This window comes from Corylus avellana, chromosome 6 (genome assembly GCF_965113065.1).
Source record: "Corylus avellana chromosome 6, dhCorAvel1.hap1.2, whole genome shotgun sequence".
Classification (NCBI taxonomy): domain Eukaryota; kingdom Viridiplantae; phylum Streptophyta; class Magnoliopsida; order Fagales; family Betulaceae; genus Corylus; species Corylus avellana.
Genome location: NC_142495.1, coordinates 25,649,242 through 25,707,454, shown reverse-complemented (window position 1 = coordinate 25,707,454; position 58,213 = coordinate 25,649,242). Strand labels below are relative to the sequence as shown.

Genomic DNA, 58,213 nt, shown 5'->3' with positions numbered 1-58,213 from the left:
TTTTTTTAAATCGTAAATTTTACCAAATACTTAAATACATTTGTTTAAAAATCATATTTTTACTAATTATGTTTTAAAGTTATTATTGTTTTCAAATAGTACATTTTAAAACTATTAAACCAAACGGCCCCTTAAGATATATCTTCATTTTTTTAATTCCTTTTTGCTAACAAACACTATAACCCATGGAAAAGCTACATAACCATGTATATTTTTCTTTCTTTCTTTCTTATACTATAAAAAATAAAATAGCTTAAAGTCAACTTAACCTCCTCAAACTACCACCTTAATGACAATCTATCCCCCAAATTATCAATTGCGACAATTTACCCTCAAAACTACTAAAACAATAACAATGTACCCTCAATTTAACAAAATGATAAAATTACCCTAACTAAAACAAAAACTAAATACTATTTTTTTTTTTTTTTCAAAATTTTAAGGATATTTTTGTCTTATTAAAATTTTTATAGGGGTAATTTCATCATTTTAATAGTATTGGTGGTATATTGTCATTGTTTTGATAGTTTTGGAGATAAATTGTTATTGGAGTGATAGTTTAAAAAAGTTAAGTGGACTTTATCCAAAAAAATAATACGGGATAATGATTTTCAACAATTTATTGCCTAAAGCAATTTAAACAGCACATGTGAAAGAGCTACATAAAACATTAAAACTCACTTGCTTAAATAAATAATAAGAAATATTAGGTGTTGTTTTAATATATAAATAATTGAACAATTTAAAATTTATTTAATGAGATAAATCTCTTATAAACTATCTCACGAGAAGTTAGGCCGAGACTTGGGCAGCAAATTGATGGACCCAATCCGAATAAATGGGAATTTGGAGCATGAAAAGACAAAGTAGCTAGCTAGGCTCCCTAGTTATTATTATTAAATATTAATTTGGAAAAATCTCCCAAAAAAAAACAAAACGTTGAATTTTCCAATTCCACCTAAAACGATGCGTTCAACTCATAATATCGAGTAAAGAAATACGAATTCCAATTTTCTCATTGGAGAAGTTTCCAATATTCCTGCTCTCAATTTAAAAACTAGCTGCGGGTCTAGTGCTCTATAGTCTATTCTAATCAGACAAACGATTGGTCCACGGACCGCCACCGCCATTGCCGGCCGCAACATTGGCCTGCAATTGTCAACAATCTCCAACTTCTGAATTTTCAACTTTACCCTTCTATTTGAATTTTTCATAACCTAACCAATAGGAGGAGACCACAAAACGTCAGACCTCCTCCACGTCCATCGTCTTCAACAAAATAGCTTTATTAGAATATAAAGGTTAACAATTTTTTATTCAACTTAAGAATTTAATATGAAATTAACAAATTAAAGTTGATAGGTTTCTGACTCGTTTACTTAAAATAATTATCCGTGACTTGACACGCGAATATGACTTATTACGCATAAAAAAAGAGGATTCTAGAGCACATGTTGGGGCACTAATTGTTCAGTAGGAATCCTCAAGCTCTATCCAATGAGATACTGTGAGAGAGGAAATCTTGAAAGTTTGAAAAAATGGGAGAGGTTTTTTGAGTGGAAGAATTTGTGATAAATCTCCATTTGAAATGAGAATAGAGAATGACTTGAGGGTTGAGAGATGGAGCCCTTAAGCCCTACATGTACATGTGTAGAGACAGTGGCATGAGATATGTTGTTGTATGATCCTAATGAGGTCTCCTAGTCCCTCCCTCTAAGTGGAGTTCCCCCTAATCCCACTTTACTCCCTTCAAAAGACAACCTTTTAAAAGAAAATGCTGTGTCTTTTTGAATGCAAAAGTTATTCCTCTCCCCCACCCCCCCCACCCCAAAAAAAAAAAAAAAAAAAAATCAATACACTGACTCCTTTTGAGAGAACACATGCCTCACACAACTTGAGAGAGAGAGAGAGAGAGAGAGAGAGGGAAATAAGGGGTTCTTGGTTGCAATGAGTGGAGATCCATTAACAAAAGAATCCTGATGAAAAACCTTTGTGGACAGGGGATAGGATTCCCTTTACCACCTCTAAATTTGCCAGACTTTCTGGGGCAAGTCAACGAGAAAGCTGCCTGCTTTCCTTTTTTTTAATGGCTAAGGGAACCTCTCCTCTTATGGTGCCCCCCACTCAAGGGGGATGGGATGTCTTGCACTTGCATCTCACTGTACTCCATTAATTAATTAATTAATTACCCCACTCTCCCTTTTAAACCAATATTTTTTATTTTTTATTTTTATTAAAAAAAAAAAAAAAAAAAAGCATCAATATGATCTTATGAGTTATTAGGGTTTCTAAATGAACATTGGTGGTCTATTTTTTGAATGGGGGCATGCACAATGAAAAGAAAAAAACAAAACAAAAAAACTTGTTTGAAGATAGTGTGTAGAGAATCAATCTTGGTGGAGATAGAGATTATCCCAAGAACATTATATATATATATATATATATATAATGAAAAAGTTGTAGCATTATTTTCACAATATTCGTGCAAATTAAAGATGTTTGAAGCACTTTAAACCATGCATATCCAACAAATAAGTAGACAGTAGCTTTTGTTAATTATGATGTCACATGCATCCATCATCGGCAAGTCAAACCTAATCCATGCGTCCAGTGGGGTCCATATGTGATATGTTTCATTAACATCATATCCAATTTTGTGTATATGAAACTGTTCTCTAATCTCTCCTACTTTTACTTTGCTTTTTTTTAAAAGATAAAAAAAAAAAAAAAAAAAAAAAATTATGTATGTGTGTAGAAGGAATTACTCAGTCTATTAAAGCTAATATCTTTTTTTAGAGCTTATAATTTTTATATGCATTTTAAATAGGGTATGTAATTCTTGGCCATCCACAAATTCTTTTGGGAGTGATTTCAGCCACTTTTTTGGCCATTGGGGTGGAGGGGTTGCCGAAACCACTCCTGATTAGGGGTGTAAACGAGTCGAGCTTGAGCGAGCTTTCCTTGTTTGGGCTCGGCTTGTTTAAATTTTACTCGAGCTCGAGCTCGAGCCGAACTTAAGGACGAACCAAAAAATCAAGCTCGAGCACGAACTCATAATAAATCGAGCCGAGCCGAGCCAGTTCACGTGCTGGCTCCTATATTTAATTTAATTTATTAATTTATTTTTTTATTATAAATTTAAACTTCAAGTACTCTTAAACGGCTCAAAAAGCCAGCTTACATATGAGCATTTGCTTAGTCTGACTAGCGAAGTATGAAGCTTGAGTCAATACAGCAAGGCACTGGGTTTCGAAGAGAAAGGATATGCATAATTTTATTATAAAATGATGCTATTAGAAAAAAAAAAAAAAAAAATCAATTTTTAATATTAATATAAGAAATTATGTAAATAACTATCAATTCGAGCCTTATACGAGCTGCTCACGAGCTTAGCCGAGTCGAGCCGAGCTAGCTTCATTCAATATTCAAGCCAGGATTCGTGTTCACGAAACGCTTCATTTAATATTCGAGTCGAGCACGAGCCGAGCCCGAGTTTGCTCGCGAGACGTTTCGCTCACTTAACAGCCCTACTCCTGATAGTCCATTAGTTTGGTTGACGAAATGGTAACGGAGGTATTAAACTGGTATTTACCTATAAGTCAGATATCATATGTGATACAAATTAAAACCTAGGTGAGAAAAAATAAAAACGTGAAAACTTAGTTACTGAAAAGGTAATTAACCATTTTTTTTTTCAAAATGAGTTGAAGAAACTTTGTCCAACCCAATCTATCAAAATAATATGTATCCCTTGAGCATGTGAAAAATCACATGTTTTAATAGTAGAAACAAAGTTGAAATAAATTTTATTAAAAAAACATGTATATCTCAAATACTATTAAAAAACATACATTTCTCATATGCTAAAAAACACATATCATTTTTATAAATTAAGTTGAAAGAAGTATATACCCAGAATGGGCTTCCAATCTCTAAACATATCTGCTATAGCTGCTTGCGGTGAGGTGCGACGCACAACAAATATTCTACCATTATTCTATTATGATGGCGTGACAGTGTCAATTTACTATTGAATCAATAATTATTAAAAAAAAAAATTAAATTGAATTTGAACTATCACACTAACATAATAAGATAATTATGAAATATTCGTATTGTATATAATATAGCATTACTCTCATCACTTTGTTGATTATGGGTAAGTAGACCTAATCCATTCATCCAGTGGGGTCATATGTTTAATATCATGTCCCGACATTATGTACGTGCAAGTCTCTTTCTTGCTTTTTTTTTTTTTTTCCCTTTTAAATATCTAAAAAAGTTTGTACAAACAGTTTCTTCGATGATTGATCAAGGGTTTTGGATTGAATTATGAGAAATATACTCAGAAAAATATCATACTTAAAAATATACTCAGTAAATTCCATCATACAAGTGGATTTTGATTGAATTTCATACTATCAAATTGATCCAAATTCACATATTTGCTAGCTTATAGTTTTCTCTCCTTGGGCCTTAGCCAGTCTGCTTGTAATGTGGCCCAAGAAAATCACAAGGTGTCCACCATTTAACTTCTTTCAAGGATACATTGTGGATCACTCATATGAAGATCACAAATACTTAGGGTTGTAAATGAATAAGTTCGACAACCCCCCGCTCGTGTAAATTTGATTCAAATTCGTTTAATAAATGAGTCAATCCTGAACATAATATTAGACAGACTTGTTAAATTAGCTAAATGTAGAAACTCGACTTGACTCGACTCGTTTTTTAAAAAAACGCACACTCTAACGACATTTTCTACGATTTGGTTCAAAATCTTACTTTTAGACTGCAAAATTGCAGTGCCAAATGCATGAACTTTCATTATAAGAGCAAAAAATAGTAGTCCTGCATGCTGTAATACAATTTCACACTCGGTTGAGACAAAAGACAAGAAGTTAAAACGCACATTCAAACGACATTTTCTGCGATTTGGTTCAAAATCTTACTCTTAGACTGCAAAATTGCAGTGCCGAACGCATGAACTTTCATTATAAGAGCAAAAATAGTAGTCTTGTATGCTGTAACACAATTTCACACTCAGTTGAGACAAAAGACAAGAAGCTAAAACACGTGATGCTCTTGTCCTGAGTCTCAAATTGTCCTCCACCCTATCTCAACATGTATCACACCATTCTTGGAATTGATTAGATGGTACTTCTCATTGATGCGCCCATTATGCACAACATCATTAAGGTTAATCTCCACATGTCCCAAGGATTCCTATACAATGAAGATACATAATTTTAATGTTGGAAAAAACTTCTGCAGAAAGACCTGAAAAAAAGATGTTTTGATGATACCTTTGACAGAAAACTGATGCCTCTTCGCTTGCTCATAACCTCAACATGGATCTTCTCATGCAGAGGAGGCTCCTCCAGCATAAACTGGAATTCTTCATCCCAAATAGGGTCACGAGTTCTTCTCATCATCTAAACAAACCAAATTCAAAACATGCAGCAGTTGATTCAAATAACTGCAGAAAATGTGGTTACAAGAACTTGGACAATGACTAGGTATCTATCTAGACACAACTTGCAAAATCTCACCTTTGTTTTCTTCCTTTCTCCTCTAAAGAGGACCAAGGCATAAGGATTATTGTGGCGCTCCCCCTCTACATCCTCTGCTCCTTGGACAATAACAGAAAGTAAGCCTGCTCCAGCCTCTACTTCATTGTCAGATGCCCTACTAACTCCACTTTCCTTTCTCTCATATCTATCCAATGTCTCACTAAACTTAGAACTGTCTTCTTTGAAAGGAACAAAAGTCAGCTCCACCTCAATGTGCCCCCTCTTCTTATGGTTTTGAGGACTATTATTGTTTGTGTTCTTGAGCAATTCAAGCTTCAATTCCTTTGTCTCATAGGTTGTAAGCAGTTTCAGGGGAACTAACTGCATTCCCAGTACGTCGTGTCCGCCAACCTGCGAAGAACACAAAGAACGAAGAAAAAAGATTTGAAGTCTGAACCTGAATCCTCATCGTCAATGCAAAGCTCAACTAGGCTCAACTCCCCCCCACCCCCCCATTTTCTAAGCAATTGAACATAGAAACATGGCAAAACCTTGTCCCAGTCATAGACTTCAAATCGAAGAACTTGAGTCTGGGGGTCCTTCACAATAAGCTTGAACTTCTCATGCCACTCAGGATTCAAGTTGTTCTTCTTGATAGTGGTTTTCTTTGCAGGAAGGCTGTCTCCAGTCAAGCTGAGTTTTACATAAGGATCAGATGTTCCCACTATGTCCATCTTCAAGAGTTTTCGTGCTCGAATAACGTTCACATGTAGGATCCCCACAGGCTTCTTTATTGCCACTCTATTGAAAGACAAAACAAAATTATCAGAAAAGAAAGATTAAGGATAAATTGTTACTGTTACTTCTACTTTTTCTCACTTAGAACAACAAGCAGGTCATTGAAAGACATTTTGACAAACATGATGGTGACTAAACACTCAACCAAGATTTATTAAATTTCAAAAGTATATGTTTTCTGAATGAACACAATATATTAAATGACTGAATGTAATCAAGCATACTTTGTCATCTCTATAAACTCACGTTGAAGCATCAAGAACAGGAATTTCAAGACTATTGGGCCAGAGATAGAGGCTTGCAATTTGTTTCTTAATAGTTTCCTGCAAGAATAGTTGGGCAATTTAGATCCAATTTCAGACAATTATATCAAAAATCAACTACTACTGGTAGGAGACTTACTAGTGCAGCACCTGAACAAATCTATAGAGGCCAGGTATGGACATTACGTCCCCTCCCAATATCTTCATTCCAAAATCTACATGAGGCTGCAGATAATAAAGAAAAATCGTCATACCAGAACAATTCTAATCATTTCACCTCAAGTAAAAAGCAATAATATCTATTCACCTTTGGATGAAAAACTCAATTTCTAAAGTGTTCCACTTACCTTCTCCATCAAAGATACCACAATGCTTGCAAAACATGGAAAGGTAGGGACAAGAGGCTTCAAAGCTATCCGTGGTGCGGCAAATATTTGTAAATCCACCAACTGAAAGAATCATAGTCAAACTTCTGAAAAACAACAACAAAAACACACACAAACATACATTTCTCTGTTGAGAATTGTGTCTTTAGGCTCTTCTGACCTGAACTGTAATTTGTAGAGATAATAGTTTTAATCCCAAAACTATATTGGGATTGCCAACCCATCTGAGTGCCGGTTCCATGACCAGTTCCTTCTCATTTGTCTCAAACACTTTAAGACCTACAAAAGTCGTAAAATGAATCAAAATGAACAATAAAACAACTATTTTAATCATGTACAATGCATATAACTATTTAATTGTGGAATTTTCTCACCATATATTACAGGAGGAAGAGTTCCAAGACTAAGAGTCTTAAAATCAATAGCTTTAATCTGATATTTCCCAATGTAGTCTGCAAATATAGGTTGTGCCATGCTCCTAATCATACTACAAATAGCCTAGACATTAAAAATCACTCAGTCACAGGCTCTAACAAAAAGTTAAACAGATTATGAGGGAGGACATTACCTTATCAAGATAAGGCCACATATCAGAGATAAACTTATTTAACCAGTCTACCTGCAGCACAGTTGTGTATATACAATCAACACAATGAAATTTATTTGATTTTAAGAGCAACAGCAGAGAGAAGAATAGGATTTCTAAGACTGTAAGGCAGTACTAACTCGATCATAATCAGGGCTCTTCACCCATAGAGGAATTTCAGGAAGAATTTCTTGCAAAGCACTTGAATCTAACTCATGAAGTGGCCTGATAACTGGATCCTGCAACATTTAAGTAACATGAGTTATTGAAAAAAAAAAAAAGAAAGAAAGAAAGAAGGGAGTTGGTGCCATTACTTCAAGCGAATATATAGATAGAAGTTCAAAATGGGTTTATCTTGTTTCTCATTTTCTCAAAATGGAACAGTCTCCATTGCATTCACATGCTCATCACTGAGATTTCACAGAATGACGACATTTCTAGTTCATCTACAATATAGATGGTTCCTATTTCTTGCCTTCAAGAGAAATGAAACACAAAATGGAATCATTTCACTTCATTGAGAAAATCAAATGCACTGTAAACAGACAGATTAATGTAATTTACATCTGGGTTTTTTAATATTTGTTTTTATGTGTTATTAAAGTTTCATCAAAGAATTGAAATTAGGGGTTCCAATGAGGCAAAATTTTTGTACTTTTCATGAGGATGTTTTGTCTCCACCAAGAGCCATATGAATTATCCGATCAACCATAATCAATCAACCGTTTGACTGATCTGACAGCAGCATAAACAATTTCAAAGATATTTCCTTGACTATTAATTTAACACATAGGACTAGAAGGTCAAGAAAAAACCACGCAATGCATAGTGATCCTCCAATCAGATTTGAACAAAATACCACTCTAAAACTACTTTTCAGACAAAAGATTAAAAAAAACAAGGAAACGAACGATCATTACAAAGTAGAAGATTCAAATTCAAATATATTGACTCCAAAAATTCAATGCTTAGTACGAAATTATGAATATGGCCCATTATCAACTGAATATCTTGAAAAATCGGGAATTCACCCCAAACCACGAAAAAAACAAAAAAAAAAAAAAGATGTCCTAACAAAGGCTAATTGGAGGGCCCAATTTGGATTTTCCCACTATTTGCAATACAAGCAGTAATTCATAGAATCAGAGATTTTAGAATAAATTGATCCAAGTAGAAAAACCCAGTTCATTAAACTTCATGAGCAAGTAAAACATCAAAGAGAGATTAATAAGTTCGCAGCAGATTCTTCGATCATAAAAATAAAGCCAGTGGATTTAAATGCTTTATTTATTATATGTTCATAACAAAAACTAATAAGTAGCTAATATATATATTACCTCCACATCTTTGGGTTCAGAGTAGATTAAGAGGAAGAACCCCACCAAGAGCCCAAAAAGAATCCCAATGCCAAAACCAAGAATTCCCAACAAAGTGCTGAGAAATCCCATTTTGTAATGCTCCAAGAAACAAGCTACGGCAACTGATATATAGAATCAACATGATAAAAGTCAAGAAGGAGTAAAGAACATGAAGTGATCTTGAGAAAGAAAAAGAAGATGATTTTCCTGCAAAAGATTGAAGATTGGCAATAAGAAAATAAATATAATAAAAACTTACTTGGAAACGTAACCAATAAAATCCCATGAAAAACCGCCAAAACAGTGCACGTTTTTTAAACTGCTTCGTAAGAAGGAAAAGCCTGCTTCCTCAGTATTTATAGTCATCATCTCTGGCTGAGCTGTTCCAGCAATGCTTTGGCCAACCCAAATTGCTAGAAAATCCAAGGGCTTATCAGATTAAACTATTCTAAATTATGAGGTCATTTTATAAATTATAAAATCACAAAAAAAGAGAGAGAAAGTTTTCATCTTTTTATGACATCAAAATACTTTTTAAAATAAAAAACAAAAACATCCCTCAAAACACGTTGACAAGAAACAAATGACCTTATAATTTAGGGTGATAATAATATTTACTTAACTTATATAATTATATCTTACCAAAAAAATAAAAAACTTATATAATAATAATAATAATAATAGGAAATATTGTAATTATATGCTAAATTACATTTACTTAACCTTCGTGTCTTATATGCCACGTTAGCATTATTTAAAAATAAATAAATAAATAAGTTTTGTTTTAATAAATAAACCGAAAAATAATGATGGGTCATGTTAAGTAACTTTGCGCCCAAACTCGTATTAATTAAAGGGTAAATAATTATTATTTTAATTTTTGATCCTTCTATAATAACCAGAAGTTGGTTTAAGAAAAAGAGTTAACATAGGAAGTCCAAACAGACAACAGACGACAGATAAAACGGTTGTATGTCACTTGTATCTTCCAAGGCGGGAGGGTGAGCCTGGGGAAAAACTCAACTGGCGACGTCGTTTTGCCGTGTTATTCAATGCTGCGCCCATGTGACAAAATATTGTACAAATTTTGGATTGCCCAATGGGATTCGAGAACGTTTTGGTTTGTCTGAGAATAGATTTGTGTACCTCGGATACTGCTAACACCGATCTCACTCTATTCTTGGACAATGCTAAGGCCGACCATTACTTTATTTTTAACGTGATTATACTATCATTATCGTGTTCTTTTGGACAACGGGAAAATTCTTATTTAAAATAAATAAAAGAATACAAAATTTACTTTTTTTATAATTATTATTATTTTTTGGGTAAGAATTTAAAATTCTTCTTTGCTTACTTTGTTCAAAAGAACAACTTGGCACATCTAGATGAGTTTGCCAATTGCAGTCGCTCAACTAATCATACTTACGTGGGAAGTTTTGGAATTCAAAGGATCCATTTGCCATTTGTTCTCAAGAGTAGGTGCATTGCATATACCATCACCGGTAATTATGCATACAATTTTTAAAATTGGGTCATAGAAACTTCTACGACTAAATAGCATTTAATAAGAAAGTATGTGAGAAACACGTGCTATTAACAAGAAAACATGTAATTCTTATATTCTTAAAGGACACGTATCATTTTATAGAGACTGAAGTGTAGGAATACTTCCAATTTAATTTGTAAGAAATTTATGTCCTTGTCGCGCTATATGCAAACTGGATTGCTTAACTCTTAAGTAGAAGCCAAAAAACTGGATTGCTTAGCTCTTAAGTAGAAGCCAAAAAACCCTCTTACAAGGCAATATGGTGCACATTAAAATAATTTATAAAAATAGACAACTAGAATAAATTACAGCTACGTAGCCCAATGAAAGACAGCAACAGTACACCATTAATTGATTTTTTATATTATACACAACACCCACACACATATGACTATAATGTCATAATATAATCTTCAGTTGAACAAAATCATGACGTTAGACAACACCAAATACTGTCATCAACAAATCATAAACATTATTACAAGAAAAAAAAGAGAATTGGGTTCCTCATAGAGGTGAGTGGAGTGGTGTTACGGTTCGAGAAAAAAAGGAAGGTAAGAGAAAATAATTATGAGATAAAAATGTAATTTTTAACATTATACTTGAAGAAAAAAAAAAAAAAAACGCGTTCTCGGCACATTTAGAGAGACAAGTTTGCTGATTGCATTGGCTGATAAGCGCGCTAATCATAATTGGGTGGAAAGTTTTGGAATTGAAGCAAGAATTGGTTGGCGTTTGTCTTGAAAAGTAGGGCGATCGATGACATATGCATTTTGGCCGAATCCAATTTGATAAATAAAAAATTTAGCTTTGAAGCTGATTTTTCAATTGTCAATTTGGATGCATTGGTACGTGGCTGCTATTGCAGAAAATGATAGGCTGGATTACCATACAAATCATTTCTTAATTGAATAATTAATTTTTCGATCAATGTGAACGTACGATTTCTAAACTCACGTTTTCTAGTGAGATGGAAAAATCGCAGGCAGCAATCGAGCATATCTTGTACAAAAAGATATTGCACATTCTTCTTGTCTCTCACCTCAATTTAATTAAATATTGAAGAGTGCGGTCGGCATTGTGAATTTGTAGATTAATTAAAGCGGAAATTTCACTAAAGACCCCCGAACTTCTACCAATTTTAAAATACTCTCCCTAAATTTTAAAATCTCTCAATTTAGTTCCATGAACTTTCAATTGCTCTCAATTTATACCCCTCCGTCAAATTTTAAATGTTACATGACGTTTATACCCTTAACTTTTGTATAAAATTCCAACTTCCAAAACTTTTTTTATTTAAAAAAAAAAAATCAAAAATCAAGAATATTTTGGTCTTTTTCTTGTATTTTTAACGGCTAAAATTGACATAGGGGTCTAAATTGAGAGCAATTGAAAGTTCAGGGGACTAAATTAAGAGATTTTGAAGTTTATGAGAGGTATTTCAAAACGAGTGGAAGTTCGGGGGTCTTCAGTGAAGTTTCTCCTCAACTAAAAGTGCGGATTTAAACTAAATTGCATAAAATGCATGTATCGTTTGAAAATATGCGTTTTTAAAAAAATTAGGATTTGAAAACATAGAAAAACCAATATTTTCAAATTACTAGCAAAGATCGATGTTCATTTTTTAGAAAGCACGGTTTTAAAAGCCAAATTACGATTGTATCAAACCAGTGGCGGAAGTAGGAATTGACTTGAGTAGGAAAATTTTATTTAGTATATTTCTATAATATATAAAAAAAATATGATGCATACAATTTAAAATAAAAATACTTTATAACATAATATATGTATTCTTAATATAAAATATTTATCCTTTATGAAGTCTGTATGATCCATCATTTATTGGATGCTTATTCACTAAGTCTTGCTTCTTTTTTGGTCCACCTAAATTTATTACTCTTCAAAAACTCAACCCTGCAAGAGAAATTGTAGGAAATAGCACTAGAAGTAGCTCACTGATTTGTTGGTCAACGACGTTGATATATGTTTATATATAAAACTACTATTTTGTTACTAGACAATGAAAATTCTAGGGACCTACTAAACTATGAGCATGTTTAAGATTGATCGGAAAATATAACTTATGTCCGTAAAATTTTATTAGAAAGTTCTACCACTAAAAAATTGTTTAGGTATTTGGTAACTATGTTTTCTTTTTAAGTGTTTTTTTGTTTTACTATTACTGATGTTTAGTAACAAAATGAAAACAAAAATGCATTTAGAAGCAAAAATGACACCAAAAAAAAAAAAAAAAGATGTAATATATATATATATATATATATATATATATATATATATTTTATTTCACTTATAGCAACCTAAAATGGTTAATGTGATTTAAAAATTAAAAAAAATAAAAATTAATGGTAGTGTGAATTTAGCAATGTTAGGCTACATGGAGAATAACTTAAAGAAAAAAAAAAAGAAAAAAAAAAGAAAAGAAAAGAAAAAGAGAGGGTGATTGAAGCTTGTTGGCTGCCTAGACTACAAGTCTACAAAACGCACTATTTTCTCCATATGCAGCCACCTCCCCACCCCCCTCCCCTCTATCATTTTCACCCCCCAAGTAATTAATATTTTCACCTACTTTAAATAGACTTTAGCAATTCCCTATGAATCGGTCATCTAGATACTTCTATGCTACAAACCAATAACCCTTCAGAAACGTCAAAGAGAGGCGAGAGAAGATAGGGGCAAGACAAAAAGATGAGGAAAGCCAATAAGAAGAGGAAGACAGAGACGAGCCAAGAGGAGGAGGACGATATAACCGCGCGAGAAGGAAGAAGAGGAGTAGGGGCGAGGGCTTCAAAAATTAAAAAACTATCTTATAAAAAAAAAAAAAAAAATTCCAAATTTTTTGAACGCGGCGGACGCTCTGCACCGCCCCTAAGTATATCCGTCACTGTGTCAAACGCTTAATTGCGTTTTTAAAAAATTGTGTTTTGCATCGCAAATCCAAATGAATCTAAAATAATATTATAATAATGATATTTCATATGCTATCAAGGATTTTTATATATTTATTTATTTTTCTTCTAAACCAAGTGCTATAAAAGGTTATTATGGATTGAATCATTGATGACGTTTTCCGTCGAGTTTGGGCAACAATAAAGTCAATCTTCTCATTCTGAAATTATTACATTCATTTAAGAGTATGGCAAATTATTTCCAAGATTCACAATTATAAAATTAAGTAATTTCTTTAATTTCTGGTGCCTACATATATAGTTTTCCCCACCCTTTTATAGGGGAACTATATGAAGGGGCAAATTAGATGTAGCATATAATAATTAGTCAAAATGCCAACATTTTTTTTTTTTTTTTTTTTTAAACAAGTGATTTTATATATATTAATAATATTATTTAAATCTTAAATTACAATTCTAGATAATGGAGGGCCATTTATGTTAATTCTTTTTGTTGTCACTTATTAAAACAAATACATTAACATACAACTCAAAACACGATACACTCTGATACTTTTAAACGAAATCTCATTTTCGTATGATATTCATGATCGTCAACAAACATCAGAAAGTATGTCACTTTCTCAGAAAATGAAACAAACGAATTCGATATGAAATGTTTTTAGGATGTTTGTGGGACGGGGATATATATGTAGGGAAATGTTTCAAGAAAGTTAGAAAATTGAGTGCTTCAGATAAAATGATATCTGACAAATGCTAAATGATAAAAGAAATTTAGAATGCTTTTGGGAAAGGTGATAGCTGGTACTAATATTAGCTCAGTCAGGATTAACTAATTAAATCTTATTCTTAATAATGTTTTTTTTTTTTTTTTTGGTTGTAAAAAAGCTTAGTGTTCAAAGCCTCAAATTAGTCCTGTCGTCTTAGGGTCTGTTTGAAATTGCATTTGAGGGGTCTAAAAGTGCTTTTAACACTCAAAAAGTTCGTTTGAAAAAAAAAATATATATTTGTTTGATAAAAAAATTAAAGTGCTTCTAACGGTTCAAAAGGCTTAAAAATTTTCAAAAAACACTTTTGGCAAAAGTTTAAAAATGAAGTTTTTACCCAAAAACTTTTTTTAACTTAAAAGCTGTATCTCTCAAACACAATTTCAAACATGCTCTTAATGTTCACGAGCTCATCGCCTAACAATAAAACAATTGTCACATAAAGTCTAATATAAGAAGCCTCACCGTCTCCCTTTTGCCATTCTGGTGATTTTTTCCTCGTTTTGTAAATGACCTGTCGTTTGGTTTACAAAAATTTGCTTTTGCACTAAGAATAGAAAAAACTATAATGGAATGGCCATTCTTATTCTTTCGTTTTATTCATTGTAATTGAATCAATTTTTTAAAAAATACTCCACCTTCTATAATTATTCCCCCAAAAAACCCTTTTTTTTACACCAAAAAAAAAAAAAAAAAGGTGGTGATAATTAGTCCAGAACCAGATTCTGGAATAGCATTTCGCGATTCTAGGCCCATTCTAGGCTTGCCTGTGCTTCTTAATTAAAACCCCCTTGGGTTCAAAAATTTCTTTTATGAGCTCGATGCTATTATAAATGGGCCGGGTTTCTATTCGTGGGTCGTAATATTTGGTTTTGTTAGTGCTATTTAGCCTGCAGAACCCTCAATACCATGCACTCTAGGAACGAAATTGGGAGCCCAAAAAAACCCGAACAAGCTATTTTTGACCCGGTTTAGGTGCATTTTTTATGGGTTTATTAAGCCAATTGAGACCTATGTTGATGAGAGGCATGAATATAATATTATATATGTCAATTCTAATTCGACTCGTTTAATTAAAATGGTCAAATCCTTCAACCTTAACTTGTTAATTTCGTGTCAAATGTGTTAAGTTTTCAAATCGTATAAAAAATTATCAGCTATTTTTTCTATTAGTCGATCCAATCAAAACTACCTTTTTCCGGCCTCCCACTAACTTAAAATAGAAGAAATGATTAGAGTGGACAATTGAATAAAAAAAATAAAAAATAAAATAAAAGAAGACAAAAAATTATTGTGTTTGATTAAGTGAATGATTCTTACCAACTCGGTAGGTGGAGTTTTGATCAATTTTGACAATTTCCCTTTTTCTAATATTTATTTGGAGAGAAATGCTAAAAAAATATTATTGATTAACCTGATTTGGTTCTTATAAAGTGGGTAGGTGAAAAGTACCATATCTTGTTTTGATTAATTCAATGGTTCTTACTTGCGGGTTAAGTGAAAAGATTTCAATATAGACCATATGTTGGTTTGATAAATGTTTTTTTTTTGGATTTTTTTTTTTTTTTTTGACCTTTTAAGAAGAAGAAAAATAAAAGTATTAACATACAATTTCAAACACAAAAAACGCAGAACAACTTTTATTTTTATGGTATATTACAATTAAAAAGCCAAAAACATGCTCTAAAAAGTATTATCAAATAAGGCATAATAAGAACACTGATTTGATCTTAATAGACATTGGGCAATTTCTACTTTATAAAATGAGACATGATACATATATCATTTCATGATCATTCTCTCATCCCCATACTTTTCAAAATCATCAATGGATTTGTAAGGTAATTTTGAAAGTAAAAAGATGAGAGAATGACGTGAAAAAAAAAAAAAAGAATCTTATAGAAAGATTCTATAAGATATTAGAAAGATTTTGTGTTGGTTATATATATTAGAATATTAATTAGATAATTAAATCATACATTTTTTATGAGTTTAAGCTCTTGAGATAAGTAGTAATTTAATATAATATTTTATAACGAAGGTCTTAAGTTTGTCATTTATTTTTTATTTCAATTAAATATTCAATGTGTTTAAAAATCTTAAGTATCCAACAGTAGGCTAAAAATTTCATTATTGTTGTTCCCAATAATACTTAATAAAAAACAGAAGATGGGAATGCTCTCATACAATTCTCTGTTTTATGTTTCATATTAGATTTTATATATATATATATATATATATATATATATAATAAAATAAAATTTTAACGGTAAAATGAATAATTTTCATAGGTAATTCTATTATAGGTTAAATATTTTTGTCACTAATTCAATTCATTTAATTCGGCAAAGTTTAAATATTGATTATCCAATGCAAGGGGGGCCATGGGTGATTCAAATTGACTCTCTTAAAAAAGGAATTTCTAACTAAGTCCGTCGTTGGGAACAGGATCCTCTGCAGTCCATTATGGACTAGAGAATATCCAGTTTATAGTCAAAATTTCTTTTCAGAAATCCTATGACCACAAATGGGACACATATCCCATCAATAAAAATAATAATAAAATATTATTTTAAATTAAAAAACAAATTAATAAAAAATAAGAAAAAATAAGGGGGGTGGCCGGCCACCCCCATTTTGGGTAGGGGGTGGCACAAGCCACCTCCAATGTCCGGCTAGGGGGTGGCCGAAGCCACCCCTTGGCCAAGAGGGGGTGGCCGAGCCACCCCCAAGGCTCTTGGGGGTGGTTCGGCCACCCCCTGGCCGGACATTGGGGGTGGCTTGTGCCACCCCCTACCCAAAATGGGGGTGGCCAGCCACCCCCCTTATTTTTTCTTATTTTTTATTTTTTTTTATTTTTAATTTAAAATAATATTTTATTATTATTTTTATTGATGAGTTATGTGTCCCATTTGTAACTATAGAATTTTTGAAAAAAAATCCTAACCATGAACTGAATATTCTCCAGTCCATTATGGACGGGAGAGGATCCTGTTCCCCGTCGTTGTTAATGTTCTACTCCCACGATCTAATTCTAATTAATTAAGCATTAATTAAACGATAATTATAACCATTATCCAAAGTATAAGAATTTTGTGTTTAACTATGATCAGAAGTTGGGGCATGCTTCACCAACCCAAAGAAAACTAGTGCTGGATGGTTGTGGTGGTGACCATGACTTGTTAAGCTTTATTTATTTATTTATCGATCACATGGCATGATCTTGGCCGTACATTTGTAAATGAATGGTCACGATTCAACAATTGTAAGCCCTTACATTATCCTAATTATAAAGAAGTAATCTAGGGATGAACCATTAATAGCTAATTATTTATGGGAATTAAAGAAGATGCATGCAGCTAAATGTTCTTAATTACTATCTAGTTTTCTCTGATTTTTATTATATTTAAACCCCATAAGGTAATTATTGACGATAATTAAGTTGAAATTCAAGCATGAGTTGAGTTTTGGGCCTTTTGGCCAAATAGTTTGGAAGACATATTATTTAGGGAAAATTACAGATTATCCCCTTAAAGTTGACAGTGTTTTTTAATTTGAATACCAAAGTTTCAATTTTTGCAATCTATCCCCCCAAAGTTCCAAATTTTTACAATTTGACCAATTGTATCCAAACTTCCCATATTGCCCATATTTTTTTTTTTTTTTTTTTTCGCCATTTTTGCAACCCCAAATTTGTTTTTTGTTTTTTTTGTTTTTTAATAAAAATTAGGGGCAATATGAGAATTTTGGGATAATATTGGTCGAATTGAAAAAAAAATGGAACTTTGTAGGGGTGGATTGCAAAAATTGAAATTTTGGTGTTCGAATTGAAAAACGTTGTCAACTTTATGGGGTAAACTGTAATTTTTCCTATTATTTAGTACTATCTTTTAATTATTTTTTTCCTCTCTATAATGTTATTTTTACTCCATTACCACTCATTTAAAAGCATCTCAATAAGCTTTTCAATATATGACTCAAATCTTACTTCTGGTTTTATTTGTTGTGGTGTGGCTGCTCGTCGGTGACTCTGATCTAGCCTTTTTTGGTGTTGGTTCTGTTGTTGTACGTGTTACTTGCAACGACTCCAAATTCCATTCTAGAGTCTTTTACTTGTAGCTTTTTATGGCCACGTTGATTCTCTTAGTGCTTGTTTGGGATTACGTTTGAGAAATATAGTTTTTAAGTCAAAAAGAGTTTTTGGGCAAAAACTTCATTTTTAAGCTTTTGTCAAAAGTGCGTTTTGACGATTTTTAAGCTTTTTAGATCTTTAGAACTGCTTTTAATTTTTTTACCAAGCGAATATTTTATTTTTTATTTTTATTTTTTTTCAAATTAACTTTTTGAGTGTTAAAAGCACTTTAAGCCTATTAAATGCAATCTCAAACAAGCCCTTAATGGGCCAGGTCATTTATTTGACCTATTCTTGGTGGTTACTTTGTTACTTTCTCTCAACGTCTTTTTTCTGGTTGGCTAGGAGCTATTGTTTGGGTTACCTTGTAATTTTTCTTTTTCCTCTCTCCATATTAAATAGAGAAAAAAAAAAAAAAAATTGACTCTACTTCATCAATAGAAAATCCATGAAAGGGATATAAGCCTTTTGTTGTGCAAAAAAACAAACGATCACAATTACGGTTAAATAATGCGAGAACAATCACACACAAAATAACACTAAGATTTAAGTGTTTTTCTCAATATAAGGTATGTTCATTGGATGAGGCGATCATGAAGAAATTCATTATGAAAAAAATATGAAGTACAAAAATATAGTAGAGAGAAAATCACCTAGACTTAAAACTCCTATATACCCAAATCTCACTATCACACAATATAAATTATTTTCCAAAAGAATACAATAGACAGAAATACAAACTCTTATTCTTTTGTTAGGACAAGATGATGGTTGGTCCCTATTTTTTTTTTCTCACCCACAATAGCATCATTTATTTTTCTCTCTTGTTTTGGGTTCCTCGAAAACCAAGAAGAAAACAGTATTGGTGCTCTTTAATAACTTGCACTGCAATGCTCCTCAGTTATTCTCTCTTGTTTCCAATTGGGTAAAGCTAATAGCAAGCCGGCAAATTTTTTTTATTTTTTTTTTTATATTAAAAAATTTTAATTTTTTTTGTTTTGCCGGGCGTGCTGTCAATCACGGCCCGATTCAATTCATCGAAACTAAGAAGAAGACGTACGGCACTTCACTGATTCTCCTATTGTTCCACACGACTGCCAAAACTATAAAGGAAGCAATAAGCTGTGTGGCGCCCTTTTTACCTGCTCGCAATTCACAAAGGCCGAATATACACGCAGGGCTGGCTCAATGTATTTGGAGGCTTAGGCAAAATTTTGAAGTTCAACATTATTTTTTTTAATATTTAAATATTAATTAAATAATATTTATTTTAATAATAATATTATTATTTTCATTCTTGTTTCATGACTTTTAAGTTTAACTTCTAACTAGTTGCTTAAAAAAATTGATGTGGCAAATTGATGTGGCATATTTTACAATGGGCTTATTATATTGGAGCCTTATTTTAGAGGCCTTAAATTTTTATGAAGAAAAATTTTGGACCTTATTTAAATAAAAAAAAACTAAACCTTAAGTTAAAATAAAATTAAAAAAAATTTTAGGCCTTACTAACTGGGTCCTAAGCGACCGCTTGGCCATTGAGCCAGCCCCCTGTATAGACGCTATATATAAGATGCAATAGTTGGTCAAACAAAACTCCTTGGTGAAAAGTCTCCAAAGCACAGTAGGAAACGAAACCAACAGGGCCCACCCAATAAATGGGCACACCACGTCAACATCTTTAAAGTTAGAAGTGCTTTAAAAACCATACCGCTTTAGTAAAGGATAAGGTTAGTACTTGGTAGTCCTCAAGAGGTAGTTCAATTGATTTGGATTATATTTAATGAAATAGAGGTCACTAGTTCGAATTCTCCCTCCTTTCATATGCGGACAAAAAAAGTTGGTGAAAGCATTTCAAACCTATAAAGAACTCAGTTTTGGGTGAAAGCATTTCAACCCTATAAAGAACTCAGTTTTGGGTGAACCATCTCTGCAATATTTTCCTTCTCCAGCTTCAAAACTTTCATTCTGTTTTCATTTCTTTCCAAAATTCATAGTACTCCTTTACTTTCCTGTACGTGCAATGAAGATTTGCAGTATTAATGGTGGTGATCCCTTGAACTGGGGCGTGGCTGCGGACTCGATGAAAGGTAGTCACCTTGATGAGGTGAAGCGCATGGTGGAGGAGTACCGCAAGCCAGTGGTGCGGCTAGGAGATGAGACCCTCACCATATCTCAGGTGGCGGCCGTCGCAACCCGCGGCGGTGGCGATGCTGCCGTGGTCCAGGTGGAGCTCTCTGACGCAGCTCGAGCAGGAGTCAAGGCCAGCAGTGACTGGGTGGTGGAGAGTAATGCCCTCACCGCTGGTTTTGGTGCATCCTCACACAGGAGTACCAATCAGGGTGGTGCCCTTCAAAACGAGCTCATTAGGTAATTAATTAATTAAGTATCTAGCTAGATAAAACTTCTGTCGTGCTGGTCTTAGTCTAATTTCAATTGCATATTTGCATGTATTAATATTAAGTCTGATTTTTTAATAAATATTTATTACATAACGAGGAAGAAAATATATTATTTGGACGACAAAAATACCTCACTGTACATGGAGGTGGTTTGAGTACCAAAGTAGCTCCAAAAAAAAAAAAAAAAAAAAAAAAAAATCATTCTATTATATGTTAACATTATAATACATAATTACATTTTAATGAAAATATCATCATATTTTGTCGATTTTTTAACTAAATATTATTTAGTGTTCACGTGAAGAGTCTTTTAATATTCAATTTATTTATTTATTATTTTTTAATATTCAATTAAGTCTCAAAAATAACTTGCTTGAATTTTGGTTTGACAAAAGCTTACAACTTTTTTTCAACTTATTGATTAGAGACACTACAAAAATTCCATAATTTGGTTACATGTGAATACTGAGTCATTAAAGAAAACGTTACTAAAATGCGACTTTAGTGACATTTAAACGTTACTATTTTATAATAGTGACGTGGGAATCGTGTTACTATTTACACATCACTAATCTCGCGCAATTAGTAACATGTGAATAGTAACAGTTTTTAATTTTTTATTTATTTTTATTTTTTTATGGTAATAAGTGGATGTAAGAAACAAATGAAATCTTTAAGTGGCCGGTCAGTATAACTCAGCAATGGAAGTCGAACCAATTTATACTGTGAAAATTCCCTACAACATGATAATGAATCATTTGAATCATGTATGTTCATGCACCACAAATGTTTGCGAATATGTTTTCATGGACTGTTTTTGCACCAGATTCTTGAATGTTGGAATCTTTGGCAATGGCACTGAATCTTGCCACACATTACCTGATTCAACGACGAGGGCGGCCATGCTGGTGAGGATCAACACCCTCCTCCAAGGCTACTCAGGCATTAGGTTTGAAATCATGGAAGCCATTTCCAAGTTACTCAACCACAACATCACCCCATGCTTGCCACTCCGGGGAACAATCACTGCATCCGGCGACCTGGTTCCTCTGTCCTATATAGCTGGGCTTTTGACTGGCAGGCCCAATTCCAAGGCCGTAGGGCCCAACGGGGAGTCCCTTGACGCCACCAAGGCCTTCGAACAAGCCGGAATCAATGGTGGGTTTTTTGAGTTACAACCCAAAGAGGGTGTAGCGCTAGTGAACGGCACTACAGTTGGGTCCGGTCTAGCTTCCATTGTTCTTTTTGAGGCCAACATTCAAGCACTTCTCTCCGAAATCTTATCTGCAATTTTTGCCGAAGTCATGCAGGGAAAGCCCGAATTTACAGACCACTTGTCACATAAATTGAAGCACCACCCCGGCCAAATAGAGGCAGCGGCTATAATGGAGCACATTTTGGATGGAAGTGCTTATGTTAAAGCAGCTCAAAAGTTGCATGATACCAATCCCCTTCAGAAGCCTAAAAAAGACATGTACGCCCTTCGCACCTCTCCCCAATGGCTAGGTCCACAGATTGAAGTGATCAGGACATCAACCAAAATGATTGAGCGGGAGATTAACTCAGTGAATGATAACCCATTGATTGATGTGTCGAGGAATAAGGCTTTATATGGTGGGAATTTCCAAGGGACCCCAATTGGTGTTTCTATGGATAACACCCGCCTAGCCATTGCTTCAATTGGAAAATTGATGTTTGCTCAAATTTCCGAGCTTGTCAATGATTTTTACAACAAGGGGTTGCCCTCAAATCTCTCAGCAAGCCGCAATCCAAGCCTGGATTATGGATTCAAAGGTGCAGAAATTGCCATGGCATCTTATTGCTCCGAACTCCAATTCCTAGCCAATCCTGTCACCAATCATGTCCAAAGCGCTGAGCAACATAACCAAGATGTGAACTCCTTGGGGTTCATTTCGTCAAGAAAGACAGCCGAGGCCGTGGACATTTTGAAGCTCATGTCATCCACTTTCTTAGTCGCATTATGTCAAGCAATTGATCTGCGACATTTGGAGGAGAACCTGAAGAACACAGTCAAGAGTACAGTGAGTCAGGTGGCCAAGAGAGTCCTAACCACGGGCTCTAATGGCGAGCTTCACCCATCCAGTTTATGTGAAGAAGACTTGCTCAAAGTTTTGGACCAAGAGTATGTTTTTGCTTACATTGACGATCCCTGCAACACAACATACCCATTAATGCAGAAGCTGAGGCAAGTTCTACTGGAGCACGCGTTGAACAACGGCGACAAAGAGAGGGACTTGAGCACATCCATTTTCCAAAAGATTGGATCCTTCGAGGAGGAGCTTAAGGCACTTTTGCCAAAAGAAGTAGAGAGTGCAAGAACAGAGTTGGAGAATGGAAAAGCGGTAATCCCGAATCTGATCAAGAACTGCAGATCCTACCCGTTATACAAGTTTGTGAGAGAAGAATTGGGAACAAGTTTGCTAACTGGTGAGGAAGTTCGATCACCGGGTGAAGATTTCGACAAGGTTTTCACGGCAATGTGTGCAGGGAAGTTGAATGATCCTATGCTGGATTGTCTGAAAGAGTGGAATGGTGCTCCTCTTCCTATAATTTAAGATGCTTGCGTTGTGTTTTTCTTGTTTTGGTTTTTGTCTTTTAAGTTGTTTTTCTGTTTGTTTTTTTCCTTCAGTTTTTACATTAGTAAAAGTGCTTCCCTCACAAGCCCATTGTTATGGGCCATTGGCATTTGGTTTTTGGTCAAATCAGTTGAAGGTTTGGAGATGCATGGGCAAATTCATGGGGAGCCCGGTGATTCTAATTAGGCCAGCCTTAGCCTCAAAACCATGCACCCATTGGACCGGAAGAATCCAACTGAGAGCCCCATGAAATGAATATTGGACTTTGACCCTAACCAAACCCATCTGTAATGTGTCTGACTCCATACTGAATGGGCTCCAACTTCGGGGTCGTCCGAAACGGTTATATATGCCTTGTTTGTTAAACTACACCACATTTCCCTACACAATTAACTTCATTTTTTTTTTTTCCAAAAAAATCAACATAAAAACATTCTCACTTTTATATCACATCGTTCACTTTTTATATTATATAATTTACTTTTTATTATTATTCAAATAAAAAAATCACTAAATCACTACAAAACAAAATTTTTTCATTTTTCAATACCACTTTTTCATTTTCCTATATCAATCATTATTTTATTTTTTAATGATTTCAAATATTAACAGTGTCGTGGAGAGTTGTTGTTTGTCAAACACCCTCATGATTCTTTATTCATGAGCCATTTCCCTCCGACTTTGACAAGGGTGAAGGATAGAACTTGCAATTTTCTTTTAAGAAAAATTACTTTGGATTATTTTCAAGCATGGCCGGCTCATTATATAATGCTCTGAAATTAATTAACAGGTAATTAACTCTACGGTTTGTCTTTTAGCATTATTCCTCGAGAGATAAGACTCAAGGACCTCTACTCCTCGAAAACAAAGGATATTAAGCAGCAGAAAGTATTAAAGTTCTATAAACATTAATCATTACAATTTATAGCCAGAGTATCTACCAAAGATATTAAGTAGCTAAAATCACACTATACAAGTTATCATCTTTACATTAGATTCATGTTATACCTTAATATGCAAGTATACATCAAAGCTCCTAAGTCTATAGCATAACTCAAAAGTACTAATTACCATGAGTACCTGCCTAAGCTTGCAATAAGTCCTCAAGCATCTCCCGGATCGAATCCTTTAAGATAACTAGATGTTTCGCAGTAGCTATCTTCTACTAAACTATTTATAACGCATAGTTGTACATATAGAGAAAAATAGAAATAATATAAAGGTAAGTCTGACGACTTAGAGAGTATAAATGCATATGACGTACCCATCATTAAATGGTAAATTCAGTTATTTATAAAGTACACGCAATATTATGAAATGACAGTTTATCATAAATGTGATATAGATATTATTGACGTGTGGGTGTTTCTTTCACCTATTAAGTAATCAAGGCCCCCACAAGCTTTGTCCCATTCCTTTTGCTTTTGGTCTTCCGTAACCTACTTGGAATAGGAGAAGAAATCTCCTTCTCCAACATGTATTGGGAGAGTAGCCGACTCTGAGGTATTATAAAAGGGATATGAGCCTCTTGGAAAGATGTGCACAAAAAGGAGCACCGCATTACCATAGAGAAATAAGCCACAAGGTTTCTTCTTGGTTTTGGGTATTCAAAACAAGAGAGAAAATTGAGGGAGCAGCTTGTGTTTTGAGGTGCTGAGAGAGAGAGGTTCTGTTTCCTTTCTTCTTGGCAACAGAGAGTAGCAAGAGAAAAAGGAAAAGAAGCCTCGTGCCGGTGAGAGAAAAATAGAGAGACCAACTGCCATCTTGTCCTAGCAAAAGAAGAAGAGATTGTATTACTGTCTTTTGTTTTCTTATTTGAGAATAATATCGATTGTGTGGTAGTAAGATTTTGGTGTATTGGAGGATTTTCTCTCTACTATATTTTGAACTCCATCTTTCATAGTGAATTTTTTCGTGATCGTCTCCGCTAGTGGACGTACCTCACATGGAGGGAACCACTTAAACCTTTGTGCTATCTTGTGTGTGATTTATTCTCGCCATATTAAACGTAATTGTGATCGTGTTTTCTACACAAGTGGTACCAGAGCCAAGGTTCGAGAAATCAAATTGACGGCAAATATGACAAGTACAAGTTTGAAGTTGAGAATTTATTGGGAAGAAAAATTTATCTATTTGGCAGAGAAGTATGAAGGATTTACTGATTTAACAAGGAGTTCACAAGGCGTTATTGGGAAAGGCGAAGAAACTCGAGAAGATGGAGAATGATGTTTGAAAAGAGATGGATGCGAAGGCTGCCAGTGCAATCCATCTTAATTGATTAGATGAAGTCATTCACAATGTGATTGATGAAGAAAAAGGCAGAATCAGTTTGGCAGAAATTAGAGAGTCTATATATGGCAAAAAATTTGACAAATAAGATGTATGTGAAGAAGCATCGATATGGTTTACAAATTGAGGAAAATACAGATTTGTTGGCCCCAATTATGATAAATGGTTAATCAATGCTATTTAATTAAGGCTCAATTATAACCCTAGCTCTCTCTAGAGAGTGCCGCACAAGTCCTCAGTTTGGAGGAGGGAGCCCCCTCCATCGCTGTTTTTTTCGCGATGCCCGCAGCCTCCTTCGCTCCTTACTCCTATGTTTGCTACTATGTGGTGGGTTTTTTTTTTTTTTTTTCCTGCATTTTCTTGCTTGTTTTGTTGTCCTGGCATTTGGGCTTAGGACGTGAATAATTTTCTGGCCTTTCGGGTCGAGAATGACCAGTTTTGGCATGGTGCTTTTGCTCATGCTCGGATAATGGCTATCTATGTCCCGAATTGAGTCTGTACTGGGCAGATCTGCTCTATAAGGCGAAGATTGGGCGTATGTTAGCGGATGTAGACGTCATAGGATTTCAGTGTAAGATTTATATGTTTTTGACCTCTATGACGTGTAATCCTTTAGCTTCGGCTATGAATTTCAGAGCTTTATGCTCTGTGATTGTAAGAGTTTTTATGCTCTTGATTATTCATGAATGAAATCGGAATAAATTTCTCTTAAAATTAAGGCTCAATTATGGTAAAAAATTTAAAAAATAAATAAATCTCAAGATATTGAGACTTTAGAGAGAAAATAAGAGAAAAATTGAGGGGTAGGGGTAAATGACAGAGTCAATGTTCGAACTTAAGGCTTTCGGCTTTAATACCATATTAAATTACTATTTATTCTAAAAACTTAAACCGATAGAAATAAATATATTTAATCAATACTTTCAAGTTGACCATCAATTGACTTGACAAAATTAAGTTGAATTTTTAATTTTTTTACAAAACTAAGTTGCATTTTTAATTTTTAATTTAATTTTTTTTTTTTAAGAGCTACAAAGTTTAGTGCCCCTTTTTAAAAAATTAAAAAAAAAAAAATGCCACGAACACTTGTGGCATTTAAAATATATATATATATATATATATATTGTGTAAAAGAAAAAATGATTAGTGGTGTTTTAAAAATGCCATTAAAAGATGTTTGCTTTTTTTAGTGAATTATTTGTTTGGTTCGGACGTGGGTAGGTAGGGCTGTTAAGTGAGCGAAGCGTCTCGCGAGCAAGTTCGGGCTCAACTCGCATAAGCTCGGCTCGAATATTAAATGAAGCGCTTCATGAACACAAATTATGGCTCGAATATTAAACAAAGCAAGCTCGGCTCGACTCGGCTAAGCTCGTGAGCTCGGCTCGTATAAGGCCCGCCTCTCTTATTAGGCTTGGCTCGTATATTTTTTATCAAGTAACAAATAACAATATATAATCAACATTACTCATTTACTCAATAATAACAAATATATTATATACCTTTGTTTTTTTTAATAAAAAAAAAATTATTTATGCATATGTGTGTATATATATTATATATATAATATATGTATATATTAATATAAAAACATATAAGAAATATATATATATATATATATATATATATATATATATATATATATAAAATAACTATTTTTAAAAATTTTAGTTGATTATGTATGGAATTGTGAGGTGGAGATTAATATGTTATATTTGTTTAATGTTCTTTAACATTTTAGTTGATTCTGTATGGATGATTGTAATGTTGAGATTAATTTGTTATGTTTGTTTAATGTTATTTAGCATTTTAGTTGATTTTGTTAGTTTTAATTGTAAGGTTGACATTAATCAGTTATGTTTGTTAACGTTCTTTAGTATTTTAAGGTGCAAAATATTCTGTATGGATGATTTTTGTAATCTAATACACTTAAATTACTAAAAAAAAAAAAAAAGTCGAACTCGAGGCTCGAGCTCAAGCAAAATTGACGAGCTTGAGCTCGAGCTCGAACAGGGTTCCAACCCTGTCGAGCCGAGCTCGTGCAGCAAAGTCGGGCTTGAGCTCGAGCTCGAGCCTGGCCCAAAAATAAATGAGCCGAGCCTGGACAGCCCAAGCTCGGCTCGTTTACACCCCTATGGTTAGGTGAGGAAGGCTTCAACATCAAAAAGGCAAACACCCAAAAGAAAAGAATAATAATAAAAAAAAAACAAATTCATATATCTCTTTTAAACCGTCACCTAATTCAAAATGTTTCTCCAATGTTTCATCTAAACTATTAAAAAATTGGCAATGTCTCTCCCTAAGGCTGGCCAAAAGATAAAAATGATCACAATTTTTTCATAAGATAAAAATACTCCAATAAATTTGAAAAATAATAATAAAAAATAATTTTTAAATTTCCACACCCAAATTTTTTTTTTTTAAAAAAATCAAATTAGTTTTTTTTTTAAAAAAAAAAAAATAAAAATTTATTAAGGTATTTTTGTCATTGGTACATTGACAATTTTTATTAATTTGAGAGATACATTGTCTCAATTGAATATATATATATTTGGTGATCTCTATAAGTGCAAAATAAATTTAATTATTTAATTACAGACAATTTCTCGCATCAAATTGTAAAAAATTTATAATAAAAAGTATAATACTCGCAACAACACTAACACTGAATTAAAAATGTTATAAACAAGTCTACATTAATTCAAAGGCTTCTTTAAAATGTTAGAATGATAATTACTAATAATCATTAATTAGATTTGAAAATCTAATTATTGTTGGAATGTACAATGACTCGCAGTGTGCCGTGATTATAGTGATCTGTGTTGTTTTTTTTACTGTACAATGTACAACAAGATTCTTTTTTCCGATCACTATACATTTTACAGTGATTTGTCACTGTGTAATGCATAGTAATGTAGTGATGTGATCGTGGTTTTTTTACAGATGATTTTTTTCGGATTACTGTGCCATTGTCAGTGCACAGTGATGCACATAGTGATAATGTGCAGTAATGATTTTTTTTATTTTTTCTTTTTAATGCACAGTTTACATTGACCGTGGATTTGACTTACGTGTTATTATTTTAATAACAGCAGATACGTTATAGTTTAATCAAACAACCAACATTGAATTTCTTAAAAAAAAAATTTATTTTCTCTTTTATATTAAAAATTTATAAAAGTAAGTCAACTTTAAGATTTAATCTTGATTGTTAATTAAACTATATCATACATGCTGTTATTTTAATGATGACTTTATTTTTTATTTTTTATGTTGTTTATTTTCATGATCTGTTTCAATGTTTTCAATTGATGTCCATACTCTTCTTCTTTTTTATTTTTTTTTTATTTTTTTTATCATGTACTAATTTAAATTATTAGTGAATTATGTAACAGTTGAATTTGATAAACATTATTAATTTAATTTGATGGATTATTTTTCTATTTTCTATTATATGTCTATTTCGAATTTGTCTCAATAAAAGAAAAAAAAAACACAAAAACAAGAACAAAACAAAAAGACAAGTAACATAGCAAGATATAATTGCCTAAGTATAAAACTTTAAGAGTAGTGATTTATATAACACTGGTGTGCATGAATAGTGTGCACGCCAGTGTTATAATATATATATTTTTTTACTGTTTAAATATTATTTTATAATATTATAACACTGGCGTGCACACTGTTTATGCACACCAGTGTTATAATATATATATTTTTTTACTGTTTAAATATTATTTTATAATATTATAACACTGGCGTGCACACTGTTTATGCACACCAGTGTTATATAAATCACTACTCAAAACTTAAAATTAAAGTCAAATTATAAGTTATACTTTTGTTTGCAGAGGTGTTAAAAATGGATCCGGATCCCTTAGAATTCTTAAAGAATTCGAATTTCACAAATTCTTAAATTTAATCGTCCATTATATCTGAGGGTTAAAATAAATGCCACATTTTATGGTCTTATTAACGAAATGAAATAACTCATTATATTCCCTAAATAAAAAGGCAACACATAAATGGTGTAATTTGTTTTTAGAAGTGATTTATTTATTTTGTTTATCTCTCAAAACAAAAAAAAAACAATGTACAACTCATTTTTCTCCCAAAACGAAAACAACTTACACTTCTGCTTCCCCTTGTCAAGGTAAAATAAAATTTTAGCTTTTTTAACTTCTTCCAGTAATTATGAAATAAATAAATTTGCAGCTTCAAGAAAAAAAAATCTCACACCCAAGCCCCCAAACAACTTAGAATTTGCTGCATAAAATGCTGAGCGTTCTTGAGAACGCTCTCCAAACTTATGTATGTAATACTCTTTCCAAGAAGAAGATTGTGTAATACTCTCTTCCATATATATATATATATAGAATTTTCAGAATTTACGGGAAAAGTTAAAAAAGTTAAGATTTTATTTCACTTTGACATGAGGAAGAAAAAAAGTCATGTTGTTTTTGTTTTGGGAGAGAAACGAAATAAATAAATATTTTGGGAATATAATTTGTTATTTTGTTTCCTTAAGAATTCAAGAGAATCTAGATCTTTTACCGAGGCTTGTAGACAATGTTAGTTATTTAACTGTTATAAACTTTTTTTCTTATTGGTAATTTGGCCATTGCAATTATATCTTAATGTTATCAAAACACTCAATTAATAAAAAAATATTTTTTAATATATTTTACCAAACAATTGTACAATTTTAAAAACATAATTTTTATAATTTTAATTATTGAAATCGTATTTCAAAACATAAACATAAAATAACTAAAAAATAATTTTAGTGAGATTACAAATCAGAATAAGGTAATTTTTAAGATTCTTGAATATCATATGACCATATATATATATATATATATGTATATATATATATGGGTTAAATATCAAATATCCCATGAAGTTTGGTAACTTTATTTTTACCCTTCTGGTGTTTTATTTTTATCACAGGACTCCTTAGGGTTTTGATAAAGGACCAAATTAGTCAATCCGTTAGGATTGACACGTGAACCAATCAGATGTTAATACGTGACACCTATTTAATTTTTTTAAAATTTTTTTTAAAAAAATAAAGAAAAAAAATTGGGGTCAGCCATCCCCTGGGGCAAAGGAGCCACCCCCGTTGGCCATATATATATATATATATATATATATATATATATAAAATGGGATGACCTGTCCCCTCTGTTTGGCAACAGAAGAAAAAGACAAGCGAAACATAGCATGTGAAGAGAGAGAAGAGCAGTCTGTCAAATCTTTAAATAACAGCTTTATCCACGTGAAGAGCTGTGGGTGTCATAATTCATAAACCACGCTAACATTTTAGCCAGTCTCGTCAGCACCCATTCCCAAATATACTTGCTTTTTTGTCAAAATATTAAAAAAAAAAAAAAAAAAACAGAAAAAGAAAAAGATATTTGACCGGTATATATATATATATATATATATATAATGTTTTCTTTATTTTCATGTATTAATTTATTCAATACACATTTAGCATGCATGTTATTCACGTGAATAACATGCATGCTAAATGATTGTTTAACATGCATGCTAAACAATCTATTTTGTTTGTCCATTTCCTTTTACATCTATTATGAATTTATGATGTTTCAATGATTATTGTGAATGTTCAACTCAAATTTAATGATGATTTTAAAAGGTACATTATATTTGGGATAACTCTAATCATCTTTATATCTTTACTATGAATATAAAGACATTTCGAAATATGAAAAATGGTCAAAAACAACTAAAATATAACCTATAAGTTATATGTTTCATACAATAATTAAATAATGTTTAATTGTTTATTTATTTTATTATTTTTGACAATAATTTTTTGCCACAAACCCAGCTTCCTCCTCGCTTTGATCATTGACGAGTTAAAGAGAATTGATAAAAATTATTATTTCAATCATTTTGGTATAATGAATTGGTGAATCTATCATTAAATTTTTGTGAGATCTACATGAATTTATAAATTCAACAGTAAATCCATTAGATTTGCATAAAAAAATGATTAAAAAATAGTTGAAAAAATAATGTGTCAAAATGTCTTACAAGTAAAAGCCCGCAATAATGCACATGTCATAGTCCACAATTGGGCCACTTGGTTATCATCTTTCCCGTCCAAAATTGTGATGATCCAACGGCTAGGTGCAATTTCCAAGTAACACATGGGCCTACCCAGACAACCGACAGAAGTTCTATATATAAAAGAACCTCGTTTGGTCCGAGCCATCTCAGGAATATTTTCATTCCCCAGCTTATTACAATTTCCTATCACATTTTGTCTCTCTGCACAACCACTAAGGTTGCTTCTTTGCCATCTTACTCTCATTTCTTTCTATTCAAACTAGTGATCTTGTTTTTGGTTTTTGGGTGTTTTTGTGTTTTTTACTTGAGTTTTTGTACCGAAATAAGGAGTCCTCTATTTTCAAATCCTATTGATCTTACCGTGCTTTCTCTTCAATAACTTCCTTTGTTGTTACCTTGCAAGAGTTTGGGTAAGGTTAGAGCTACCCATTTGGCCATTTGTTCTGTTTTGGTGTTTAAACAGTTTTTTCTGCCGTTATTGAGAGGACTAGGTCATTTTATGACCAATTTCTTAGTGTTTGCTTGTAGTTCTCGCACTGTAGTTTTCTTGTTGGCTTAGAAATTGGTTAATTAACCTTTCCCTTGTTTGCTTAAAAAAAAAAAAAAATAGTGATCTTAATTAACACCACAACCAAGGCAATCGGTGTATAGTAGAGGATATTGCTAATTTGTAGTGAGTTGTTGTTAATTAATTTGTGCTTTTCTCATTTGGGTTATCAAATAATTGATTTTGAGAGGGTGTCTGATTGATGGTTTATCAAATGAATACAAATTTCTTCCAAATCAGTTTAGAAGAAATTTTTTCAAGTGTTATTCAACATCTTTTGAGTTTTAAAAAAATTAATGTTTAGATTCTTTGATTAGTAGAATGTCAATAAATAATTAAAAAAAAATATGTGAGAGAACACCTGTCTCCTGGTCTTCTATCCTTATCAAATGATGTAAATTGTTTTATTTTGTATGTGCTTCCTTGTCGTGCATGCGTCACATTGTTGTGGTTAATTTTTCTTCCCAGGAAACAATGGCATGCAATGGCAACGGTGCTGCAAATGCAATGAACTTGTGCAATAGTGACCCGTTGAACTGGGGCATGGCGGCGGAGTCACTCAAGGGCAGTCACCTAGAGGAGGTGAAGCGCATGCTGAAAGAGTACCGGAAGCCAGTCGTCTTGCTCGGCGGCGAGACGCTGACCATATCCCAGGTGGCAGCGATTGCAACCCACGGTGCCGGCGTCAAAGTCGAGCTCTCGGAGGCGGCTCGAGCAGGGGTGAAGGCGAGCAGTGAGTGGATGATGGACAACATGAACAAGAGCACCAAGCAGGGCGGATCCCTTCAGAAGGAACTTATTAGGTATTCAATTACTTGCTACACAAGTACTAGTTAATCTATTTTTTCTAGGTTAGTTAATAATCTTGATTAATTATCAACTTAATTAAGACTTCCATTGAAAAAAACTAGAGTCTTTGTTGTCTAATAGAACAAGAGAGACAGATAGTGGGGAAGAACAGAGAGACAGTACTGAGAGTATTACAAGATTAGACAATATGAGTAAAATTTCATGCGCTTATCAATCTTTGCTAATATATCTTCATGGGATTTTGTTGCACCAGATTCTTGAATGCTGGAATATTTGGTAATGGCACTGAATCTTGCCACACATTACCTCACTCGGCAACCAGGGCGGCTATGCTGGTGAGGATCAACACCCTCCTCCAAGGCTACTCTGGCATTAGATTTGAAATCATGGAAGCCATCACCAAGTTACTCAACCACAATATTACCCCACGCTTGCCTCTACGGGGTACATTAACTGCATCAGGCGACATGCTTCCTCTATCCTATTTAGCCGGACTTTTGATAGGTAGGTCCAATTCCAAGGCCATAGGTCCCAGTGGAGAGTCCCTCGACGCCACCAAGGCCTTCAAGCTAGCTGGGATCAATGGTGGGTTTTTTGAGTTTCTACCCAATGAGGGTCTAGCACTCATGAATGGAACTGCAGTCGGGTCTGGCCTAGCTTCCATGGTACTTTTTGAGGCCAACATACAAGCAGTTTTGTCCGAAATCTTATCGGCAATTTTTGCCGAAGTCATGCAAGGAAAGCCAGAATTTACAGACCATTTGACACATAAATTGAAGCACCACGCCGGCCAAATAGAGGCTGCAGCAATAATGGAACACATTTTGGATGGAAGTGCTTATGTTAAAGCGGCTCAAAAGTTGCACGAGATTGATCCCCTTCAGAAGCCTAAACAAGACCGCTACGCCCTTCGCACCTCTCCCCAATGGCTAGGTCCACAGATTGAAGTGATCAGGACAGCAACCAAAATGATTGAGCGGGAGATAAACTCAGTGAGTAATAACCCATTAATTGATGTGTCGAGGAATAAGGCTTTATATGGTGGGAATTTCCAAGGGACCCCAATTGGTGTTTCTATGGATAACACCCGCCTAGCCATTGCTTCAATTGGAAAATTGATGTTTGCTCAATTTTCCGAGCTTGTAAATGACTTTTACAACAATGGGTTGCCTTCAAATCTCTCAGCAAGCCGCAATCCAAGCTTGGATTGTGGGTTCAAAGGTGCGGAAATTGCCATGGCATCTTATTGCTCTGAACTCCAATTCCTAGCCAATCCTGTCACCAACCACGTCCAAAGTGCTGAGCAACATAATCAAGATGTGAACTCCTTGGGGCTGATTTCGTCAAGAAAGACAGCCGAGGCTGTTGACATTTTGAAGCTCATGTCATCCACTTTCTTAGTTGCATTATGTCAAGCAATTGATCTGCGGCATTTGGAGGACAACTTTAAGAACACCGTCAAGAATACAGTCAGTAAGGTGGCCAAGAGAGTCTTGAGCATAGGCTCTAATGGTGACCTTCACCCATCTAGATTTTGTGAAAAGGACTTGCTCAAAGCTGTGGACCGAGAGCACGTTTTTGCTTACATTGATGATCCCTGCAACGCAACTTATCCATTAATGCAGAAGCTGAGGCAAGTTCTACTGGAGCACGCGTTGAACAACGGCGACAAAGAGAGGAACTTAAGCACATCCATTTTCCAAAAGATTGGATCCTTCGAGGAGGAGCTTAAGGCCCTTTTGCCAAAAGAAGTAGAGAGTGCAAGAACAGAGTTGGAGAATGGAAAACCGGCAATCCCGAACCTGATCAAGAACTGCAGATCCTACCCATTATACAAGTTTGTGAGAGAAGAACTGGGAACTGGTTTGCTGACCGGTGAGAAAGTTCGATCACCGGGTGAAGAATTCAACAAGGTTTTCTCGGCAATGTGTGAAGGGAAGTTAAATGATCCTATGATGGATTGTATGAAAGAGTGGAATGGTGCTCCTCTTCCTATAAATTAAGACGCTTCACTGTTTGATGCAGCACCAACAATAGTGTTGGCATTTTATTTATGCTTTTTTTTTTTTTTTTAAGTTTTCATTTTCAATAAGGATTGAGTTTTTCTTTTTCCATTAAGGATTGATTTTCCTTTTCCTTAATGAATTAGGAGTGTATCTTAGTCTATATACGGGATACACACTCAATGATGTTCTCTCGTGTAGTCGTGTGGTTTGACTCCAATCTTGTTTCTTCTTATCTGTGTTTCTGTTTCTTCCTTAATTTTTCATCCTTTCTTGTGCGTTGATTTTGTCATTTTTAATAGCAAGTTTTGGAGGATCGAGTAGCTTCTTGTCTATGGTGGATTTATGGCGTCTTTGGAATTGCGAAGTTGGCATGTTTGGTAAAAAATTTTAAAAGTATTTTTTTATTCCTAAAAATGATCAAAATCACTTTTAGCAAAAAATTTTAAAAAAATTTTTGCTAAAAAAATGTTTTTTTTTTTTTTTACTTAAAAGTTATATTTTTTAAATACAATCTCAAATATGCTATGCTCTTGTTGTGTTCAAATGGCTATTACTGATCATCTTGGTAAAACGTGAGTTTGCCATATTGAGTTTTGGAGGGCCCTTGTGAACGACACTTCTGGAACAATTACTAATTGGGAATGCAAATCATCACAGATGCCAAGTGAATTTTCTCAATCTATACTCTAACAACCTTGTTAAATTGTAAAACACGAAGGAAAATAATTGTGTAAGTTTAAGACTTATTTAATGAAAATTAATTATTATAAATCTCGAGTTTGAGTATTTTAGTAAGGAGTTATGAAATATGATTTCAAGAGTATGAGAATAATTCAAAGATTAAATGGGGTACTCAAAAATTAAAAAATAGTAAAATAAAATGATATGACTTTTTCATAGTGACCTAGAACAAGCCATAATAAGTTAAACATGTCGCGTGGGCTCGATTAACTGAACTTCTAAATTTGCCTTCTTGAAAATTCATTTTCTTAACTATATTGCGTCAATACTCTTCTACTACTTTCTTTCTTATTTATTTTTTATCTTTTATTTTATTTTTATTATTTAAAAAAAAAGTATTTTGTAAAATGAAAAATATATGCTAGGCTTACAAACACTTTTTTAAAAAGAAACTTTTACAAACTGATGTGGCACAACATGATTGGATTTCTCAACATTTGAATTTATCTCATATCCAATTATGTTGTGCCACATTAGTTTGTAAATGTATTTGTTAGCCTAACATTTCTCTTGTAAAATTGCTTCTCTCATAAGCCTATTGTCAATAAGCATGGTTGTCGTGGGTCATTGGCATTGGCATTTGGCTTGAGTTAGGAGTGTCAATACGGTTACAGTTAGCGGTTATTGACAATAACCGCTAACAATAATCGCCTTAGCGGTTAGTAGATTTCACTAATCGCAACCGCTAACTGCCTAGCGGTTAGCAGTTAGCTACTAACCGCTAATTAGCGGTTAGTGAAATAGGTAACCGCCCGCTAACCGCTTTTTCAAAATTGGGCCTTTTGGGCTTTTTTATTACGGTAGCATTTTTTATCCTCATTTGTTTTTTGTATTTTTAGTGTCTTCTTAGGCCAAATTGATATAAAAATAGCCCATATTGAAAAATCAAAAATATTTAACCCAAAATTTACATTTACTTGTACTTTTAAAAAAATTCCTTAGATATTAAATCATAACCGGTTAACTTTTTTTTTTTTAAAAAAAAAAATCAACATAACATATAAAAAAAGTTCAATCCAACATATAAAAGAAGTTCAAATAAAACATATGATATATATGATTATATGTCATATTATATATGATTATATGTATTATTTGTTATTATATAATCATATGATTTAATGATCAATTCACCATGTGATATAATCATATCAATTATAGTGATAATATTACTAAAATTAAAATGATAATACATTAATACTTCAATTGTGTTCATAAGTAACACATTGTTTAATCCAATGTCAATTACTTAATTTGATATTATACGAATCACATTATCATTGTACATTAATAATATGATTCACTTGAATAAAACATTTGAATTGTCATTGAATCATATGATTAAGTATTGATATTATACATTTATATTATTCATATGCATATATGTATAATTATAATTTATAACATATACGTAAACTTATAAATTTATAACATACATTGGAACTAAGTCTCTAGGTACTTAATTGTTGTATTAGTATGAATTAGTATACATATGACTTATGTCATATTATATATGTATAATTTGTTATTATATTATCATATAAATTAAAATGATAATACATTAATATTTCAATTGTGGTTATAAGTAACACATTATTTAATCTAATGCCAATTACTTAATTTGATATTATATGAATCACATTATCATGTTACATTAATAATATGATTAACTTGAATAAAGTTTTTGAATTGTCATTGAATCACATGATTAAGTATTGATCTTATGCATTTATATTATTTATATGTATATATGTATAATTATAATTTATAACATATATAGACTTATAAGTTTATAATATACATTGGAATTAAGTCTCTAGATACTTAATTGTTGTATTAGTATGAATTGGTATACTTACGAGTTATGTCATATTATATATGTATAATTTGTTATTATATAATCAAATAATTTAATGATCAATTGATCATGCGATATAATCATATAAATTATAATGACAATATATTAATACTCAAATAGTGATTTAATTATCTAAAAAAAAATAAAGTAATTTAATGATAAAGTGATTATGTTATATGTATAAATATTATTATAATTATAATTATAAAAATATATTATATAAAAAGGTGGTTAGCGGTTACAATTAATAAACCTAATAACTTTTAACCGCTAACCGTTATGCGGTTATAATGATTAGGTGGTTAATACGGTTAAGTGGTTAAGCGGTTAGCGGGTGGTTTTTAACCGCTTGCATTGACACCCCTAGTTTGGGTGATGCATAGGCAAATTCATGGGGAGTCCGATAATTCTAATTAGGCCACCTGGAAAACCATGCACCCATTGGACCGGAAGAATCCAACTGAGAGCCCCATAAGTTGAATATTGGACTTTGACCCGAACCAAACCCATTTGTAATGGGTCTGACTCCATACTAAATGGGCTTCAACTTCGGGTCGCCCAAAACGATTATATGGTAGGTTTCAATGTTTCATAATGCATGCAGCACCACCGGCACACGATTACGAACAATCATCTTTCTAATATTTTAATTCAGAATAAATAGGAAAAAAAGAAGAAGAAAAGATGGTGTGTGATTGGCCCATTGGATCCAAGCCCATTCTATATGAACCATAAAATAAAATCATCTTACTCCTTTGTAAAATTGGATATCTCCACCTCAACGCAACTCCTTCCCACTATCTATACGCTTAGGGCTGTAAACGAATAAAGTTATCCGTGAGCTCGCTTGGAATTGGCTCGATAAAGTCGCCTGACTCGATTATTAAATGAGCCGCTCGTGAACACGAAACTATACTAAATTATTAAACGATACATACTCGTATAAAACCCGGCTCACTAGTTTAAAGTTTATGAACATACTTGTATAGGGGCTCGACTCGCTTATTAGAGCGACTCGTATATATATTAAAGTAGCTTATATAGTATATAACTTATTAAATAGTTTATATATTATAAATAGTATTCATGCTTATATAGTATGTAGCATAAATACTAAATATATATAGTTAAAATATTAATAATGTAGTCATATAGTGTATAACTATTTATAGTTAACTAGTGTATTGTGCATTAAACTAAGTTAACTAATTATTTAATTGGTTTAGTTATATATATAGAGAGCTAATTGGTTAATATAAAAATAAAAAATAAAAAAAAAGTTAGATAATTTGTATATATAATAAACGTTTATTTATTTATTTTTTATTTTTTATCAAAGTCAATTTCATATATTAGTAATATTAACCATGTATATTTTTGCTACTATTAAGTGTTAAGAGTAAACTCTTTTTAATTTTTCATGTATTTGTTTGCTTACAAGTGTCCCACACCAATAAAATAAAATCAAGCACACATCTCTCACAATAATAGTTAGCATGTCCAATTGTCCCACATGGAAAAAGCAAAAAATCTTTCTCACCTAAGTAATATATAAAAAAGATGCAAGCCTCTCTTAGTGAGCCGAGACTCTAGTTGTCCCACATGGAAAGAGTAAGGGAAATTCCTTGCCCAACCAATCCATGTGTGTGTCATCACACATGCCAACAAAAGTAACTTTGAGTTACAATTACAAAGTTGTCCTCAATTTGTTGGTTGAGAACTAAAACGTTGGGAAGATGAGTCATTTAAGCTAATTTTTTTTTTTTTAAAAAAAAAGTTTGCATTAGCAAAGCCGAGTAGGCGAGCTCGAGCTCGCACAAGGAATTTTCCTTGGTGAGCCGAGCCAAACTTACATTTTGGAACTCGACATGAGCTCAGCTCTAGCTCATGAAATTTTTAAATGAGCTAAGCTTGAACAATCTTAGCTCGCTCGAGCTCAACTCGTTTACAGACCTAAATAATACACTAGCTAATAGGCTTCTTTGTCAGGCGAATGTCTACAAACTATTGACGAGTACATTTGACGGGCCGAAGGAGTTGCCGGCGTGTGGGCACATGAACCAATGCAAAGAATAATACTTGGGCGGCTTGTGCGGGCTTGGGGAGCGTCGGATGGTGGTGATCTTGGTGGATCTAATTGACGAACCCGGTTCACGTGTCATCAGCCCGGCCACACAACCCATTGATCTTAATAATTGTGTAATATAAAAGAGATCCATGGAGGTGGTTGTACATACATAAACATTCGCTAGATATTTTAATGAGTTTTGAATGGTTTGATGCCAAAAAAACAAAAACAGCAAATATCCCAATACTCGATCGTGAGATAGACAGAAGATATTTAAAGAGTATATACTAGCCAGACCAAAACATTAATAAATGACAAAAAGAAAAACGGCCGTACGAAAATGGAACACGTCCGACAACGGCGACGGCGACTATGATGTCAAAATCGTGTTTAATTTTCCTTCCTCTCTACGATTCAAAGCAAAAGTAGTTGCAGATAATCTGGAGGGTGTGCTTAGTGTGAGCCGCCATGTAGTAGGTCTATTTTTATGGTGAGACCGCGTGACAGTGTAGCTCAGCCGTAGTAGGTTGACATTTCGATCACATTGTAACCAGCCCAACCTAGCCAGTAGTCATATGCTTGACCATCAAGTCAAATCCTTGGACTCATCAAATCAAAGATTGCCCGCGGGGTTGGCACCTCTCCGGCCTGCCTTTTATAATCTTTTTTTATTTCTACTCTTTTTTCTATTCCTATCTAAAATTATTAATCTTGGGTTAGGTTTATTATTCTTTTTCTTTATGAAGAAATATATATATATATATATATATATATATATATATATATATATATATATATAGTTGTTTGTATTAATCTTTGACTTGAGGGCAATTGCGGCATTGAGAGCAGCCTATTTATGTCGTGAGTTAGGATTTTTATAGAACGATCCTGAAAGACGATGTTTTCCAAGTGGTGCAGAAACTCAAGAAAGATGGAAGGAGTTGGAGTTAGTATAGACATCTTATTTAGAAAACTCAAGGGGTATTAAATTGTCTATAAAAATAGAAGGACAATCATGTTAGAGGATGCTTTATTGACATTTCAATGAACCATCCCACTGCCTTGCAAAAGAAGTGATTTATCTCACCGTGGAACAAGGTTTTATTGAAGAAATCTCCTTTTATATTTCAGATATTATCTTCTAGGAAAAATTGTGTGTAATATTGTTTAGCTATTTATAGAAGTAGCTCTATCAGCATTATGATGTTTACTAGAGTTTTCATTATATTCATAAATGTGGGCTATCATATCATGTATTAATTTATGAGAAATGCTTTACGTTTTTATCTATCTCCTCTACATATTTGTTTTCAAATTAACCATTAATTTTGGATAATCTAATGATTAATTTGAAATATATATATATATATATATATATATATATATATATATATATAAGTCAGAGATGTACATATATCAGGGACAGAGTTTTCCTTTAAATTGAATTAGAAGAACTTCTTTCAACTTAGTCTATAAAAATGATATGCGTCATTTGAACATATGAGATGCACATATTTTTTTAATAACAAGAATAAAGTTGGAATAAATAATATTAAAAACGCATATGTATATCACATGCTATTAAAAAAATGAACACATGTCAATTTTATAGATTAAATTGGAGGAAGTTCTTCCAACCCAATTTGAAGGAAAATTCTGTCCATATACTAGTCTCTTAATTTATTCATTACACGTTTATCTTATATATTCACCTGCCAGCAATCATTGTCAATTTTTCTTGGCCTCTTTTGGACATTATATATTATCTCTTAGTTTTTTTTTTTTTTTTTTTTTTTTTAAAAGTAATATTATCTCGTAGTTGAGTATTTAAAAAACAAAACTTTGACAATGAGTCAGCTAATGACAATGATTGCAAGAATTCGATAAAAATATATACTAAATTCTCAACCGTAACACATTACATTTTCAATAAATAACGTTTAAGAGCGGATAAACGACCAAAATTTCATAATTTAAGAATAACAAAATTGTAAAAAATCCTAAAAGGAATGGACATGGATGAGGTGAAATAATGCAATTCATAGGACATTAGGTGTCAAACTATGTGGCTCGAATTAATGTGTAAGAGGCTAGGATCCACCATCTCCATGATATGATATCCTTCGTGACAAGTTTACAACTTTTCTGAACACTTTTTTCTTCAGCTTTTGGACACCTAGCCTTATCAAATTGTGTACCTCAAATCAATTCGCATACATAAAAGAAGATTTCAAAATTCCATTCAATGCTTTGAAATTTATAATCGTCTTATTCCGGCCGTAGTCATTAGCCATGAGTAGCTATATTTCATTTTCCTGCATTCAACAAGTGTATTTTATTAATTACATAGATAATTAATTAATTAACCAATTACCTACTATTTCATATAATGAAACCTAAATAAAAAATAAATAAAAAAATTGGGGTATTCAGAACATTATATGTGTGGGTGTCTTCTACAAAACCTTATTTATATATATATATATATATATATATATATATATATATATATATATATATATATATAAGGGAAGAAATAATGATGTAGAATTTGATCAAATCACTCCATATAATTTAAAACGCAACAACTCACCGCCTTCATTAGACCTTTTAATTGTGAATAATGACATAGAGATTGATGGCCATGTTGTATTTAATAAAATGTTGACATGTGCACATGTAGTTTAGATATATAACACTGATAAAATTTGCCACATCATTTTATATATTGAAAGTGAAAGAAAGAGAAAGAGATGGGATTTTGGAGATGGTTTGGCCACTTTCAGAAGCTAGATTATGAATGGTCAAACCATTCGGAGTAGTTGAATTGCCATCAACCTAGCATGATATCTCTAATCACAATTCCAAAGCTCTATTGATTGAGCTTGGAGACCACAAGCTACCTTGAATCAACATACCTTTTTTATTATGTTAAAACAAATGTTTAGTTAGCAGATAATATTGTATTAATGCATGTGGCAGAAGATTTGAGCCACCCCTCGCCTAAGCACTAAGTGCGTCAGACCTTCGGCTAACAATATAGAAAATGACACAAATTTTCTTTAAATCAGTTTGGTGAAAATTTATATCCTATAGAAAGTATATATATCCACTTACCAATTGAGACGACAAAAAAAAAAAAAAAAAAAAAATTGCGCACTTTGAACAGAAAGAACTCCAAAGTAGAGTGAAGAATGCCATGTTGAGATCATAGTAAAGGCTTTGAAATTCTTTTTAATGAAAAAACACATAACTTGCAGGCCTAACTACAATTAATGCTCATGTTTTAATTTGATTAATTGTGTGGCTCGGACAGGCGTGGGTGGGTGAGAATGGCTTCAACACCAAACACCCAAAAGACAAAAATAAATAAATAAATAACAATAAAATAAAAATAAAATATTAATCATGGTAGAGTGTCTTGCCTTCCCATTGTATGTCTTATCCCTACGTCGCAAATCACAAGATCCTTCTCTTCAGCTTTTGGTTGGTGGATTTGTTCCAACCCCTGGTATCTTAATATATATATATATATATATATATATATATATATTTCATAATAGTAATTAAAAAAAATCACTTAAAATATATCACATCCGTCATTGCGTTGTTTCCTAACATCCGAAAAAAAAGAAGTTATTATACGAAAAGCTTATACCAATAACATTAGGAAAAAAGCCGGCTAATTAAAACAAAAAAAAAAGGCATATTTATCAACCGGTAGGACCAATATTCATTGCCCTCAGGGCCAAGGAATAAGAGCTACTTATGCATTGATTTGAGTCTGTTTGATATAAATTTGCTGCTTAATTTGAAAATTAGTCATAAGTTAGCAGATTTTGTATGAGTCTAGAATGTAATACGTCATCTTTAACGGTTGTAACCTTGTAGCTTCGGCTATGGTTGCTTCAGAGTTTTTGCTCTGTGTTATTTGAGTTTTATACTCGTTTATCAATGAATGAGACTGAACTGTTTCATTTCAAAAAAAAAAAAAAAACCAATAGTATACTCTAATTAAATGTAGAAGATAAGATTACTCTAATTTATTATTGTTGCATTTAATAGTGTAAATAGTGTCACATTTTTTTTTTTTTTTTTTTTGTCCCTAAGAAGTAGTTCAATTGGCTGGAACCACGCCTAATGAAGTAGAGGTCACTACTTTGAATTCTCCTCCCTCCTCTTATATATGAGGACATGTAAAAAAAAAAAAAAAAAAACTAAAATATTTATTTCATGAAATCATTAAATACAACAATATTAAAGTCTCACATTTCACTTTAAATGAATTGGATCCTATTCATGTTGTAGTCGGTGTTAAAAGCATGATGAAACACAGCCTTGGCGATAAAGACAAGGCAAGCCCAATTTGTCAAACATACACCAATTATTTCTTTTCTTTTTTTTTTTTTTTCATAATCAGCTTACTAATTCAATCAAGGTTGGATTAAAATTAGAAAAATAAAAAATAAAAGTTGGATAATAATTATTGATGGAGCCAGGCCGCTCCACCGACTTTTGAAAAGCCCCCTACAAGTGTACTGTATTTACATGTATAACCTTTTTATTTTTGGGATTTTCAGGACCACTAATAATACTTTTTTTCACACATATTGGAGTTCGAGTACATTGTCCAAAAATATTTCAAATTAATATTTGAAATATCGTGAGAAATTGGAGCATCTCCCATCCATATCTATACCCTCAGATCTCGTGAATTTCTCTTTCGGTTCACCTACCCCAAAGAAAAGTTGTGGTGGTTGGTGGTGAGCGTGGCTTCTCTCAGCTTAACAACCCCTAAGTTTTTTTTCTTTTCTTTTGTTATATATATATATATATATATATATATATATATATTATATTATCTAATCACGCAGAATATATTAGATATGAAAAATAATAATGGCACAACTTAAACTTAATTTTGGCATAACTTTTTCTTAAGTTTTTTTTAAAAAATTACCTGTGGAGGAGAGCAGGACCGGCTCAATGGCTAGGCCACTAAGGCGGTCTCCTAAGGCCCAGTCAGTAGGGCCCAAAATTTTTTTAATAAGGCATACAATTTTTTTTTAATTTTATTTTAACGTGAGGCCTAATTTTTTTTTTTTTTTTTAAAAAAAAATAAGGCCCAAAATTTTTTCTCATAAAAATTTAAGGCCTCTAAAATAAGACCCCAATATAATAAACCCATTATAAAATAAGACCAATTAACCCAAAAATACAAATATGCCACATCAATTTTTTGGGAAATTAGTTAAAAGTTAAACTTAAAAGTCATGAAACAACAATGAGAATGAAAACAATAATAATATTATTAAAATAAATATTATTTAATTAATATTTAAATATTAAAAAAAATAAGGTCTAATTTCAAAATTTTGCCTAAAGCCCCCACATAGATTGAGCCGGCCCTGAAGGAGAGAGAGCCTTAAACTAAAGAGATAAATTTAATTTAAAAATTGGGCTAAAATTAAATTTAAGTTGTGATTGTAGACACCTCGATATGGATATACATGAATTTGAAGCTCCAAAAGGACTTGAGTGGTCAACAATATCAGGAGTCATTGAGCAGGACTGATCTTGACGAGGACAATATACTAATAAAGAAGATAAAATAATGATAATAAGAAGAATAGTTCATGCTCATGCATGCATGTTGATTTATAAGGATATGGAAATGGAACCAACTAGGTGTTGATTTTATTTCTTTGACTCTAAAATAGCTAAATGTGGTAAAATTAATGAACATCCCTACCAAGAAGTAAACACACATGACAAAAAAGGAGAGAAAAATTGGCTTAGCTAATTTTCTCGGCCGTGAACTCTTTAGAGCATTCACAATGAGGTATTCAATTTTTTACTTATTATTTTTAGAAAAAACTTAACTTTGAAAATTTACTTTAGTTGATTTAATTAGTCACTTTTCAAAATCAGTAAGCTTTTTTTTAAAAATGAGTTTTGACCATTTTTAAGCTTTTCGACATTTCAAAGCGTTTTGAATTTTTTTTATCAAACGGGTGTTTTTTTTTTTTAAACAAGCTTTTGGGATGTCAAATACACTTTTGAGTGTCCTCAAACGCACACCCAAATATGTCTTAAATACTTAGTGATAAACTCTAATTGAAAATTAATAGTTAAGATTTTTAAAAACTTCAAATTGAGATTAGCCTAAAAAAAAAACTTATAGAATCTAATAATGTATATTAAAAAAAATGTATGTGGGAACACCTTAAAAACAATCCTCATGATAAGTAATGAGAATAATGAAATATTGGATTTGGTGCCTGTTTCATATAGTGATAAGGTTGCTAGCTAGGTGATAGCGAAAGCTTAAAATAGATGTCTTGTACACATCACCAATGTTGGCGAGAACCATAAAATGATCAACTGTTTATATATAAACTTGTTTTCAGAGTTGTTGTACTTATGCTTGCTCTTTCTGTTTTTATAAGAACTACAAAACAAGTATTTTCAACTATAAATAATGTCAAAACTAAACTTTGTAATAAAATTGAAGAAACGAGTTTCTTATGGACTCTTTAATTTAGTACAATTCAAATGTCAAAGATTTTTGGGATCTAAGATAACTTCACGTTTCATTTTAATAGGTGATTGAGTTGAAAATTGAAATATAATAAGAAATAATTATTTTGTATATTTTGTTTTGTTTATATTTTATAAATAAATAAAAAAACAAATTGTTGCCTTATTTTATAATTCTCTCTCTCTCTCTCTCTCTCTACTTGAAAAATGGCATGACCATTTCTATTGTTTTTTGATTGGAATTGAATCATATTTTACTTAAATTTCTTAAAAATACTCTACCGTTAAAAATTATTTACCCAAAAGCCATTATTTTTCTGGGCAAAAAGAAAATAATTTCCACCTCATTTAGGATTTTCCCAAAATGAGGAATAATTAAGTACCATTCCAGAAATACAAAAGAAACCAAAGAATAAAACAATTATTCTAAAAAATAACTACTTCATTCCTTCACCGACTATCTACCAAGATTGAAAAGACCCACTTTTATCTTTTTTATTTTTTTATTTTTTTATTTTTTTGACCTTTACTTCAACAAGTTGGACGAGAAATTGAAGATATGACGATACTCTTTTGTTTCGCGCGGGTGATCTCCTGCCACCAACCCCCCCACCTCGCCCGAGGATCATTGACGAGTAAGAGCCCGCGTTGCGCATGTCACAGATCACAATCGTGCCACGTGGCCATAATAATCCCCGTCCAAAGTTTCGACGATCCAACGGCCGCGTGCAATTTCCAACTAACACATCGGCCTACCCACCCAACACTCAATATGACAACTGACAACCTTCTATATAAACAAACCAAAATTAGCCCAACTATCTCAGGAAATTTTATCATTTCCGGCCACCAGCCTAACAATTTTCCTACCACATTTTCTCTACCATTCCCATTCAAATTTAACTGATCATCTTAACCCAGTTCGAGCTTTTTGGTAATTTGTGGCTTCGATCAATTTCTTCACCCCCCCCCACAAGAAACAATGGCCGCATGCAATGGCAACGGAGCTGCAAATGCGATTGAGTTTTGCACCAGTACTACTCATGACCCTTTGAACTGGGGCGCGGCGGCGGAGTCGCTGAAGGGCAGCCACCTTGAGGAGGTGAAGCGCATGGTGGAGGAGTTCCGGAAGCCGGTCGTGAAGCTCGGCGGCGAGACGCTGACCATTTCCCAGGTGGCAGCTATTGCCACCCACGACGCCGGCGTCAAAGTTGAGCTCTCTGAGGCTGCTCGGGCCGGCGTGAAGGCGAGCAGCGAGTGGGTGATGGACAGCATGAACAAGGGCACCGACAGTTACGGTGTCACCACTGGTTTTGGTGCAACCTCACACAGGAGAACCAAGCAGGGCGGAGCCCTTCAGAAGGAACTCATTAGGTAATTGATTCAATTACTTGCTACACAATTAAGTAATTAATCTTTATTAATTACCAACTTAATTAATACCTCCATCAATGCTGTAGGTGGTTTCTCAGCGACCTCTTTTTCTTTTTTCACTTTTCCTTCTGCATGACTTTAATTAATTTTATCATCAGCTAGAAACATTAACAGCCGTCATATATACTTGATTACCATAATATGCTTTTAATTATAATTAATTACTTTGCCACAAACAATAATTAACCCAAAAAATGGTTCATGCTCTGCCACTCGTTTTTGTTTATATATATATATATATATATATATATATGAGATGGCGTGGAAGTGGCGGATATCTTATGATCAAATCAGTAGGAGATCACACTAAAAAAGAATTATTTGATTTGATTAACTATTGACATGACTTAATTTAGTCCGAAAAGGTTGAATTGATATTTGTGTCAAATATTACCATGATTGTTGCAGTCTTTTTCAGAGGGTATAAATTATATTTTGGATCCTTTTATTTCTTTAATTATTACAACGAGTTAATTAGCGTACGTCTGTCTCAAGGTTTGATTATCTCGTTAAAAATTATTTATTACTTGATATGGATAAAAAAAAAAAATTATTTTGCTGCACTTTACTGATTTATATTATATATATAGTTCGTCTATTATGATTTTTTTTTTTTTTGGTCAAACTTTTACCTTAGAAATGAAGTGACTTAAGTCACTTAACAATGATCTCGTCACTGATTGGTCATTGCTAGAAAACGTATGGTAGGTAAGAAAACAACTTTCGAACCACATAATAAATACTAATATCAAAATAAATCCTAAATAAAATATTTTTTTAGGAAAAAATGCAGTTTACCTTCTTGAAGTTTTAAGAATTTTTTAATTTAAACCCTAAATTAAAGTTTAAAAATTGACAATCTATCCCATTGAAATTTTAAAAATTGGCAATTTAAATCTTCCGTTTAATTTTTCCGTCTAAATGGACGAAAATTTATGAAATTACATCATTACCCTCAGGCTTTTTTTAAAAAAATTTCTGTCTAATTTAACAGAAATTAGCAACGAAAAGTTTAAATTATCAATTTTTGAAACTTCATGGGGTAGATTGTCAGTTTTTGAACTTTAGGGTTAAAATTAAAAAACTCCTGAAACTTCATGGGAGAAAACTGCATTTTTTCCCCTATTTTTTAAATTATTTTTGAGATGTCCCTGTAGAACATATATATGTATAAATAAGTTTAACTAAAGTGTTTTTGTTTTTTTTTTTTTTTGTATTATTATTATAAAGAAGGTCCTGAGTTGTAGTACTCTTTCCAAAAGAAAAACAGTGAAAAAAAGATTCTGGGTTAATTAGTAGCCACAGATTCTGGGTTTTTGATGGCTCCACCTGGCTAATTCTCCAGCTGTGCCACTCCTGTGGTCCACCGTCCACTTATATATATATATGAAAAAAAAACTTTTAATTTCTTTTGACGACAAAAGAAATTATTATTTAATTTCAAGAAATCTTCAAATTCTCATCCTTCCAAGTCAAACAAATCTTCCAAAGTACTCTTAGGATTTATTTATTAATTTGTTTGTGTCTGTAGGAAGCCAGAAACATTTGAGGTTTTTTTTTTCTTTGCAAAATGATAGAAAATTCCCTTCTGGATTTTGTGTCGACAAAGATATCTGAATTAAATATGTTTCTGATTGAGTTCCTTTGAATTTTCTCCATAATGAATAATATTTTTGTGATGATCATCATTTTAGTGGTAGTGAGGATAAAATGGAAATTGAATTTTCTTAAAAATTAAAATAATATAATTGACTTCTCTTACAAAAAGGATTATCGATCCAGTTAATTGGCATTCTTATATGTATGGTCACTACAAAAAATTAAATTTTTATTCTCGCCGTCCCTGATATGATCATGTGCCCGACTGAATAATGCTCATAATTATTTATACACAAAGATCCAAGATCTATTTTTCCTTATTTATTATGCAAGTCCAGCCAATTTTATAATTTTTTTTTTTTTAAAAAAAAAAACCCAGAATTAGAATTACTGGGAAATTAAGTTCAGTGAATCTTTGCTAATATGTGTTCATGAAATTTTTTTGCACCAGATTCTTGAATGCTGGAATCTTTGGCAATGGCACTGAATCTTGCCACACATTACCCCACACAGCGACGAGGGCGGCCATGCTGGTGAGGATCAACACCCTCCTCCAAGGCTACTCCGGCATTAGATTTGAAATCATGGAAGCCATAGCCAAGTTTCTCAACCACAACATCACCCCATGCTTGCCACTCCGGGGAACAATCACTGCATCCGGCGACCTAGTTCCTCTGTCCTATATAGCTGGGCTTTTGACTGGCAGGCCCAATTCCAAGGCCGTAGGGCCCAATGGGGAGTCCCTCAACCCCACCAAGGCATTCGAGCTAGCCGGAATCAGTGGTGGGTTTTTTGAGTTGCAGCCCAAAGAGGGTCTGGCGCTCGTGAACGGCACTGCAGTTGGGTCCGGCCTGGCTTCCATGGTTCTCTTTGAGGCAAACATTCAAGCAGTTCTCTCCGAACTCATATCAGCAATTTTTGCCGAAGTCATGCAGGGGAAGCCCGAATTTACAGACCACTTGACACACAAATTGAAGCACCACCCCGGCCAAATAGAGGCGGCGGCTATAATGGAGCACATTTTGGATGGAAGTGCTTATGTTAAAGCGGCTCAAAAGTTGCACGAGACTGATCCCCTTCAGAAGCCTAAACAAGACCGCTACGCCCTTCGCACCTCTCCACAATGGCTAGGCCCGCAGATTGAGGTGATCAGGACATCAACCAAAATGATTGAGCGGGAGATTAACTCAGTGAATGATAACCCATTGATTGATGTGTCGAGGAACAAGGCTCTACATGGTGGGAATTTCCAAGGGACCCCAATTGGTGTTTCTATGGATAACACTCGCCTCGCCATTGCTTCTATTGGAAAACTCTTGTTTGCTCAATTTTCCGAGCTTGTCAATGACTTCTACAACAATGGGTTGCCTTCAAATCTCTCGGGAGGCCGCAATCCAAGCTTGGATTATGGATTCAAAGGCGCAGAAATCGCCATGGCATCTTACTGCTCCGAGCTCCAATTCCTAGCCAACCCTGTCACCAATCACGTCCAAAGCGCTGAGCAACATAACCAAGACGTGAACTCCTTGGGGTTGATTTCGTCAAGAAAGACAGCCGAGGCCGTGGACATTTTGAAGCTCATGTCATCCACTTTCTTAGTCGCATTATGTCAAGCAATTGATCTGCGGCATTTGGAGGAGAACCTGAAGAACACAGTCAAGAATACAGTGAGTCAAGTGGCGAAGAGAGTCCTAACCATGGGATCTAATGGCGAGCTTCACCCATCCAGGTTTTGTGAAAAGGACTTGCTCAAAGTTGTGGACCGAGAGTACGTTTTCGCCTACATCGACGACCCTTGCAGCGCAACATACCCATTGATGCAGAAGCTGAGGCAAGTCCTGGTGGAGCACGCGTTGAGCAACGGCGACAAAGAGAGGAACTTGAGCACATCCATTTTCCAAAAGATTGGATCCTTCGAGGAGGAGCTTAAGGTCCTTTTGCCAAAAGAAGTAGAGAGCGCAAGAATAGAGCTGGAGAATGAAAAACCGGCAATCCCGAACCTGATCAAGAACTGCAGATCCTACCCATTATACAAGTTTGTGAGAGAAGAACTGGGAACAGGTTTGCTGACCGGTGAGAAAGTTCGATCTCCGGGTGAAGAATTCGACAAGGTATTCTCGGCAATGTGTGCAGGGAAGTTGATTGATCCCATGATGGAATGTCTGAAAGAGTGGAATGGTGCTCCTCTTCCTATTAATTAAGATGCTTAATTTTGTTTTTGTCACTTGTTTCAGTTTTTGATTTTACAGTAAATTGTTGTTTCTTTAAACGCACGTGGAATATGTAATATCAAACTCAACGTTTATTATGCTAGCTGTTATTATTATTATTTTTTGTTTAATTTTAATCTTTGTTTGTACTTTTGAATTAAGTACAACATCGAATTGTAATATAGTTCTACTTCTTTTAGTTCTACTACTCATTTCATTTGTGCGTGCGAAGTAATTGGAATTTTGTTAGATTTGGTCGTGAGAAGTGTTAGGGAGTCAAACAAATGAATTCAGAAAATTTTTTAAATTGATATGGCAGACTGTAAGTGGTAGACAAGGGAGATCGAATTACATTTTTTTTTTTTTTAATTTAAAAACTTTTATCACGTCAATTTATAAATTTTTTTAGGTTCATTTGTTTGGCTATCTAACACTTCTCTAAGCTGACATATGTATGAAACGCATATAATCATACATAAAATGCTCAATAAACTTGAGTACTTCCTTGCGAGGTTGTTTGCATTTTGTGTAATTTAGTTGGTAAATTTTAACTAATATCCAAAATAATCATACACAAAATACTCAATAACAACAAACAACCTCCAATTAATTGAAAGGTTCGTAATCTGTGCTTTTTAAATCGCAATGTCAAACGCCTTACGTTTTGAAATATCTTTTAAAAATACAGATTATTCTTATAAAATCATAATCCCAAATGCACCCTTAATCTATAATTGAAAAAAAAAAAATCTTTGATTTCTATAAACATGCTAGGGTAGGGGGTGTTTATTTGAAAAAAAACGCAAATTTAAACCAAAATTATGATTTCGTATAACAAATATTTGATAAAAAAAGTACTTTTTAACATGTTTTACCAAATGTTTTTATAATTTTCAAAAGTAGCGATTCTAAAAATGTAATTTTTAAAATCGTACTTATTAAAATCACAATCCCAAACCGACGCTAATTATTGTTTGGTAAATGAAGTTTTGTTAAATAATTCGACAGTTCTTCATAATTTAAAATGGGCAACTAAAAATCACTTTAAAAGTTAGGCTCATTAAAATTTGTGTACCATTAAATTTATAAAATCTTATATAATTTGAACCGTGAATTTCTGTTAATTTAGAATTAGATCAAAACTAATCTTCTTGAATGCCCAATTTAAACATTATTAATCCATCGTTCTTTGTGGGAGTCGGTTGGGGTTGGTGACTTGAGTGACTGACATCTCTCACCTCCAAATTCCTCACACAACGTGTACTATAAATACCCAACTCGTGCACGCTCTGTCTGATTTTTTTTTTTTTTTTTTTTTTTTTTATTTTTACTCGAAAACTATCAAAATCTTCTTGTTCGATGGCGTATGAGGGAATCCTGTTGGGAATGGGGAATCCCCTTCTTGACATTTCAGCTGTGGTGGACGAGCAGTTCCTAGAAAAGTAAGTCCCATCTCTCGCAATTCCTTCCCACCGAATCACCGTTTCCTATGCTCTGTTTGGTTTTCCAGAAATGCATGGAAACCAAAACGAACCTTTGACAACTTAGAACATTAACGAAACACGTAAATATGTGAGATTCTAAGAGATGACAATTATGACATGATCGATTAAATCGAAGAAATAATGATTTGTATGTTGTCTCTCTAACATGGCTGTTGTTTTGGTACTTTGGTGTATATTATGTGACTCTCATCGTTAAATGTTCAGTTTTATTTAGTTGTGTAAGGCAGATTGGTGCAGATCTGATTAGTTTAATTCTGGGTTTGGTTGCATTGACAGCTCTGTCCACTTTTCCATGTTCAATGCGTTTCACCCTCTATGTGCGGCTAAGAAAATCACGAGGAAAAAAAAGGAATTATGAAAAAACCAAATTTTGATTGAACCCATTTGCTATAAGCAAGTTATCAAGCAAGAATCTAGTTTTTGATATCCTCAACTAATTGTGCATACGACTTGCCACAAGGTGCATGGGAGACGTTTGCTAAAATGAATGTCTTGAAGCAGTACTTCAAATGCACCCTTGGGGAGACTTTTAGAATAGCGACTTTCACCATAATTGAGATGGTTTCTAATGCTTTTATGTGATACTCATGCCCTCTTGGTTGGAGGAGAAATGACCACATGGTTTTATTTTATTTTTTATTTATGTTTTACCAATCAAAATATGAGCCTATGTTTAGTTATAGGAATTTGAATGGGCTTTCTTGACCTTTATGTTCCTATGCTTTTCTAGGCCTCGGGTAATCTGTAAAGCTGGTCATGTGCATTTTTCAGTCATTTTAGTTGAAGATTGCTATTATGCTTGAATGCATTTGTTCAGAGTTTAAATGTCTACAACTTAAACATACTTTTAAGTTTAGGTTTTTTAGAGCTGAATGAATAAATTCAGTTGATGTTTTGTGGGTCTTGGCATGTTTATTTTCGATTTTTATTTTCTTCAATGTTGTGCTTGTATATTATAATCTGCTGTGGTTCTATTTTGGTGGTGGAAACTGTAGTTGATTGTTTTGTTAACAGATATGACATCAAGTTGAACAATGCTATTCTTGCTGAGGACAAGCACTTGCCCATGTAAGTTTCTTTCTTGTTTGGGTTCATCTATGTACATATATATATGTGTGTGTGTGTGTTTGTTTCTTTGTTTTACTTGGACTTATTTTATATAGGCTACAATTTGCTCTATCCTGCTCGATCTCCCATATTTTCATACCAACACATGGTATAAGATATTAGACTATGGGTTTGTCTGCAAAGGGGAATGATAATTTGTTCCCTGTATTCGGTGCAACATTGTCTAAACTTCTTTGTGACTTTAATCCAAACATAGGATGGTTTTCTGTTTCTGGCTTTGCTACCTGCTTAAATTTTGTGCTGAACTTCTGTAAACTGTATTTGAAGGTATGACGAAATGGCAACCAAGTATAACGTGGAATATATTGCTGGAGGTAATGTGATTATATCTTTGATTTGGATTTCTTAGGGTGCCATCTTTAATGTTAGTGTAGAAATCACTATAGTGATCCCTATTTTTTATTATTTTTCATTATTGGTTCTGTAACGACTAATGAGTTATAGGTATTGTGTCACATTAGGTGCTACACAGAATTCAATTAGAGTTGCCCAGGTCTGTCTCATTATTTTCTAAGACAAGATATTGTATTCTTTTAGCTAAAGTTTTCATATATTGGAATTCATTACCTTTCCCCCTTTCTGTGTTTCTCCCAGTGGATGCTTCAAATTCCTGGTGCAACTAGTTACATTGGTTCCATTGGAAAGGACAAGTTTGGAGAGGAGATGAAGAAAAACTCAAAACTAGCTGGTGTTAATGTGAGTTTCTCTACATCTTAGACCTCTCCCTGCCTGCTGAATTTTCACATTCTTCCTTGATAAAACTACAATCAGGTGAATTATTACGAGGATGACTCTGCACCAACAGGAACATGTGCTGTTTGTGTAGATGGTGGTGAGAGGTCAGTTCTAAGTCCTGCCCGCTTAATTCATATCTCATGCTCAATTCGGGGGAACATTTTGATTGTCCACTGATTCCTTCATGCACCTTTTTCTTTCCTCCTTTTTTTTTTTGGCTATAAGTTGTTGTCTCTGCTGGCTTTTCTGGAATGTGCATGTGTGTGTGGATGTGGATTTATTTTCCTGTTGGTATGTTATCTATCTTCATAAGAGGATTTAGATGAAAATAAATTTGTACAGCGACTGCATTTTAATCTAGCTTGAAACAGATTGGCATTCAAGTTATCTGAAAAGTGAGGTGGAGAAATTTGTTCTGTCCACATAAATGTGTATCTGAAGTACTATGTGAATGAATTGCAGAGTAGACTTGTTTTCAAATGTGTGAAAGGTCGTGATTCTCTATGAAAAAATCTATTTTTTGTTCTGACACCCATATTAACTTCAATAGTGCTGGGTTAATTTGTTATCCTAATGATCTCTAATTTGTATGTGGGACTATCCTCATTGACATTGTCATCATCTTCTAGCCTATATGATTACTCCTATCCCTGCATTTAAGTTTCCACATCATGGCTCCCATCATTAAGCTCAAATCTGCTGTAGGATGTTAGAATGAAAAGGCACCTGCTTGTCATGTATTTGTTTTCTGGTCCTATTATAGTCCGTTGAAGTTTTCAGAATTAATGTCTTGTATTGAATATACGTACAGGTCACTTGTTGCTAACTTGTCAGCTGCAAATTGTTACAAATCTGACCACTTGAAGCAACCAGAAATTTGGTTACTAGGTAGTACTTCCTTTTTATCCTCTCTTATACGCTCAACTCTTTGTGTATTACTTAGTCATATCAAACTCACCTTATACAATTCCCTTTTTGAACAGTGGAAAAGGCAAAATACATCTATATTGCTGGGTTTTTCCTTACTGTGTCTCCCGAGTCCATCCAACTTGTTGCTGCACATGCAGCTGCCAATAACAAGGTACCAGCAACTTAGTTAGATCTTTATCTGTTGTAATTATTGCTGTGCAGCTGCTCCAGTGACCTTCTCAATGTTTGCAGGTCTTCGTAATGAACCTTTCTGCTCCATTCATCTGTGAGTTTTTCAAGGATGTGCAAGAGCAAGCTTTGCCGTAAGTCTTGCACTGTCCCTTCCCGCTTGCATGATATCGCTTTATGGTCGACACTGACATGGATTTTGGGTACAGTTATGTGGACTATGTTTTGGAAATGAGACAGAAGCAAGAACCTTCTCAAAGGTTCATGGCTGGGAGGTAATCTTCATTTGGTGTTCGGTTTGCAAAACTGTAAACTTTGCTTATATTTTGCCCCTAGAAGTGACCTTATTCTTGCGCTTTTCATAATCAGACTGATAATGTTGAGGAGATTGCTATAAAGATTTCCCAGTTACCCAAGGCATCAGGAACACACAAGAGGATTACTGTTATCACCCAAGGTGCAGATCCTGTTGTAGTTGCTGAGGATGGGAAGGTGAAACTATTTCCTGTGATCCTGTTACCCAAGGAGAAGCTGGTTGATACAAATGGAGCAGGTTGCTTTTTTATCACTTTTCACTTTTTCATACAAAACATTCTTAGGGTGTGTTTGAAATTACGATTTTGCAAAGATAATCTGCGTTTTTTAAAAATATCTCAAAACGTAAGACGTTTAGCATTGCGATTTAAAAAGCATTTAATTTAAAATAGGAAAAAAATTTGCGATTTCAATAAGCAGGCTAGGGGGTGCTTATTTGAAAAAGTGGGAATTTAAACCAAAATCATGAATTCGCATAACAAATATTTAATAAAAAAGTACTTTTTAACACGTTTTACCAAACACCTTTATGATTTTAAAAAGTAGCGATTTTAAAAATTCTATTTTTAAAATCACACTTATTGAAACCGCAATCTCAAATGGACCCTTACTTTTTTTCTTACATCAATCAAATCTGCTACAGTTCCAGTCCACTTCATTTTTCAAGTCTTTTGGCGAACGCAGCCATGATTTTTTTTTTTTGTTAATTCAAATTAGATGATGTTAGTGAGCGTTATGTTTTTCTTCCTCATTAGTAACAGGAGCCAATTACTCACGGGAGTAGCTTGGATAATTTGGCAAGCTCTTTATTTAACATGTCAAGTCTAGGGCTGAGCGTCGGTCGGTAATGTCGGTTTCGGTAGAAAATTTTTATTTTCGCCTTTCAAACCGACAATGTCGGTAAAGTCGGTTATTTCACCGACTTATTCCGTCAAATTTTATTTTATTTCGCATTTCGAACCAAATGCGGTCGGTAAAGTTGGTGTCGGTCGGAAGTCGGTAAAGTCAGTGTCGGTTAAGTCGGTATGTGGAAAAGTGGCAAATTTGTCGGTAAAGTCGGTCGAAAGTCGGTCGGTAAAGTCGGTTCGGTTAAAAAACCTCTTCCGCCTACCGAACCGAAAAATTCGGAATAAAAAAAATCATGCCGCCTATTGTCCGCCATTTAGTCGGTAACGGTCGGTGTCGGTCGAAAGTCGGTTAATCGGTAATTTGCTCAGCCCTAGTCAAGTCAAGTCTAATAGCTTAGCTGCAATAGGGAAGTATATGGCAGAATTCCATTTGTGCAGAGTCTCGAGTTTACATATGGGAGTGTTTTTTTTTGGGTTCAATTGTCATTTGCTGCTTGAAAACCTGATATGGGTGAGCAGGAGTGTCCTACATCATGGAATTCGCCCTGTGTCAAAGAGAACACTGGGATGATCCTTAAATGTTTATTACTGAAAGTTAAAACATATGAAGCTCTGTAATGCATTTACCTAGGCTACCAATGATAATCAATATTGCTCTGGGACAAAACCTGTTGAGTTTTGGTCATCTCGATGGCTTGTCTTCATAAACTCTCTTTTTGTGGCAGGGGATGCATTTGTTGGGGGATTTTTGTCGCAGCTGGTTCTGGAGAGGCCCATTGAAGACTGTGTTAGAGCTGGTTGCTATGCCTCGAATGTTATAATCCAAAGGTCAGGCTGCACTTATCCGGAAAAGCCTGATTTCAGTTAAGCTTATTTATGGCAAGACGCGGCACCTATCCATTGCATTTGTGTTGACAGGCTGCATTTAGTAACTCCTGAACCCCCATGTCTGGTAAAGGAGTTTAGTTTGTTTTAAATGTTGTATTTGTTTGTGACGATCATCCACAACATGGATGAGGTTATCTGTGGGAATTTACTAAAACAAATGGGATGTTTAGCAGTGAAATGATGAATCTGGCCCAGTTCTGTTATCATGGGCAATAATCTA

At 33.5% G+C, this 58,213-nt stretch overlaps 5 protein-coding genes across 5 annotated transcripts in view; 4 read left to right on the top strand and 1 right to left on the bottom strand.

The window, feature by feature from the left end:
- Positions 1-4,890: 4,890 nt before the first annotated feature.
- SYTC (Calcium-dependent lipid-binding (CaLB domain) family protein) lies at positions 4,891-8,994 on the bottom strand. Its single transcript, XM_088517460.1, has 12 exons — positions 8,884-8,994; positions 7,687-7,785; positions 7,529-7,579; positions 7,335-7,458; positions 7,121-7,239; positions 6,922-7,023; positions 6,725-6,799; positions 6,558-6,634; positions 6,065-6,314; positions 5,553-5,924; positions 5,307-5,435; positions 4,891-5,226 (listed from the first exon to the last, which is right to left on the bottom strand). The coding sequence occupies exons 1-12, from the start codon at positions 8,992-8,994 to the stop codon at positions 5,098-5,100; spliced, it is 1,638 nt and encodes a 545-aa protein (XP_088373586.1). The 3' UTR covers positions 4,891-5,097.
- An 11,143-nt stretch (positions 8,995-20,137) lies between these two features.
- On the top strand, positions 20,138-23,390 carry LOC132186162 (phenylalanine ammonia-lyase G1). Its single transcript, XM_059599999.2, has 2 exons — positions 20,138-20,649; positions 21,508-23,390. The coding sequence occupies exons 1-2, from the start codon at positions 20,303-20,305 to the stop codon at positions 23,255-23,257; spliced, it is 2,097 nt and encodes a 698-aa protein (XP_059455982.2). The 5' UTR covers positions 20,138-20,302; the 3' UTR covers positions 23,258-23,390.
- An 8,418-nt stretch (positions 23,391-31,808) lies between these two features.
- LOC132186144 (phenylalanine ammonia-lyase-like) lies at positions 31,809-35,346 on the top strand. The gene is made up of 3 exons (XM_059599973.2): positions 31,809-31,880; positions 32,679-33,013; positions 33,274-35,346. Exons 2-3 carry the CDS (start codon positions 32,685-32,687, stop codon positions 35,021-35,023), a joined length of 2,079 nt encoding a protein of 692 aa, XP_059455956.2. The 5' UTR covers positions 31,809-31,880; positions 32,679-32,684; the 3' UTR covers positions 35,024-35,346.
- Positions 35,347-47,047: 11,701 nt separating this feature from the next.
- Positions 47,048-51,595, top strand: LOC132187588 (phenylalanine ammonia-lyase). Its single transcript, XM_059601943.2, has 2 exons — positions 47,048-47,607; positions 49,718-51,595. The coding sequence occupies exons 1-2, from the start codon at positions 47,216-47,218 to the stop codon at positions 51,465-51,467; spliced, it is 2,142 nt and encodes a 713-aa protein (XP_059457926.2). The 5' UTR covers positions 47,048-47,215; the 3' UTR covers positions 51,468-51,595.
- Positions 51,596-52,671: 1,076 nt separating this feature from the next.
- The window catches only part of LOC132187150 (adenosine kinase 2), a 5,560-nt gene continuing 18 nt past the window's right edge, over positions 52,672-58,213 (top strand). The window contains 13 exon segments of the mRNA XM_059601349.2: positions 52,672-52,918; positions 53,996-54,049; positions 54,377-54,423; positions 54,571-54,602; positions 54,704-54,805; positions 54,881-54,948; positions 55,656-55,732; positions 55,828-55,925; positions 56,006-56,076; positions 56,152-56,162; positions 56,165-56,217; positions 56,312-56,495; positions 57,831-58,213. The exon segment at positions 57,831-58,213 is cut by the window's right edge and continues 18 nt beyond it. Coding sequence (XP_059457332.2) covers positions 52,836-52,918; positions 53,996-54,049; positions 54,377-54,423; positions 54,571-54,602; positions 54,704-54,805; positions 54,881-54,948; positions 55,656-55,732; positions 55,828-55,925; positions 56,006-56,076; positions 56,152-56,162; positions 56,165-56,217; positions 56,312-56,495; positions 57,831-57,973 — 1,023 coding nt within the window. The 5' untranslated portion in view covers positions 52,672-52,835 and the 3' untranslated portion in view covers positions 57,974-58,213.

Excerpts from the sequence above, each read along its gene's own strand:
- SYTC (XM_088517460.1), bottom strand. The coding sequence starts at position 8,994 with ATGGGATTTCTCAGCACTTTGTTGGGAATTCTTGGTTTTGGCATTGGG. Across the intron at positions 7,786-8,883 it reads CTGAACCCAAAGATGTGGAG|GATCCAGTTATCAGGCCACT; the intron begins GTAATATATATA and ends TAAATGTTGCAG. Across the intron at positions 5,925-6,064 it reads AAGTCTATGACTGGGACAAG|GTTGGCGGACACGACGTACT; the intron begins GTTTTGCCATGT and ends TGTTCTTCGCAG.
- LOC132186162 (XM_059599999.2), top strand. The coding sequence starts at position 20,303 with ATGAAGATTTGCAGTATTAATGGTGGTGATCCCTTGAACTGGGGCGTG. Across the intron at positions 20,650-21,507 it reads CTTCAAAACGAGCTCATTAG|ATTCTTGAATGTTGGAATCT; the intron begins GTAATTAATTAA and ends TTTTTGCACCAG.
- LOC132186144 (XM_059599973.2), top strand. The coding sequence starts at position 32,685 with ATGGCATGCAATGGCAACGGTGCTGCAAATGCAATGAACTTGTGCAAT. Across the intron at positions 33,014-33,273 it reads CTTCAGAAGGAACTTATTAG|ATTCTTGAATGCTGGAATAT; the intron begins GTATTCAATTAC and ends TTGTTGCACCAG.
- LOC132187588 (XM_059601943.2), top strand. The coding sequence starts at position 47,216 with ATGGCCGCATGCAATGGCAACGGAGCTGCAAATGCGATTGAGTTTTGC. Across the intron at positions 47,608-49,717 it reads CTTCAGAAGGAACTCATTAG|ATTCTTGAATGCTGGAATCT; the intron begins GTAATTGATTCA and ends TTTTTGCACCAG.